Source organism: Euleptes europaea, chromosome 1 (assembly GCF_029931775.1).
Source record: "Euleptes europaea isolate rEulEur1 chromosome 1, rEulEur1.hap1, whole genome shotgun sequence".
Classification (NCBI taxonomy): domain Eukaryota; kingdom Metazoa; phylum Chordata; class Lepidosauria; order Squamata; family Sphaerodactylidae; genus Euleptes; species Euleptes europaea.
Genome location: NC_079312.1, coordinates 172,458,915 through 172,531,003, shown reverse-complemented (window position 1 = coordinate 172,531,003; position 72,089 = coordinate 172,458,915). Strand labels below are relative to the sequence as shown.

Sequence of the window (72,089 nt, the reverse complement as noted above, 5' to 3'; positions counted from 1 at the left end):
CCTATGTATAGCCTCTACTTAAAGACTGCCAGTGAAGGGGAGCTCACCACCTCCCAAGGTCGCTTATTCCACTGCCGAACAACTCTGTCTGTAAATTTCTTTTTCCTAATATCCAGCGGGTACCTTTCCACCTGCAATTTAAACCCATTATTGCGAGTCCTATCCTCTGCTCCCAACAGGAACAGCTCCCTGCCCTCCTCTAAGTGGCAGCCCTTCAAATACTTCAAGAGAGCAACCATGTCCCCCCTCGACCTCCTCTTCTCCAGATTAAACATTCCCGACTCCCTTAGCCTTTTTTCATAGGGCTTGGTTTCTAGGCCCCTGATCGTCTTCGTCACTCTCCTCTGCACCCGCTCGATTCTGTCCATGTTCTTTTTGAAGTGGGGCCTCCAGAACTGCACACAATACTCCAGGTGCGGCCTGACCAATGCAATGTACAGCAGAACTATGATATCTTGCAATCTGGATGTTATGACATCTCGTGATTTGCATGTTCCCTGCGTTTCGCCCACGTTTTCAGAGACCTGTTTGGTCTCGCATTTGAAAATGCAGGAAAAACATGGGGGAACACGAGGAGAGCGAGGTGACCTCCAACGTTTGGAAACGGCAGGCATCATCCACGCAAAGGCCTGAAGTCATCAGAGGGGTGATGATGAGGGAAACAGCCATGCATAAAAGACCATGATCTCCATGGGGGCAAGCGTCTGCATTTCAACAGCTTGGCCTGATTCTCGGTCTAGTATTTAAAATCTCATTGCTCTAACATCAGAGAGGACCCTTAGATAGGGTTGCCAACATTCCAGGTACTAGCTGGAAATCTCCTGCAATTACAACTGATCTCCAGCCAATAGAGATCAGTTCCCCTGGAGAAAATGGCCGCTTTGGCAATTGGACTCCATGGCATTGAAGTCCCTCCCCTCCCCAAACCCCACCCTCCTCATGTTAGCTAAAATGCTCAGTTATGAATATTTATATGGGGAAATTAGCAAATCAATAACCAACAAGGGGCATAACCTCGGGATCTAACCTTTGTTTACGGGAGTCTGTTCCAAGATTCAAACAAGAGGCGGAAGGACTGGTTTCTTTAAGAAGTTTACTTTGAAATATGTGCACAAATAATCCAATAACACGTATACAGCACACACTCAGAATCTAGGAAATAAAGGTATGAGTATAGAGACGTTCGCCAATGTGGCTGGTCACCCTTTGAAGAGGGGAAATACTGCACCTGGTCCTGTAGCGGAGATGTCCTGAGTTCCGTGTGGCTAGCAAGAAAAAAGTAGTGGCGGAAGGGATTCCCGGGACTTGACCAGCAAGTCGGGGGAGTATATTGGCTGGGCTGCGCAAAACCCAACCAACAGAGTGACAGCAAGTATAGGAGGGGTAAAAAAGAAGACTAACTATGGCTGAAAACTACCCCAGTTATACTCTTTTGGGGGCTGGGGGATGATGGGCTTACCCACTCATGGTTCCTGCGGCAAACAAAGGCAGACAATGGCGTTAACGATCGGCTACTGGGGTGGGGCGATGGGTGATTTAGATGGGCTAACTAGAACCTATGGGCTTTGCGCAATTCCGGGAGACCCGGGAGACAATCGTTGATGGGTTTATTGAGTTGACACAAAGGCACGAACAGCTGCGTCCAGGGTGAATCACTTCCTGGTTGCCTGAGGTGCGATCTCTTTGGTGCGGATGCCTCGGGGGCTTCCGATGGATCGTTAGTGATGCAGATGGAGGGTGGGGGCTGGCTACGTGTCTAGTTGTTCCTTGCAAAATGGCATCTGCTGGATACTGGGACGGGATTACAGGAAAATGGATTTCCTCTGGTTCACTCAGAAGGGTTGTCCTGCCTGTGGATCCTTGGTGCCTGTTTCGCAGGGTAAGGCATGAGTCTTTCCATTTGTGTTCAGGGCTTGCTGCATGTCTGGAACAGTGGAGACACGTGTTGCTGTGGTGGCCAGGTAACATAGTTCAGGAGTGGGCCCCAAAACATCCCTACCCCTAGAGTACCTTTACAGTCAAAATGAAAAAAAGAAGGAAAGCCGGTATAAAAATGCAAATATACACAAAGCACCAAAGTAACAGCCCCCAGTTAAGTAGCAATTAAATAAGTAATTAGCAAGGTGAGACCATTAATTAGGAATCCTCTCTCCTTATAGGTTTATGTACACTAGCTGGTTCATCAATGGTTGTGAGTGTGCCACATTCACTCCAATTAGACTCTTTTGCTGGGGGGGGTTGCTTCCACGCAGGGATCTTTCCCAACATGGAGAGCAGGGGGTTTAAAGGGAATTTCCATATGAGGTCACGTGCATTCTCAAGAGCTTTCCCTGTTAAACAGGGTCAAAAATAGAAGAAGAGTTGGTTTTTATACCCTGCTTTTCTCTACCTTTAGAGAAAAGGTACCTTTCTCTACCTTCTCAAAGTGGCTTACAATCTCCTCTCCTCCCTCTCCCCACAGCAGAGACCTTGTGAGGTAGGTGGGGCTGAAAGAACTGTGACTAGCCCAAGGTCACCCAGGAGGCTTCATGTGGAGGAGTGGGGAATCAAACCCGGTTCTCTAGATTAGAGTTTGGCTGCTCTTAACCACTACACGCTGTCTCTCTAGAGTGCTATTTCTATATTAAAATCGAAGTCCTAATCAGAGAATCACAAAGTTGGAAGGGACCACCAGGGTCATCTAGTCCAACCCCCTGCACAACACAGAAAATTCACAACTAGCTCCCCCACACACCCCCAGTGACCCCCTACTCCATGCCCAGAAGATGGCCAAGGCCCCTCTCATGATCTGCCTAAGGTCACAGAATCAGCATTGCTGACAGATGGCCATCTAGCCTCTTAAAAACCTCCAGGGAAGGAGAGCTCACCACCTCCCGAGGAAGCCTGTTCCACTGAAGTACCACTGTAACTGTTAGTAAATTCTTCCTAATGTCTAGACCAGTGGTTCCCAACCTTTTTTTGACCAGGGACCACTAGGACTTTTTTGTTCGGTGCAGGGACCCCAAGGTTCAAAATAAAAATTCTGGGAATTTGAAAATAAACTTTAATCATAACTGTTAGTTAAACATTAAACTTAGAATTATATTTGAATATATATATTTTATAATAGAGAACTTTTAATTGAAAATATTAATTTATTATGGGTTTATAACTTTGTTTCGCAGACCTTAATTTAGTTCTCGCGGACCCCTGGGGGTCCATGGACCCCTGGTTGGGAACCAGTGGTCTAGACAGAAACTCTATTGATTTAATTTCAACCCATTGGTTCTGGTCCGACCTTCGGCACCATCCTCTATATGCCATCCTTTCAAGTACTTGAAGATGGTTATCATCTTCAAGTACTTGAAAAAGTACTTGGAAAAGTACTAATAAAAAGCAGCAGATAATATTTAGAAAACGCACCCGGTGAACTACAGCCCAAAGGTTTGAACGAGTATGTTTCTAACTGCCCTTCTGAAAGGTCTCATCAAGGACTGACCGAGAGCATCAAGGACTGATCAAATGGATCTGCTTGCAGGTGCTTCCCAAATCAAGGGGCAGTCACTGAACATTTCCTGCCTATAGCCTTGCCCGTGATCTGAGGTCCCATCAGGGGTAAAATGTGAAGCAATTAGGAGCTGGCCCTGTTGAATTGTGGAGCAGGGACTCTGCAATGCTCTCTTTTGATGGTTACCTAGTGCTGGGATTTCTGCCGATCTGGTGCTAGGTGAAGACTTATTCCATGAGGTCTCTCTTTTTAGTCTCCCCACTGTCCAAAAGACCCAAATGACTGTTTTACCTGGTCTTAACAGGACTGCTGGTTCTGTCCCACACCCAGTTTGTAATTTGGATTTCAATTCTGCCGATTGCTTGCTGGTTTTAGTTTCCCCTCTGGTGGCGATTAATCTTTATACCTGTTGCTCTGTGCATGTAATTTTTCATTGCGTACTTCGGTGGTTTAAATTGCTTTCATATTTTTTCAGCCCCCTCCCCCTCAAGAAACAGCTTTCTGGTTGTGTGGCCCCTGGAGATCTCCTGGAGATCTCCAGCTATTACAATTGATCTCCAGATGACCAAGAGCAGTTCCCCAGGAGAAAATGGCTGCTTTGGAGGGGATATAGAACCATAGAGTTGGAAGGGGCCATACAAGCCGTCTAGTCCAACCCCCTGCTTAATGCAGGATCAGCCCCTAGAGCATCCCTGACAAGTGTTTGTCCAGCCATTGCTTCAAGACTGCCAGTGAGGGGGAGCTCACCACCTCCCTAGGTAGCCGATTTCACTGTTGAACAACTCTTACTATAAATCCCCCCCTCTCAACATCCAGCCGGTACCCTTCCGCCTGCAATTTAAACCCATTATTGCGAGTCCTATCCTCTGCTGCCAACAGGAACAGCTTCCTGCCTAAGTAAGGTTGCCATCTCTGGGTTGGGAAATACCTGGAGATTTTTGGGGCAGAGCTTGAGGAGAGGGGAGGGACTTCAGTGCCATAGAGTCAAATTGCCAAAGCAGCCATTTTCTCCAGGTGAATTGATCTATATCGGCTGGAGATCAGTTGTACTAGCAGGAGATCTCCAGCTAGTACCTGGAGGTTGGTAACCCGACCTCTAAGTGACAGCCCTTCACATACTTAAAGAGAGCAATGATCATGTCCCCTCTCAAAGTCCTCTTCTCCAGGCTGAACATTCCCAACTCCCTCAGCCTTTCTTCATAGGGCTTGGCCTCCAGATTTATGGAGGAAAGATCCATCAAAGGCTACCAGCCAAGATGACTGAAGGTAACCACATCCAGAGATAATTCACCTCTGAATACCAGTGCTAGGAGGCAACACCAGGGAACTCCTTGGCCTCTATGCCATTGGCCATCCTTCCAGGGTGACTGTTTGGCCACTGTGTGAAACAGGATGATGGACAGGATTGCCAGGTCCCTCTCTGCCACCGGTGGGAGGTTTTGGGGTGGAGCCTGAGGAGGGCTGGGTTTGGGTGGGGAGGGACTTCAATGCCCTAGAGTCCAGTGGCCAAAGCGGCCCTTTTCTCCAGGGGAACTGATCTCTATCAGCAGGAGATCAGTTGTAACAGCAGGAGATCTCCCGCTACTACCTGGAGGTTGGCCACCCAAATGCCGGACTAGATAGACCTCTGGTAAGATCCAGCAGGCTCTTCTGAGGTTCTTACGCCGCTTCTACTGATTGTATCCTGTTTGGGAACGTTGTAACTTGCTGAAATTGTCTGTGCAACCATGTATCAGTGAATTATTATCCTGAGGGAGGAAATGATATAAGAAGAATTCATGGTTTGCCTTTGCTGATCCCTATGGGATAGAAGAAATGTTTTGGCTCTAGAAGCACTGCTAAAGACAAGTGTGTATATTACTGATTCTATTGAATGGGACTGAGGAAGACTTGAGACTTGAAACGATCGTATCCCTTAACACCCCTTCTTTTTAAGACTCATCCTTGGATTGAAAGTTACTGTATATGCATTTACACACCTGTAATACTTGTGTATGAATTACACTTTTGTCACTTTGATATAGCATTGCCTGCATTCTGTACTTTTCCCCTAATCTTAGATATTAGTACAGAGGTGTAATTTTTGATTGCTCAACCTCCAGGTACCAGCTGTAGATCTCCTGCTATTACAACTTATCTCCACCCGACAGACATCAGTTCACCTGGAGAAAATGGCTGCTTTGGCAATTGGACTCTGTAGCATTGAAGTCCCTCCCCTTTCCAAACCCCGCCCTCCTCAGGCTCCACCCCAAAACCTCCCATCGGTGGCGAAGAGGGATCTGGCAACCCTAATGAGAAGCGCTAATTCCTCTTGAGAAAAATTATAGCCGTCTCCAACTGGCTGCCTCCTCTGACATTTGCTGTCGGCTTCCCTGCAACAGCACAGGCAAACTTTGGATCCGAACGTATAATTTTGTTTCCCTCTCTCTCAAAGCTCAGAGCAATTTTGTGCAAATTAAGATCTCCTTATAGGCATAATACCTGTCTCCTGTTTTGCCAGTTATTGCAGACGTCAAAGAATGAAGGGCGGGGAGGTTAAGTGCTTCTTTTGTGCCAACTTCTCCCCCTTAGAAACCTTCACATTTGAGTAATTTCATTTGGTGACAGTCAGGGGCCTCCTCATTAGCATTTTATGCAATAAATAAATGGCGAGAAATCAACTGCTTTTGCAGTCGTGTGTTCTCCCCGGGCACAAAGCCAGCGGGACGTTCTCCAGAAGAAGCCCCATTGGAATAAATGGAGTTGCGCAAGAGCACCCCTCTTTCCGCAATGCCAAAGAATGGATCAGTGAGCTGAGCTCATGAGTAGGGTTGCCAACCCCCAGGTACTAGCTAGAGATCTCCTGCTATTACAAACTGATTTCCTGCTGGTAGAGATCAGTTCCCCTGGAGAAAATGGCCGCTTTGGCAATTGGACTCTATGGCATTGAAGTCCTTCCCCAAACCCCACCCTCCTCAGGCTCCGCCCCCAAACTCTCTAGGTATTTCCCAACTCGGAGTTGGCAATCCTACTCATGAGATGGATCTATGCCCCCTTTAGCTTACTTGAGAGCCAGGATGGTGTAGTGGTTAAGAGCGGTGGTTTGGAGAGGTGGATTCTGATCTGGAGAACCAGGTTTGATTCCCCACTCCTCCACCTGAGCGGCGGGGGCTAATCTGGTGAACTAGATTTGTTTCCCCACTCCTACACATGAAGCCAGCTGGATGACCTTGGGCAAGTCACACACTCTCAGCTCCACCCACCTCACGGGTGTCTTCTTTGGGGAGGGGAAGGTAAGGTGATTGTAACCTGGTTTGTGTCTCCCTTAAATGGTAGAGAAAGTTGGCATATAAAACCCAACTCCTCCTCCTCCTCCTCCTCCTCCTCCTCTCTTCTTCTTCTTCTTCTTCTTCTTCTTCTTCTTCTTCTTCTTCTTCTTCTTCTTCTTCTTCTTCTTCTTCTTCTTCCTCTTCCTCTTCCTCTTCCTCTTCCTCTTCCTCTTCCTCTTCCTCTTCTTCTTCTTCCTCTTCCTCTTCTTCCTCCTCTTCTTCCTCCTCCTCCTCCTCCTCCTGTTGTGGCAACACAATATAGGGGAGAATCATGTACGCTGGGACTCCTTGGAGGAAAGGTGGGGTTTGTAGAAGTAGGTTATCACTTTACACCATTTCAAATGGAAGCATGCACGTGTACAACTCTGATGGGGACAGAAGGCATTTCACTGCTTTTGAAATGGCCCCGTATCTTTTGTTCTGAGATTGATTCTTTCGGAAACAGAGCAATGAAGCTACGTTGGGGAAGATCTGCCAATGGAAGATGCCCATTGGCTAGCTCCAGCTCTGTCATGAACCTGTTCCCACACATGTAGAAGAAAAAAGAGGGGAATAAAGCCCAACCTATTACCCAGTTCCTGTTCCCACATCCCAGATGTGGTTTGCAACTCTTTGAAATCTATTCCTTTTGAGAGAGAGAGAAAGCAAATGAATGGACATGTGGCACTTTACATTTTTTTTTAAAGGCAACCACTATTTAATGGACAATATTGATGGCCGAACCAGTCTTTGTTTCACTGAGTTGTGATTGAAGAAGAAGAAGAGTTGGTTTTTACATGCCTTTTTTCTCTACCTTTTAAGGAGAATCAAACCAGCTTACAATCACCTCCCCTTCCCCTCTTTACAACAAACACCTTGAGAGAGAGAGTTCGGCGAGAACTGTGACAAGCCCAAGGCCCCCCAGCTGGCTTCATGTGGAGGAGTGGGGAATCGAACCCGGCTCTCCTGATTAGAGTCCACCGCTCTTAACCACTACAACCATACTGGCATGAAGCCAGGTTTGAGTGGCAGGAATCAAACCTGCCCCAATGTCACTTGTTTATATGATGCCCATCTTCCCACAACAGCTATTTCTTTTGGAGCTACAGGGAATCATTGACTTGCAGGAGGCTGGACGGTCGTCCAGTCCATCCCCTTGTGGTGAAAGAGGACCTGGCGGTACTCCCCAGCTCTGAAAACATGAGCCCGGAAGACAGGGCTGCGGAGATGGCGCGCCGTAAGCAGAGAACCCAGGTGCGCTGCGCCAGGCATATGGTGAGTCGAGCGCGCGTCCAGATGGCCCTGTGGCTGGAGCATATGTGGCGTGCTGCTCAAATATTGAAATGATAAATTATGAAAGGGAGAGCTGTGAATTGTGACTGATGGGCGCTGAGGAGCCTTTCGCGGACCTCCCTGCAGGAACTCCCTCCGGGAGCTCAGTGTTTATTTTCCCGCTATGGGGCGAGCCTTGCGACTGTTCTTCCACTATAAAAAGGGTGGAACTATAGTTGTACCAAACGTTGAAGCTATAGACAAAACTGAGCAACTCAGGCTATACATTATGCATGAAAGACGGTATTACAAACATGTAAATTACAGACACTTCTAAACTAGCAGTTCAATGTGAGCTTCAATAATTCATTACACATCAGAAAATCCAACAATGTGGGGGAAAAGTCAATTTTGACAATCATTCATTCAATATTGCAATATCTCATAGAATCATAGAATCACAGAGTTGGAAGTGACCACCAGGGTCATCTAGTCCAACCCCCTGCACAATGCAGGAAATTCACAACTCCCTCCCCCCCACACACCCCCAGTGACCAGAGGATGGCCAAGATGCCCTCCCTCTCATAATCTGCCTAAGGTCACAGAATAAGCATTGCTGACAGATGGCCATCTAACAACTTCTTAAAAACCTCCAGTGAAGGAGAACTTCCCACCTCCCAAGGAAGCCTGTTCCACTCAGGAACTGCTCTAACTGTTAGAAAATTCTTCCTAATGTCTAGATGGAAACTCTTTTGATTTAATTTCAACCCATTGGTTCTGGTCCGACCTTCTTGGGCAACAGAAAACAACTCGGCACCATCCTCTATATGACAGCCCCTCAAGTACTTGAAGATGATTATCATATCCCCTCTCAGTCTTCTCCTCTTCAGGCTAAACATACCCAGCTCCTTCAACCTTTCCTCATAGGACCTGGTCTCCAGACCCCTCACCATCTTTGTTGCCCTCCTCTGGATACAATGACTCTTGGTATCTCATGTATACCAGTAATAATTCAGATAAATACTATTGCCAACAACTCTCCCAAGGAACCCAGGGCACTCCCGGGCACTCTCCCAAGGAACCCAGGCTCCCCACAGGGGTCTGGCCCCAGTCAGCCTGCTTGGTGGTGGCAGGGGCAAGTGCCCAGGGAAAGGGGCAGAGAGGAAGCCCCGCAGGGGACACGAGTCGGAGGGGCAAGCGAGGAGTTGGCCGACAGGATGCCCGAGGGAGCACAGATGAAGCGAGCACAGGGGAACCAGGTACCCCCAGAAGGAGAGAGACAGCTGCAAGAAGGGGAAGGCGAGAGGAAAGGGGGAGACAGGGGGGACCCGGGAGAAGGTATTGAGACAGGAACACAGGGAGAACCCTCCTCTGAAGGGGAAAAGGGAGGGAGAAAGGGAAAGCAGAGAAAGGGCAGCGTAGGTAAACGCCGACAGAGAGGAAAACAAGCAATTATCGGTAATTGGTGGGTGGGACAGGTGATGGGAGGACGGGCATAAAGCGGGGACCAAGAACACGAGCCGAGGAGGAGATGGGTCAGACGGTTGGCTGGTGGGACTTAGAGACAACGAGTGAAGATTGGGATGAGTGGTCCCTAAACTCGGAGTCTGAGGCTCAGAGGAGGTTCGCCTAAGAGGGCTAGGGCAGACGGCGTGAGTCAAACCGCGGATAAGGGCCGAACTGGAAGAATCAACGGATAGTGAGTCGGAGGACAGGGCTCACAAAGTACCTGTTCATAAGGAGTATCTTCATAGCATGACGGATCCCATATGCATCCCGTTTAGAAGAAACTACAATCTTATGGTACAGCCATGAAGGGACAGAACCTTTTATGAAGGGTCAGTGTTCCACAAGACATCCATGCTAGTCTTCTGAGGAAGAATTTGTATCAAAACAGGACAAAGCTTACCGGAATCATGTAAAGAGAAAATAGAAACATTTATTAAGATATTCCTTATGGACACGTACTTGTAATACGGAACTGTGTTACTTCCCTTGTTGGTGATTGTAGTTAGTGAATTATTACTGGTATAGAGATACCAAGAGTCTTTGTATTGGGATATCGGAATATTGAATTAATGCTTGTCACAATTGACTGTTCTTCTACTGCCACAACTATCTGGCTCTGATTTGTAAATTGCATTTTAAAACTTTCCCCCACCCCCAGGTACCCAACATGTTTATTCACAGCCCTCCTTAAGGCAATCCATTTGTTGAGTCTCTTTAAAAAATTAAGGAGATGGGAGAAATAAACCCCTGAGTTAGGGGGTAGGGAGTGGCTTGGTTATTGCCAGAAGAGACAACGGTCTTTCATGCATGGGAATTTTACCTGGGGCTTGAGGCTCTCTTGACCCACGCTTTTCTGTTCCAAATCCTAAAAATGCTATGCATGTTGTTTGCCCTGGAGAAAGGGCAATTTGATTCTATGGCATTGAAGTCCCTCCCCTCCTCAATCCCCACCCTCCTCAGGCTCCGCCCCAAAAATCTCCAGGTATTTCCCAACCTGGAACTGGCAACCCTAGCTGCACCTACCGGATCCAGAGCCCTGTTTGCAGAGTGTAGATTGGAGTGGAGGTAGGGTTGTGAGTTCTGGGTTGGGAAAATACCAGGAGAGTTTGGGGTGGGTGGAGCCTAGGGAGGGAACGGTTTGAGGAGTGGAGGGACCTCAGTTGGGTATAATAATGCCATAGAGTCCACCTTCCAAATCGGCCTTTTTCTCCAGGTGAACGGAGCTCTGTCGCCTGGAGATCAGTTGTATTAGCAGGAGATCTCCAGCCGCCACCCAGAGACTATAGCAAAAATAGACCCTTCTGTGTACATAAGAGTTAAATCCAAAAATACACATTCACTAAATAGAAAGAACCCAAAAATATATTGGGAATCAAATCACAAATTAACTCCAGTAAATACCTATGCTACAAAATGGTGTAATACAACTTTGTATAGTCAAATATTTTACATAGGTAAGTATACAGCAGCTCTAATTCTAATACAATTCTGTTTTTTCAGGAATAATCTCCCTTGTATTCAATCATATATTCATCCTTAGAATCTCAATCATGGTCTGTGGTTCCAACATACTGTATACCACATGAAACTAGCCTCTTTGGGCAGTAGGACTAATATCTACCTCATAAGAGATTGTACCAATTTGTAGGCCATAGACCACAACTGATATTCTAAGGATGAATATATGATTTTGAAGAGGAACTGATGAAGACAAAAGAACAGAAACGGACGTCTTCCTCTTCAACCTGACATGTGTTGAATACAAGGGAGATTATTCCTGAAAAAACAGAATTGTATTAGTATAAGAACTGTTGTATACTTACCTGTGTTAAATATTTGACTGTACAAAGTTGTATTACACCATTTTGTAGCACAGATATTTACTGGAGTTAATTTGTGATTTGATTCCCAATATATTTTTGGGTTCTTTCTATTTATTGAATCTCGGTGTGTTTTTGGATTTACTACCTAGAGATTGGCAACCCTAGGTTAGAGTTGCCAGCTCTAGGTTGGGAAATACCTGGAGATTTTTGGGGTGGAGCCTGAGGAGGGCAGGGTTTGGGGAGGGGACTTCAATGCTGTAGAGTCCAATTGCTAAAGCGGCCGTTTTCTCCAGGGGAACTGATCTCTATCGGCTGGAGATCAGTTGTAATAGCAGGAGATCTCCAGCTAGTACCTGGAGGTTAAACAATCATAAAAGCACTACTGGCAGAAAAAAGCCCAAAATTAATATGCCAAGTGAATGTATTTCAGAACTTGTAACAAAAGTTGTCACACAAGTAAACAAGCATACAATGCTTATAACCGGAGCATTCCAGCCATAGTTACAAAAGTGCAAGGTGCAAGTTCTATTCAACAGGCAAAGTTCATACATATAAGTGTCACTTAAGTACAATTCGTATATTTTCTTTTGATATCAATTAAATGCTTAATCCATAGTTGCCAATATTATGGATATCCGGTAAGTTGTCCCATTTCGCAGCAGCTTCTTCAATAAAGGCAAGTCTATGATAATATTTAATGGAACATTTGTTCCACACTCAGGTGTATAACCTCCTATGTTAGTGGATGGCTTGCTGAGTCACCTGACTACTTGTTTGGCACTCGAGTTTTGTTTGATTGCAGTACCTGGAGGTTGGCAAGCCTACCCTAGGTGGAAGAGAGGTGGAAGGGAGAAAGTGAGAAAAGGTCCAGGAGGAAGCTGCTTACTTTTATAAGGTAAGAGCCCTGAGTTAACAGTGTTTACAACAAAGGGACATTTTGACGCATTCTCCAATGGTCTCCCCCCAAATTCATCTATTCTTAACAGCCCCCTTCCGGAAATCTGACCTAACCTAATCTCATTCGGTCATTTATTTTAAATATTTCTGTCCTGCCTCTCCTGCGGAAGGAATTTCAAATCAGACCCGAAAAACAACATTATCACCAGACAATTTCAGCAGCCGTCACCTCCAATACACATCCTCATCAGTTTCCACAAGGCTCTTCTAAAGAGATGGTTCTTGCATCCCTTCTGAAGTCCCATTAACGCTGTGTCCTGATGCCGTTCTTCAGCCAATTTCCTTATAACTGCTGTGTCCCAGACTTTTACTCGTCAAAGAACTGGTGGGGCCTGCCTTTGCTTCCCGCAACACCGCCTGTTGATCTAGAGCAGGGGTGGGGAACTGTTTTTCTGCCGAGGGCCATTTTGATATTTATAACATCATTCACGGGCCATACAAAATTATCAACTTCAAAATTAGCTGACCAAGCCCCAAGCAGGCAGCTGCCCCAGATGATCCCTCCCCAGCACAGGCAAGCAGGCAGGCATCCAACCGGTGGCACACTCGCCCACCTGGTGGCACAGGATGGTCTGTTGCACCAGCCGGGTGTAGCCGTCCAGCCGCACGCTGGAGTTGCTCCTGCTCCACATGGTCGGGGCCGGATTCTACAGCTGGCTCCTGCTACCTCCGCCTGCAGGGATGAAACGAGGACACATTGGCTAAGAACTCGCCTGCCCCCACACATTCTGGCGCTGCCCCCTTTAACCCCTCCATTGTCGCCACTTCCATCCCCAGCCCTCTTTTAGTACAGAGGGAATACATTTCTCCATGGCCCAGGTGGGAAAGGGTTAACACAGTTTCTTGGGCAGTCCTAGCAGCTCCCTAGCTAACAACTCTTCTGCAAGGGGGAAAAAAGGTTCCTTTTCTCGGCAAAACAAACTCACATCCGCCTTGAATAGAGGCTATTTCTGTCCGCTGGAGAGGGCGGATCACCAGTCTTAGATCCTTCTGAGCTAGAGATCTGCCAGGACCCATGAAGGGCCAGACCAAATGATTTCGCTGGTCTTAAATGGCCCCCGGGCCCAATGTTCCCCAGCCCTGATCTAGAGACAAGACTATAGCCCCAGCCTTTTAGATAGAGTTGCCAGCTCTGGATTGGGAATTACCTGGATATTTTGGGGGTTGAGGAGGGCAGGATTTGGAGAGGGGAAGGACTTCAATGCCATAGAGTCCAATTGCCAAAGCGGCAGTTTTTCTCCAGGGGAACTGATCTTTGTCGCCTGGAGGTCAGTTGTAATAGCGGGAGATCTCCAGCCACCACCTGGAGGTTAGCAACCTTACTTTTAGAGCCTGCAAGCACCTCTGGAATTCTGATGCAGGGTGGAGGGCAGAAAATGGCTGCTGCAGAAGGCTGAGCTGGGGTGGCCTGTTATGGTGATGCTTTTTTTTTTTTTTTAGCAATAAAGTATTTTTAATTAAGGTTATGTACATTTTTTTAAGACATAATGCTATTGCACACTTAATAGACTACAGTATAGTGTAAACGTCACTTTTATATGCACTGGGAAGCCAAAAAATTCGTGTGACTCGCTTTATTGAAAGATTCGCTGTGTTGCCGTGGTCTGGAACCAAACCTGCAGTATCTCCGAGATATGCCTGTATAGTAGTTTAACAAAAACAACAGCTGCACATTAGGCCATGTGAACATAATATATTAAATGATTCACACATACTAAGTCTATATCGAAATAACTAAAGAATATGCGTGTATGTGAATATAACTATGCAATATATCTATCTATCCATCCATCGTTACAGTCCTAACAATAGAACAATGTTGTCCAGTCAAACTCTCTTGGGAGGACTGGATGACATTGTTGTATTGTTAGGACTGTAACTATATATGTGTGTGTGTGTATATATATATATTGCATAGTTATATTCACATGCACACATATTCTTTAGTTATTTCGATATAGACTTAGTTTGTGTGAATCATTTAATATATTTAATAATATTATGTTCACATGGTCTAATGTACTGTTGTTTTTGTTATAGTTTACATCACAGGTAATTTATTCCTTTTGTATAGTAGAGTTGCCAACTTCCAGGTGGTTTGGCAAACTAAGGTTAACCTGCCTGCTGTAAGTTAATTAGTGAAAAAAGACAGCAGTATAGTGCATATAACAACAGTGGTATTTATATCTTAACCACTCAAAATAAATGAATGCAACAAATTATATACAGTGTATAAGGCAATGCACAACTTAGGCATACAAGTCCAATTAGGACACAATTGCTGAAATGTATGTACAATGACAACATGAATAAACCTAATTCATATTAATTCAGCATCTTGTGGTTCCGGTCTGTTCCAGAGGTGTACTTCTTTACAGGGCCAACGCGTAAGCTAAGTACTAACAGCTAGCATTGGTCCCTGAGGAAAGCTTCTAAGCCGAAACAGAGATTTACCTGGAGCTCTGTAAAGAAGTACACCTCTGGAACAGACCGGAACCACAAGATGCTGTACATTTCAGCAATTGTGTCCTAATTGGACTTGTATGCCTAAGTTGTGTATTGTCTTATACACTGTATATAATTTGTTGCATTCATTTATTTTGAATGGTTAAGATATACCACTGTTGTTATATGCACTATACTGCTGTCTTTTTTCACTAACCTCCAGGTGGTGGCAGGAGATCTCCTGCTATTACAACTGATCTCCAGCTGATAGAGATCAGTTCCCCTGGAGAAAATGGCTGCTTTGGCAATTGGACTCTATGGCGCTAAAGTCCCTCCACTCTCCAAACTCTGCCCTCCTCAGGCTCCGCCCCCAAAACCTCCCGCCGGTGGCAAAGAGGGACCTATAAAACCTACTGTATAGCAAACCATTTCCTGATTCACCGTCACCCCAGGAAACAAGTTCTCTTGCTGTTTGGCCAGCAAGCTCCAGTTTTTTTTTACCACCTGAGGGCCAATGGCAGAGGAAAAGTAACTTCTTTGATTTGGCTTTTCAACTTTCTCCTGAGGTCTTTTTTCACTTGGTGTCTTTCTGACCTTTTCTTCAGCATCCTGTCTCCCATCCAAACCATCAGTCAGTGTGAATTGCCAGAAAAAGAGAGAGAGATATATATAGCAAGAGAGGGTGGGAGGGAGACGGATAGCTACCAATGAAGGGCTAAGTCACATCTTTCATTCTCGGTGTCAACCGGAAAGCCCTTTTCCCCCAGAGCCAGGCGATTAAACATTAATGTTCAGACGTGCGCCTGGACTCCTACAAGGCCCCTATTAATTACGAGCTCTGATTTGAAAGGAAAAGTTCACCGTGTTAAATTTGGGTAGAAATAGAGAAATAGCAGCTTCCACCGGATGTGGCCTATGAAAATCAGGTTTGCACTGGGAAGTGCAATAGGTCTGGAGCTAGGGTTGCCAACCTCCAGGTAGTAGCTGGAGATCTCCTGCTATTGCAACTGATCTCCAGCCGACAGGGATCAGTTCACCTGGAGAAAATGGCTGCTTTGGCAATTGGGCTCTATGGCGTTGAAGTCCCTCCCCTCCCCAAACCCCGCCCTCCTCTGGCTCCGCCCCAAAAACCTCCCACGGGTGGCAAAGAGGAACCTGGCAACCCTGTCTGGAGCACATGGCATAGGTCTTTGATACAGAGTGCAGCTTTCATATCAGGTTGCATTTTCATGGCTTTTCAGTCCACCCAAAGGTTCAGGAAGGGTTGGCAAGGAATTGACCTGGCTGGATTTTCCTGGTACAGAGATCTGCTGAAAGTGTGTGTGTGGGAGAATAGATCTGCACCTGTTGAATTCCTGCCTGCCTTAAAGCTCCAAAACTGGAAACATGCCAGGAAGCCAGTGGCAAGCCTAGATGTGTCTTTGTGCCTCTGTTGCTGGCCAGTGGGTGACTGAGATCAGTTCCCCTGGAGAAAATTACTGCTTTGACAATTGGATTCTATGGACTTGAAGTCCCTCCCCTCCCCAAACCCTGCCCTCCTCGGGCTCCACCTCCCAAATTGCCAGGTATTTCCCAACCTGGAGCTGGCAACCCTAGCCAGGAGGGACCTGGCAGCCCTATAAAGCATGCATACATTGCAAGCATGTAACGACAGTGGCTACACTGCCTGTCGCCGCACTGCAGGCTGCCATGTGCACAAATACAAAACCCCTCGTAACGCTGCTCTTTTAAAACAGTGAATAAATTATCAATGTGGACATATGGAGCACTGCACTCGAGAGAAGACAAGCATGGAAAGGAAGGCCAGTTCAATTTTTCAGCATGTTCTTTGCAAAAAATTGGAGCACCGCGAAAGAAATTCAGCCCACCCCTGTGTGGAGTGAGGTGTGCCTCCCATTGTGAAAAAATAAGCTTTAGCCATGCCTAACTTTGTGCATGTGTGTGTGTGTGTGTGTGTCCTACTTTTTGCATATTGCTGCAGCTGATTTCTTTAAAAGCATCTCTTCTTGCGTCCCCACCGCCTTTCTGCTGGCCCCTTTCTCCGAACCTTCTCTCCATCTGAATCCCCACCCCCCTTCCTCCAGTGTGCCTGGAGTTTTTGCCTGTCCAAATCTAATTTCGCTCTACTGTTTACATCCCGGTGAGTCTGACATTGGTCTGCTTATTTGATCCTGGTGCCAGGAGTACGTTGAGTGCAAATATAATGACACATTTATGGCCAATATAATTTCAAATTAATTAGCAGGCAACTAATTTTCTCAGCAGGGGAGCCCCTTCAAGATATCTCTGTTTTGGTAATGGCTGTTACGGTCAATCCCATTTCATTAAATTTTACTTTTCTGGACTGCGTGAGGTTGTTCCACTGGTCTGTTTGCCTTTAGTGGAATGATGGGAGATTCAAAAATCAGAGGCAGGTGCGAGACCAAAATGTTCTCAAGCTGATGAATAGATGGTGCAGCTTCTCCTGATCTTATTGTGTGAAAGAGCATGTGCCTCTTTTTCCAGAGCCAGCGTGGTGTAGTGGTTGAGAGCAGTGGCTTGGAGCGGTGGACTCTGATCCGGAGAACTGGGTTTGATTCCCCACTCCTCCATATGAGTGGCAGAGGCTAGACTGGTGAACTGGGTTTGTTTCCCCACTCCTACACATGAAGCCAGCTGGGTGACCTTGGGCTAGACACAGCTCTTTCAGCCCCACCTACCTCACAGGGTGTCTGTTGTGGGGAGAGGAAGAGAAGGTGATTGTAAGACAGTTTGATTCTTCCTTAAGTGGTAGAGAAAGTGGGCATATAAAAACCAACTCTTCTTCTTCTTCCATTTGTATGTGTGTAGGATAGCATTAGGGTTGCCAGTTCCCTCTTTGCCACCAGCAGGATGTATCTGGGGGGAGCCTGAGGAGGGCAGGGTTTGGGGAGGGGAGGGACTTCAATGCCATATAGTCCAATTGCCAAAGCTGCCATTTTCTCCAGGTTAACTGATCTCTATTGGCTGGAGATCAGTTGTAATAGCAGGAGATCTCCAGCTATACCTGAAGGTTGGCAACCCTAGATAGCATGTAAAATGAATGTTTGCTCTGGCCGCCAACTCAGAAAGAAAAACAGTCCTGCTATGCTCCTTTGCTTGATCTGCAGAAATCAGATTAATCTTTTCATGGCCAATAAGCATAATCACCTGCTAACATGAGCTGATCATGCTTCTTACCTGCTAATCCAGGTGTGCTGCACAGCAGGGAGCATGTGACAATAGGGTTGACAGCTACTGGAGATTTTGGGGGTGGAGCCTGAGAAGGACGGGGTTTATAGAGGGGAGGGACTTCAATGCCATAGAGTCCAATGGCCAAAGTGGCCATTTTCTCCAGGGGAACTGCTCTCTTTCGCTTGGAGATCAGATATAATAGCGGGAGATCTCTAGCCATCACCTGATCTCTATTGGCTGGAGATCATAAGAACATAAGAAAGACCCTGCTGGATCAGACCAAGGCCCATCAAGTCCAGCAGTCTGTTCACACAGTGGCCAACTAGGTGCCTCTAGGAAGCCACAAACAAGACAACTGCATTAGCTGGAGATCAGTTGTAATAGCGGGCGATCTCCAGCTACTACCTGGAGGTTGGCAACCCTATGTCTAAGACATAGGAAGGTCCCGAGCAGCTGACTATCTCCTGTGCTGTCTGGCAATGCTACAGATGCTGACATAGCAGCAGCGAGGAGATCTCATTCCCCCCCCCCCCTTGATGATTGCGTCCGTGACATCAGGAAAGCGAAGAATCAATTGCGCAGTTTGCGGCTGAACCGAGGAAGACATCAGAAAGCTGCCAGTTTGGACAGGCGTTTAAAGAACGCCTGGAGAAACCAATTTGTTGCTGGTTTCTGTAATGATCCGATACAGGAAACGGTCCTCGCAGCCTGAACAGTAACATTCTCAAAGGCCGGTGGCTGAAGTGGCTTGCTAATGCTAACACGGAAGCTACTGAGAAAAATTAGCAGGAACCGACACTGTAGCAGGATCTGAATCTTCTCAGTCAGCAACAAGGCAAGTCTGAGCAAAGACGACGACGACGAAGAGTTGGTTTTTACATGCCTACATTCTCTACCCACTGAAAAAGATTAGCAGGAATGGAGCCTGTAGCAGGATCTGAATCTTTTCAATCAGCAACAAGGCAAGTCTGAGAGAAGAAGAAGAGTTGGCTTTTACATGCCGACTTTCTCTACCTTTTAAGGAGAATCAAACTGGTTTACAATCTTCTTCCCTCCCTCTCCCCACAACAGACACCTGGTGAGGTAGGTGGGGATGAGAAAGTTCGGAGAGAATTGTGACTGCCCCAAGGTCACCCAGAAGGCTTCATGTGGAGGAGTGGGGAATCACACCCGGCTCTCCAGATTAGAGTCCTCTGCTTATGTGGAGGAGAGGGGAATGAAACCCAGCTCTCCAGATTAGAGTCCTCCGCTCATGAGGAGGAGGGGGGAATCAAACCCGGTTTCAGGTCGTAAGCAGAGCTTTTGGCTGCAGTACTGCAGCTTACCTCTCTGCGCCACTGGGCATGGAGAAACCAGCATTGGTAATGAGATATCAATATACATAGCTATTTCTATGTGTACTGTTGGCATCTTGTTTTATTGTCTGACTATCAACCATCATAGGAGCCCCGTGGCGCAGAGTGGTAAGCTGCAGTACTGCAGTCCAAGCTCTGCCCACGACCTGAATTCGATCCCGATGGAAGTCAGTTTCAGGTAGCCGGCTCAAGGTTGACTCAGCCTTCCATCCTTCCGAGGTCGGTAAAATGAGTACCCAGCATGCTGGGGGTAAAGGGAAAATGACTGGGGAAGGCACTGGCAAACCACCCTGTAAACAAAGTCTGCCTAGGAAACGTCGGGATGTGACATCACCCCATGGGTCAGGAATGACCCGGTGCTTGCACAGGGGACTACCTTTACCTTTACCTCTATCAACTATCATATACAATGACAAGCATTGATGTAATCATCTTATTTCTCTGCCCTGGCCCCTGCCTTGTGGAATAGCCTCTCTAGTGAGACCAGGGCCCTGCGGGACCTCAAAGAGTTCCTCAGGGCCTGTAAGACAGAGTTATCCCGCCAGGCTTATAGTTGAGGCCAGCTACGGTTCCTATACATAAATGCTGGCCTCTCTAACCTCCCCACTGTGGTAATACCTTTTTTATTCAATCTGGTACCTTCCATCTGCTCGCCTAGCTGAATTTGTGTGTTGTATGTTAGAGGCGCCTAGATAATTTGGTATAATGATTAAACGATTTTACAGGGCTGTTTCAAAACGTTTCAGCTTCTACTGATTAAAATGACTTTTATATTCTGTAAGCCACTTTGAGCCTGGTTTTGGCCGGGGAAAGTGGGGTAACAAATGGAAATATTAAATGAACGAATTAATTAATTAATTAATTCCTGTACCATTCAATATTAGAATGGAATCGAACATGACTGTGCTGACGGACTTTCATATCTTCCCAGCTGCAAATCAAACACCCTCAAGATTTCTCCTGATGAAATATTTTGCCTCAGTTTAATGGACAAGCTGTCTATCACTAAGGGTGCTACCAAGAAAGAAAGTGTTGAGGATAATGTTCTTCCTTTTGTGATCAGCATGATCCTGCATGGGTACAACTGTTGTCTCTTAAGGCCATTTATGCTTGGTAATTAGCAGTGAGTTCCAGGCTGAAGTGCCCTGCATATTTTTTTCAGTTTTTCACGCTGAACCGTCATTCAGGAAGTGACTGCGAAGCTGGCACATACCTGCTTCGCATTTCATAAGAGCCCTTTTAATGCAACCTTTTGTGTTTGCTCCGCCCCCGCCTCGAAGAATTCCCTCAAGGAAGCATGCAAAATCACAGCCGCACATTAGCTATGCAAACAGCTAAAGGAAGGAACGAAGGAGCAGGCGAGTGTGGGGGGGTAGAATTTCTCCTTTTGCGTTGAGACTGTGAATAAGCATTTTAAAATTTGCATTTAAAGAAAGAGCTTTGAGCGAACATCAAAATTGACCCTGCATAAATGGCCTAAAAGTCCACATTGTGTTCCTTTTGTATCATGGAGACAGGAACATGCTGTTAATCATCAAGGTTGCATATTAAGCACTATGAGGGTGGTGATGCCAAGATCTCTTTGGTCTCATAATCTAGATGCTCTTCATGAAAACAATGTTTTTATTGTGCAAATGAAAACTGTGGCTTGGGGCCAAGCTTGGTGAATAGTAGTGACAATGACATTGAGAAGAATTTAAAATGTTCTGCTACATATTGGCCAATCCAGTATGAGTCAGCTTTACTTTCCTGTGATCCATGGCTGGAGACCCATCAGCATGGTCTATATACCGGTAGAGAAGTTGGCTAAATCTGAGTATACTTAAATTGGGTGACTGGAGGTGTGAACAGGCAGGTCAGATCCTTCTGCAAACCTGAGTAAGGCCCCAGGTTTTCAGAAAAATGTGAAATCTAAAAATAATAATAATAAAAAAACAGACCTGGGGGGGGGGTAAAAACCCCCAAAATGATAAAAGGAGCGCCTGTAGCTTTAAACAACAGACTTCTTCAGGGGCTGTTAGAGAGCCAGCATAATGTAGGGGTTAAGAGCAGCAGAACGAAATCTGGAAAACCAGGTTTGATTCCCCACTCCTCCACATGAAGCCTGCTGGGTGCCCTTGGGCTAGTCACAGTTCTCTCCGAATTCTCTCAGCCCCACCTACCTCACAAGGTGCCTGTTGTGGGGAGAGGGAGGGAAGGCGATTGCATGCTGGCTTGAGACTCCTTAAAGGTAGAGAAAATCAGGGTAAGAGCAGCCTTGCTGGCTTGACCCAGTGGTCTCTCTAATTTGGTGTCCTGTTTGCCACAGTGGCCAACCAGATGCCCCAGATGGCTTATAAGCAGAGCACAGAGGCCAATGCCTGACCCCATTATTGTCTCCCAGTAACCAGTACACAGACAGAACTTGTATATAATGTGATCGCTGCCCGCACAAGTTTAATTAGAGCTGTCAACCCATTAAAGCTCTTTCAGTTAATCATTTGCATTTGCATGCTCCGTTAATGAATTAATTTGAAATACATTTACATCTGACTAGCAGCCACAATAGGTGTTCCTTTAAACAGCTGTCCGAGATAACTTTCAATTTCATAGACGCACACACAAACATTAAAAAAAAAATTCATGAGAGATGAAGGCCGTATTTAATATTGTATTTTTCTTTCCCAGTCATTAAACACTCCCGAACCAAAATAGCTTCAGTAATAACAGGGATAGGACAGATATCAATAATAATAAATTGCACGCGCTTATTAAAATTGCCTCCCCCCACCAATCAATCAACTAATCTGCCTAGAATGATTTACATGGCAGTGTCACACTTAATACCAAGTGTGTGTCCCCCGGAATTGCAGATCATCTCCAGACTACAGAGATCAGTTCCCCTGGAGAAAAGGGCTGCTTTGGAGGGTGGATATGACATCACATCCCCGCTGAGGTCCCTGTCCTTCCCAGGCTCCACCTCCAAATCTTCAGGAGTTCCCCAACCTGAAGAAGAAGAGTTGGTTTTTATATGCTGACTTTCTCTACCACTTAAGGAAGAATCAAAGCGGCTTACAATCACCTTCCCTTCCCCTCCCCTCCACGGACACCTTGTGAGGTAGGTGGGGCTGAGAGAGTTCCGAGAGACTAGCCCAAGGTCATCCAGCTGGCTTCATGTGTTGTAGTGGGGGAAACAACCTGGTTCACCAGATTAGCCTCCACCTCTCATGTGGAGGAGAGGGGAATCAAACTCAGTTCTCCAGATCAGACTCCACCGCTCCAAACCACTGCTCTTAACCACTACCCCGCACATGAATGGCGGAGGCTAATCTGGTGAACTGGATTTGTTTCCCCACTTCTGCACATGAAGCCAGCTGGATGATCTTGGGCAAGTTACAGTTCTATTGAGTGCTCTCTCAGCCCCACCTACCTCACAGGGTGTCTGTTGTGGGGAGGGGAAGGGAAGGTGATTGTAAGCCTGTTATAGGCTGTTATCGCACTAGGTATTCCCAGCGATGTATTAAGAGTTTGGAAATGTTATAAAAAATACTGTTCGCACTTTCTATGGTATTCCCAGCGATGTATTAAGAGTTTGAAACTGTTATAAAAAATACTGTTAGCACTTTGTTTGGCCCTTTTAGCTGTGAAGACATCTTCCAACCATTTTTTAACCGTGGCATCCAAAACCCCTTTTAAAGCGATGTTTTTTTAATAACATTTCCAAACTCTTGTTACATCGCTGGGAATACCTAGTGCGGTAACAGCCTGAGTCTCCCTTAAGTGGTAGAGAAAGTCGGCATATAAAAATCGACTCCTCCTCCTCCTTGCCTTGATTAGGAAAATGTGAGAGTCTGAAATTCAGCAATTACTGAATTCCTTACTTGCCTTGATGTAGAATAGCTGGACTGTTGAATGTTCTCTTGACTCCTTTGGTGCTCAGCAGATCATCCCTGCCTGCTGATCTTGAGCCCTGAAACAATCCCAGTGACAGTTGCCAACTTCAGGCTCCTGGCTTCCGCTCAACCGTCTTTGCTGCCTGGTGACTGACCCTTTTGTGGATAAAAACTCCCCGGCAACTGTGTTCCAGAATCCTGGTGCCTCATCGGGGTAGCCAACCTCCAGATGACAACTAGAGATCTCCCTCTATTAGTGTTGATCTCCAGACGACCATGATCAGTTCCCCTGGAGAAAATGTCTGTTTTGGAGGATGGATTCTACGGCATTATATCCTGCTGAAAAGAGGAAGACCCAACAAGAGATGGATTGACTCAATAAAGGAAGCCACGACCTTCAGTTTGCAGGATCTGAGCAGGGCTGTCAAAGATAGGACATTTTGGAGGACTTTCATTCATAGGGTCACCATGAGTCGGAAGCGACTTGACAGCACTTAACACACACACATATCCTGCTGAGGTCCCTCCTCCCCAGACCCTGCCCAGGAAACCAACCCGGTTCACCAGATTAGCCTCCTCCGCTCATATGGAGGAGTGGGGAATCAAACCCGGTTCTCCAGATCAGAGTCCACTGCTCCAAACCACTGCTCTTAACCACCACACCATGCTGGCTCTCTAGAAAGCACACAATAGTGGAGTCCCGGCCACAAAAGGAGCATTTTGTTTGGTCCTCCGAAGCAGTTTGGATGGGTGGTGGTGGTCCTTGTGGTATGGTTGGACTGAGATGCCATCACTGAGGAAATTTAAGCGGTGCCATTTCCCTGCCCCCAGCTTTGATGGAGAGAAAAAGGATACAGGTACGTGCATTTTCCCTCATACCAGGGCTTAAGGCTATTTTGACTTTCAGAAAAATTCAGGGAAATATTGTCTGCACCACATCATGTGTGGTTGAATAACCTAAAATACTCTGTGCCATAAAGGGTTGCCAGGTCCCTCTTCACAACCGGTGTGAGGTTTTTTTGGGCAAAGCCTAAAGAAACTGGGGTTTGGGGAGGGGAGGGACTTCAATGCCATAGAGTCCAATTGTCAAAGCAGCCATTTGCTCCAGGGGAACCGATATTGGCTGGAGATCAGTTGTAATAGCAGGAGATCTCCAGCTAGCACCTGGAGGTTGGCAACTCTAGTTGCCAGTGCGGTGTCATGGTTAAGAGCAGTGGTTTGGAGTGGTGGACTTTAATCTGGAGAACCGGGTTTGATTCCCCACTCTTCCACATGAACGGCAGACTCCTACCCATGAAGCCAGCTGGGTGACCTTGGGCTAGTCACAGCTCTCTTAAAGAGGGAGCCCCGCCTCCCTCATAAGCACCACTAAGCATATAGCCATAATCTAAATTTAACACAAAGTGGGGGGAACTTGAGAGTATTTGACATTCTCAATTAACTAGTCACAATGTCGGCCCCAACAGAATTCACCCTTGAAGTAGTGCTAGCAATATCAAGACCTTAATTAACAGGACAGTAATGTTGCCATTTTTCACCTGTTCTGAAATGTATTTTTTGAAGCGGGCTTGGGGTGTCAGGAGGAGGAAAGGGCAGCAAGTGCCCACTCCTTTCCCTCTTATGTCATAATGGCAAAACAGTTGCATGCAAAATAGTGCTCTATGCTCACACTAGAACTCCCCTAAGCTTAGGTGATAACTCCCTGTCATGGGAAGATAATATGGAAGCAGCAGCAGCAGCAGCTTCAAAAAATCCCCATTGACTATAATGGGCCTGAATTTAAAATAAGTCGAATACTGAAATTCATCAGTATAGATATTTGGCTCATTTTAGGTATACTGAAGAAAAAAAAAAACTGGGCCAAAACCCCCTGAAATTTACCCAAACGTTTTTTGGCACATCCCTAATGTGGACACTGGGACTTACTGGTACAGCTAGAACCATACTAACCATACAGCTAGAACCATACTAGTACAGCTAGGAGGAGGAAGAGGAAGAAGAGAATCAAGCTGGCTTACAATCGCCTTTCCTTCCTCTCCCCACAACAGACACCCTGTGAGGTAGGTGGGGTTGAGAGAGAGTGACTAGCCCAAGATCACCCAGCTGGCTTTGTGTAGAGGAGTGGGGAAACAAATCCAGTTCACCAGATTAGCCTCCGCCGCTCATGTGGAGGAGTGGGGAATCAAACTCGGTTTCATTCAGAGTCCACCACTCCAAACCACTGCTCTTAACCACTACACTGGCTGTCTTGTGATCTTGTGTACACACACACACACACACACACACACACACACACACACACACACACACACACACAAGCCCAATGAACTACTGAAGCGGCAAATAAAAAGGAGAAGGTGTACCCACATCTATAGCTTGGAAGGGAATGAATTAAAGGGAAATTGGCAGTTTGAGAGCCTTTCACGAGACACCCGTGAAAACAAGCGATGGAAATTGTTCAGCTATCTTCTTAATCACGTCGGTTAACAAGCCCTAAAGATGAAATTTCCAGATGGCGGCTGAAAGGAAATAAAAAGCCGGACACTTCTTGCGACACTCCACCAGCGGCCTTTCCAATCTGGGGAAGAAAAGGGAACGGGTGGCCGGCGAAGGAGGGGCAGGATTCAAGAGGAGTGCTATCATCACCTCGATCCGGATGGATTCATTACAGATGCACGCTCGGGGAATGCAGCCATTCAGGGTCCAGACAAAAGGCGAGGAAGATAATCAGGAGCCCAGTGTGTTGAGCAAGCGGTTCAAACGCCAGCCGCCTGCTTCCCGAGATGAAAGAGCAATCTGCAAAACAAAGGGATGGCAGGGCTTTTGTCTGATAAGGGTGCCTGGATGGCTCTTTACCCTCTAATGAGCCCGCTGCAAAGTGCCTTGGAGAAGGCGAGCCAAGAACGCAGCGAGGCAGGTGGAAGCTCGCAACGATGCCAGCCCCGTTCGGCAAGCAGCTGGCCAACTCTGCAAGAGCAGGAGAAAACAGAAAAGAAATCATTGGCCATTGATGCAGGGATGACCTCCAGGTGGGGACTTCCTAGAGGCACCTGGTTGGCCACTGTGTGAACAGACTGCTGGACTTGATGGGCCTGAGTCTGATCCAGCAGGGCTTTTCTTATGTTCTTATGTTCTTAGGTACTAGCTGGAGATCTCCTGCTATTACAACTGATCTCTAGCTGATAGAGATCAGTTCCCCTGGAGAAAATGGCTGCTTTGGGAATTGGACTCTATGGCATTAAGTCTGTCCCCTCCCCAAACCCCACCCTCCTCAGGCTCAGCCCCCAAAACCTCCCGCCGGTGGCAAAGAGGGACCTGGCAACCCTATTCCCTCGCGGTCACCTCATGGACTGCTTTGGGCCTTCCTTTTGATTACGCATGCCTTTCCCGACTGTGAGAGACAGCCTCGCTCTCCCCGCGCGATTCCGCGTGTTTTGCCCATGTTTTCTGGATGTCGTTTTAGCCAGAATCTGGAAAGCGTGGGCAAAATGAGCAGAACTGCATGGGGAATGCGAGGCGACCTCTGACGGCCGAGAAAGGCATGCATAATCAAAAGGAAGCCCCAAAGCAGTCGGCGGGGGTGACCACGGAGAAACCGCCCTGCGTAAATGGCCATAGTGTCTTTCTTTCGGTATGCTCACACGTTTGGGCCTAGGAGCCAAACTGATGAGCTGAGTGGATGGTTGTGGTCAGATGTTACAAGAAACTTTTGTCAGAGGAGTAACTTTGTAGGGCTGTATTAGAAAAAAAAAATATTGCTTTCCTGGAATTAAAATCACAGGAAGAAGCCCTCCTGGCTGTCCTACTAATCAAAGAAGCTCGCCTGATGGGCACACGAGACATGGCCTTTTCGGTGGCAGCCCCACAATGATGGAACAACCTCCTCAGGGAGTTGCGAAGACTTACCAGGTGCCCGCTAATGGCGGGCAAACTCACGGCAATTCTTTCTAATGTCCGCCAATGCTCATCTGGCAAAAGCAGGCCAGCGAAACGGAGGGGAGGGGTGATCTTCATTGCTGCGTGATGATACTTCCGGCGTGACGTGGAAGCACCGCCATCACAATGAGCAGTGGACTCTAATCTGGAGAACTGGGTTTGATTCCCCACTCCTCCACATGAGCAGTTTGCTTTGGACTTAAGACCAGAGTGAAGGGGAGTAGAGACCGTAAGCCTTCTCTCCTGCACCATTTTCCCAACCTGAAATGGCTCCAGGGTGCTGCTGTTTTCCCTGTTGGGGAAACTTACAGGTACTGAAGGAAGGAAACTAGGGAGCTTGCCAACGGCTGCTATTCTGAGCGGTCTCTGTTCATGTGAATGTCACGTAATCACATCTCATCAAGTATTGCCTGCATTTTGTGGCCCTTTGGCCCTATGGTTTGAGGTTGCAAAAACCCTGGCGAGCTAGTAGACATCAGACTACAGCGGCTTTGAAAATCTCAACCGGCTGCTTGGCTTCCTTTCTCACCTCCAAGGGAAATCCCTGGGTTCCATCCCAAACCTCACTATCTAGGGAGGCGGCCTTGCTAATGGAATGGAGGGGGTGTGTGTAGTGGGTTTCTCCAGGCTGAACATAATGGACTCAGAGAACTCTGAAGTCTAGGCACAACAGCTTTAATAAAGAAACAATGCATAACCAGAAAAGGCATCCCGGCTAACATACAAATCACACATACACACATCTGCAGATGGGGAGAGATGGGACAGATCCGAAGCCGATCTAAAACAGTTCCCTCTCTCTCCCCCTAGCTCTTTTGCCAAGTACTCTTATTTCTCAGAAATGTGTTCATAAACAGGATAGAGGTTATTAATACAGCTTGGAATATGTTAGAAAGGTTCTTATGCATCTTGCTTCGGTTCTTTGGTTCATTGCAAAGCATTGTGGTCATGAATATGTCTCAGCCTTACTTAGGCCTTTCTATCAGATTTCCTTCTCAGGTGCAGCAGGAGAGAACCCTCAGGCAAACTAAACTTTCTCCTCTGGGCTATGAATCATCAGTCTCCCAGTCCCCTTGCCTCTTTCTGTGTGGCTGCACTTTGAAACGGTGAGATAAAATCAATCTTTTACAGCCCTCACTCCTCCTCCTATTCCTCAGCCACCTTCCCCCTTCCTTAAATTGTAATCCGAAATAAAATAATTTTTTTACTGCCCCCAACCCTTTCTCTCCACCTTTTTAAATTTCCCCTCGGAGGGACCTGATGTCTTTGAAGCCAATTCCTGCTTGCTGAGTCATTGCGGATGGAGAAAAGGCAGAGGGAAGGTAAGAGTATCTTTAGGAAGCATTATCTGTAGCTGAACACAGCTGGAGTGGAAAGATTTTCTGTCTGTGCTTCCTTCTCTGTTTGCAGGAGTCATAAGTCATTTATGCATGGGTGCTTTCACTCAGACTCGGTTGTTCCTTGCAATTATGCATGAGTTTTCCATCCATTAGAGACAATCTTGTGGCCAGCCCTCACAAATCCCAGGTCTTCCCATTCCTGTAATAACCTGGTTCTTTGATCTCTCCTGAGCGTAGCATGGGTGAAATCTCCATGCGTAAGCCAAAGTGTGTGACAGGGGAGTTGGGAGAGGGGGTGCCGGTTTTCTCCCAGTAAGCACTACAACCAATTACAAAGCAGTGCTTCAAGGGGCAGGGACTCAAATGCTTCCTGATTTCTCTGAGTTATTTCTGAGCAGACTCACACAAGAAAGGATTTTAAAATGTCGCTTGGGTTTCTCCCCCCCCCCCACATTCCTTTTAGAGAGCTCTGTTTTTTAAAATGCTTTTTAACACAGCGCGTGGGTTTCCACGGGGGCGGCAGAGAGGGGAATTGGACATTTCTCTCCCAGGAAGCACTACGGCCAATTACAAAGCAGCGTTTCAAGGGGCGGAGACTCAAATGCTTCTTGATCTGAGCTTGGTGACTGCTGGTGCATAGCAATTTTTAGATTTGCAACTGAAAAGTGTAGGTCGAGCGAGCATCAAACCCCAGGTCAAACTCCCATGCATAAATGACCTCAGAGTGGCAGTGCTACTGAACCGAGTGGGATTGCTACAAACCACAGTTCATACTAGCCTCATTTAACATGCCAGGTGGAGGGTGGAATTTGGGGAGGGGAAGGACTTCAGTGCCACAGAGTCCAACTGCCAAAGCAGCCATGTTCTCCAGGGGAACTGATCTCTATAGGCTGGAGATCAGTTGTGATAGCAGGAAATTTCCAGATGGTACCTGGAGGTTGGCAGCCCTACTCCTAGGGCCGGGGATCACCAACAAGTTATCAGCAGAACGCAACATCCTTTTGGGGGTGTACCAGGAGAGGTGGTCTTGACTGTGTCCAACTAAAACACATTGTTATAACTCGCCCTGCCCTTTAAAGTCTAGGTCCTAAAATTTAGCCCTCCGTGCTTCTGAAAACTAAGAACAGGATCCAGCTCTTAGGCCCTGTGGGATGTTCATCTAAAGATGTCTCCTAACCCTGGCTTGTCATTTCCCGGCTCCTTGGGTACACCGACTCTCTGCATGATAAGTCTTCCCTTCCCTTTGCTTCTCCTCCAATCTCCTTGGAGATGTATTCATTGTTTAATAAAGACCTGCATTTAGTTTTCATCTTTTTTTTTAAAAAAAAATTCATTGTTTTAAAGCCCATTTTGGTATCTAGTAGAGCTTTTTATTATGAAAAATACCTTTACTGTCACCTCCACTACAGATGCTTTCTTCAAGCTGACAGATCTCCCTCTTCTCCCTCTTTAAAGAAATGCTCATTTTAAAAAGATTACTGCTTTTCCCAGATCCCTCTAACTCCAGAGGGAGATTAGCTTTTCATTTCAGGATGTAATAACCATAGATTTTTAAAATTATCATTATTAATTTTTATTACAAACATGCCAATCATACTTCATCGGTAGGGGGAGAAGAAAGAGGAAAAGGGCAACCACAGTGTGGGAGAAGAAAATCCAACTGAAGCTGCACCGTCCCATGTGAATTCTTTTAAAGTAAACCTGCTCAAGAATAATACTTGCAAATGAAATGGGGGAGAAGGGAAGAGAATACGAAGATGAAGAGTTTTTCATCTTCTCAATTAAAAATTGCATGTTGTGTTTTCCTAGAGACAGACCAGCTATTGATATACCTAGTTTCTACTCTCTGTATTTCATAAGGAAGAAAGGATGTAGGTGTATCCCATATTTAAAAATCTGTAGCAATTTATATTATTATGGGAAACGCTTTCTGTTGCCCATAACTTCCTCTTTCTCGGTTCTAATATTGCCGGCTAGCACTCTGTGATCAATAGTTATTTCCTCAAATGGCCACTAATTAGGGACTTTATGTTGTGTTGGATTGATCAGTTAAAATTAAAATTGATCCAGACAAGCTGGTAGGAAACTGAAGCAATGTGACTGGAGAGAGGTCCTTGGTTCAGATCTCGTCTTTACCATGACCATAGTAGGTAGGCTGATGGCTGACGTCCATAACTTCTTCTTGTTAAAGGATGTTATAATTGGATATTATATTGGACTGTTAAAGGACGTTATAATAGGACGTTATATACGTGCCTTGGTGAAGTAACTGGGCACTGAAATCCTGAAATAATAGAAAGGATAGTATTATTTCTTACCTTGGTTGTCTGTAGATTTAGACGTTTGTATTCAACTGTATATTTTTGGCTGTTTCATTTTTATAGTAAAATAGTAATCTTATTCGAATATTGAGCTTGGGTGCTGTTTGTTATATTTAACCATCGGGAGGTTGGCAGCCCTAAGGGCAGGGCATCCTTCGATCTAACAGTATAAAAGAACAAAGAATCATCCATTATAATCCATTATTATTTTAACCTTGATTCCCCATCCCTGCACATCTCACTGTTAAAGGACCTAATGTCAAGGCAAATAGTTTTTGAAGCCTTCCTTTCTCTCCCTCTCACAATCTGTGGTGTTTCATTTAAGCCGCCCACCGTCACTTTGAAGTTTCCACCGGAATTGCGACTTGCAAGTCCATCACAAAAACTTCTCACGCCCTGTCTGAAGTTTTCAGATTTGCAAGCGGAAGAGCAAAGAGTGGCAGAGGATAAAAGATGCGAGCAATGTTTAGTTTTAAAGGAGAAGGGATCCAGGGGAGATAAGAGAAAACAGAAAGGAAAAACAAAACCAGGAAGGGGGGGCGGACATCAAAAGTCAGCGAAAAGCAAGAAAACAATCTGAAAGTAGGCGGAGAATGAAAAAAATAAGCTGAAGTTTGGGGGGGGATGCTGGAGATCCGAGACAATTTTTTTTAATGATAATGAATGCAAAATGCAAAAGGGAGAATTAAGACAGAGGAGCAATAATGTGTGTGTGTGGGGAAACCGGTTTCTCCACTGAGAAATCCATCCGTTTCAGGTAAAGTTAAAGGGGAGACAATAAAACATTGACCCTTTTTAGAAAATGGCTGGCCCCGGCTCCTTGAGCCTCTGAGATAGCATTTGCTTTTCTATTGCTGTTGCCTGTAATGAATGCCTGAAGCTGCCTTAGGTGGAATCAGGTCATGGCTTGAACCCACTCAACATTGCCTGCTCCGGCTGGCAGCTGCTGTCCAGGGTCTCAGGCAGAGAAAGGATGTTTCCCCTCACCTGCTACTTCAGATCCTTCAACTAGGATTACTGGGGATCGAACCTGGGACATTCAGTACTTTGAGCTTTAGCTCCACCCCTGAGTGGTTTGGAGAACTGAAAGGTTAATAGTTGCGGAAATCTCAGAAGGCAGAACTGGAAAAACATCAAGGATCGAGCAGTGCTTTTTCAGCCCCTGGACAGCTCCTTTCTCCTCTCCATGGCCCTTTCTCTACCAGGGCTCTTTAGTGCTGTGGAAGCGTTGCATTTTTTTTTTTTTTGCAACCAAGTGGAAAATGCGGTTTCACACACCTAATAAAGTGCCACATTCCCTAGGGAAGTTCTGCATTTCCTGTCATTATGGGTGAGATCAGAAGTATGTTTACTCAGAAATAAGTGGTGTCCAATTTTGGAAAGTGTGCTATAGTGCAAAGCTTCTTAACCTGTGGGTCGCTACCCCGTATGGGGGGTCGTTGTCTTCTTCTTCTTCTTCTTCTTCTTCTTCTTCTTCTTCTTCTTCTTCTTCTTCTTCTTCTTCTTCTTCTTCAATGTGATCTCTCATTCCCCTCCCATCTCCCCACAGATGTGCTGATTCAACCAACGAAGAAGAAGAGTTGGTTTTTATATGCAGACGTTCTCTACCACTTAAGGCAGAATCAAACCGGCTTCCAATCACCTTCCCCTCCCCTCCCCACAACAGACCCCCTGGGAGGTAGGTGGGGCTGAGAGAGCTGTGACTAGCCCAAGGCCGACCCAGCTGGCTTCGTGTGTAGGAGTGGGGAAACCAACCCGGTTCGCCAGATTTGCATCCGCTGCTCATGTGGAGGCGTGGGGAATCGAACCCGGTTCTCCAGATCAGAGTCCACCCCTCTTAACCACTACACCAGGCTGGCTGGTTTATACTGTAGGTAGTATGAGCTAGTGTCCTTCATGGTTCTATCCGTTAAGGTGACAAGGTGCAGGTGTTGTTTGTTAGGACAGAGTGAGCTAGGCCTCTGGGAATCTAATGCAGCTACAACTTAGGCACACAAAACAGATAATAATACTGATGTCGAGAACAAAATGGTCCTTCTGGCTTCACAGCACCCCCCTCCCCAGCTTCTTGTCGGCCATCTTCAATATTCAGGCTCCTTTCTCTTTTGCCAGCTGTACTCAAGCTGTCCTTTTCTTTATCGCCTGCCTCACAAACATCGAGAGAGAGTGCCGGGCTCAGTTCCAGCCCTTGCACCTACGGCTGACCTGTATTCCGAGCTCAGCGGATAACAACTGCCCGCTGATGCTCATTAAAGGCAAGCCTATTAAGCAAAACAGAGTCCTAGAGGGAAGGTCACCTCTTCAGTTTGAACGACAGAAAATTAGGCTCCTAATAGGTTTTTAGCGACGCACTCCATTATTTTTCAGCGTTTTTGGCCTGCACTCCTGTTTCGTTCCCTTGGTTTCATCTCGTCTCTCCCCCGCTCTTTGATCACTTACTTCACCTAATGCTAAGTCTCTTGCATATGAGCGTTCCTATCACCAAAAGTGAGAGCCAGTGTGGTGTAGTGGTTAAGAGCGGTGGTTTGGAGCGGTGGAGCCTGATCTGGAGAACCGGGTTTGATTCCCCACTCCTCCACATGAGCAGCAGAGGCTAATCTGGTGAACCGGGTTGGTTTCCCCACTCCTACACATGAAGCCAGGTGGGTGACCTTGGGCTAGTTATACTCTCTCAGCCCCACCTACTTCCCAGGGTGTCCATTGTGGGGAGGAGAAGGTGATTGTAAGCCAGTTTGATTCTTCCTTAAGTGGTAGAAAAAGTCATCTTATAAAAACCAACTCCTCCTCCTCCTCTTCCTCCTCCTCCTCCTTCTTCTTCTTCCTCCATAAGAGTCTCATATGGAACAATAGTTTGGGAGACCCGATTTGTGACTATACCAAAGCTCATAAAAGGTGACACCATTAGAGTGGAGTTCTTCAGACCTGGAGATCAACACAGGATCTGGGAAACCCAGGTTGAAATCACAACTCACGCCATGGAAGCTTGCTGGGTGACCTTGGGCCAGTCACACACTCTCAGCCCTGACCCTGGCCAGTATTTGGATTGGAGACCTCCAAGGAATACCAGGGGCCTGACAGAGGTCTTTTATGCATGGCTGTTTCCCTCCTCACCCCTCCGAGGACTTCAGGGCTTCATTTGGTTTAAGCATGCCGGTTCAGAGGTTGCCTCGCTCTCCCCCTGTGTTTCCCTGTGTTTTGCATGTGTTTTCAGAGACCTATTTTATCTCAAATTTAAAAATGCGGGCAAAATGCGGGGAAACGCAGGGGAAGAGGGAGGTGACCTCTGACAGTCGGAAAAGGCACGCATAATCCAAACAATGACCCAAAGTCTTCGGCGGGGTGAAGGCGAGTGAAACAGCCATGCATAAAAGACCACAGAGGCAGGCGATGGCAAACCACCCCCAAACGTCTCTTGCCTTGAAAACCCTAGGGGGTTGCCGTGAGTCAGCTGTGACTTGATGGCACAGAACACACACACACAAACTGTAGGATCTCTGTGAAAGAAAAACAGTTCTATACATCAATGTCTAACCTCCCTTCCCTTTTCGAATATCACGGAAAGGTATCCAACTGGCTGCAAAAAAAAAAAAAAAAAAAAAGAAATCTTCTGTTGCCTGCCATCTTTCAATCAATCTGTCTCAGTTAGTTGGGCAAATTAGCAATCGGCCAAACTTGATTTATCCTAATTTTAAAATTTAGCTGCTTAGCCTCTTGCCAGTTTGTTGCGGTAGCCATTTGTGCTGCAGAAAAAAAAGAGCTGATACCATATGTCGTTTGGCTGCAGCTCGGGCTGAATGCACACAGACGTTTTTCTCTGCCTTGGCTTTCAAACTGCAGGGTTATTTGGGGGGCCAGGGTGGGGCGGGAAGCATTCGTACAAGGCCCTCACCTAATCATCTACTTTCCAGCCTTTACAGGCTGGTTTGGTACAATCTTTCTGGGAAAAATGCTGTCCATTAGCAAGCTATCTGGACAAGAAAGTGGGCATTTTGAAAATCTGGCCCACATTGGTGCCATTTCCCTAGCCTTAGCTCCCCCACAGCTCCCATTTCCTCCTGCTTTTGGGGGGCTTTTAAAAAAAATGATACTTGCTGTTGGGCTATAGCATTAAAACATTATAACAATGTATTGCCACAATCTACTAGTTCCTCTGAAATTCCAGCTTCCAATTTTTAAAAAGTTAGTCTCTGGCCCTTTTTGTTGCAGATATATAAGGGGAAAGGGTATCTAAGAATGGATTTTCCATGGTCTCCCAGTATTACAGTTCTTGGAGAGGAACCAGGTCCATTATACTGTTTCAGTTTCAGAAGGGAGGGTGCACCATGAGTTAGATTCCTACATATCTAAGGACCAATGGGAAGAATACTTTTCTAAATTATTTAATGATAAAACCTACGAGGATAGTGTAGTTAAAAATTATATTGTTGCTACAGCTGATTAACGTTTGTCGTATAGATGTGGTGGCCAAGCTCCTCTCATGTGGGAAGTATCTGCCACCCCCCTGTTTGAGTATCATACTTGTTCCTGTTGCAGTTTCGTTAAACCTGATCCACTGATTTATGCTGTACCACCAATTCAGTTTGCCATTTTCCCAACATGCAGCAACATGACTAGCACAACGTGTTGAATTTGTTACATTTCGGTTTACCAGACTCGCATTTTCGAGAGGCCATGGGTCAATGCAGTTTCTCCGCTTTCCAGAAAATTGAAAAGACATTTGGCCCGTGCACCCTCCTGATGGACCAAGGGTCTTATTCAGTATAAGGCAGCTTCATGTGTTCAGGAGGTTATAGGAAGCATGAATGGGCTCTGAGATATACCAGTTGGATGACCACCATTGGAGCTGCATTCCAAATACCCTTTCCATTTCCAGACAGAATGCCTCTGGCCTTTTATACATGGCTGTTTCCCTCACCGTCACCCCTCTGAAGACTTCGGGTCTTTGTATTGATTACGCATGCTGTGTGCAACCATCAGAGGTTGCCTCGCTCTCCCCCTGCATTTCCCCGCGTCTTGCCCGTGTTTTGAGGGACCTGTTTTATCTCGAATTTGTAAATGTGGGCAAAATGCGGAAACAGCATGCGTAATCCACACAAAGACCCAAAGTCATTGTAGGGGTGACCGCGAGGGAAACGGCCATGCATAAATGGCCTCTGTCCCCTGGACAGCCCCAGCCAAACTATTCCTTTCCACGAGGAAGGACAAAACAGGTTAATGGGCCAATAAAACACCTATTGTGTGTGTGTAAAGTGCTGTCAAGTCACAGCCGACTTATGGCGACTCTTTTGGGGTTTTCATGGCAGGAGACTAACAGGTGGTTTGCCAGTGCCTTCCTCTGCACAGCAACCCTGGTCTTCCTTGGTGGTTGTAAAGAAAAGCAACCTTGCTCTTCTTCTGATCACCAAACTTTGGTTCAGGCTGCGGCCTTCTATGTCTTCAATGTCTTGATATCAGACTAGGAGCTGATGACCAGCTCTCTCTCACAAACCATTCCCGTGGGAAACCATTTCCATTTCCCACTTCACTTTGGGGGGAAAGGTGTGGAGACCAGAGGCATTGCCACCTCCACTTCAAAGCACCTCCATTTCAAAGCCTTCCTATTGTAAATCAGCTATCTGTTCTTTTGGTGACAATCCTGTTAGAAGCCTGACATCTCAAAAGCTTGAAGGAGCCCAGATGTTTTGTATTGCTGCAGAGATGCAAATACATCTGTAACTTCAAAAGGCCTAGAGGTGTCATGCCAAATATCTTACAAGTTTATTGCATCCCCAACATCTCATTGGGCGGAATGGCCATCACCCAATGAGATGGGAGAGATAAATATGAACTCTGTTCTAATCAAAAATCATGAAGCTTGGGAGGGAGACATGCTGGTCATGTCTCCAAGCGATCATCATCTGGCAACCATGAAGGGCTGACACTCTGCGTGTTAGAACCAGAACTGGGTCTTGGTAACTATAAATCAACTAAAACCTTGCATTTGTTACTCTCTTGGAAACTTTGCCTATTTTGCCTGAAACTTAAAGAACTACTGTGAAGTTAGAGATTGCTAAGATTTCTTGTTTTTATGCTATTTGCCTCACAAACAATTTCCTTTCTGTAACGAGCACATTTTATTAAATAAACTTATAGACTTTATATTGAAGTCTGAGAAACCTTTTTTTGGGTCTCAGGGCTAAATCCAAGTGCCTGAGTGTGTGTGTGTGTGAGAAACCACCTACCCTAGGGTTTTGTGGCAATAAGCCTCCCCTGGCAGAAGCTCTACTCTGCAGGGACGGTTTTTGCTTGTTTTGACTTTTGGGAAACTGGCTGGGGAAGAGTAGCTCTCAGCTCATCCCTGGGAAAGCCAGCCCTTTGGAATTGAGAGCTGGTGGCAATATACCTGTACTACGCTCAAAGGGGGAATCCTGGGGCACAGTAAGGAATTTGGGTTTCCTTAGGGAAACATTTGGTGACTTTGAACTACAGAGGAATCGGCCTGCTGGAGAGCAGACAGAGTCTCCTTGACAAGGTAGCAGAGTCTATCCGCATTGTGCTTTAGGGAGAGTCCTGAAGCCCAGTGGGGAGTTTGGCAACTTTTGACCCAAGGAGGTACCGGTTTTGCTGGAGGGCAGGCCGGACCTCCTTGACAGTGGTCTCCAATCCAAATGCTAACCAGGGCTGATCCTGCTTAGCTTCTGAGATCTGACGAGATCAGGCTAGCTTGGGCCATCCAGGTCAGGGCAAACCACCTATTAAAAGCACTTAATTGCAAATTGACCATATACCCTTAGAGAAGGAGCTAGGAATGCCGAGAGGGATTCTGTCATACAAGCTCTGGGAGTCATGAGTCTCCTCCATTCTCTTTGTGTGTAAACTTCTTCAGATACAGCTAGAATGTGAGTCCATCTGTCCTTAAGAAGAGAAGAGTGAATTCACACACCCAATGGCTATAGCATGTAAATGTTAATAGCAGGAAAATGACATAAAAAGGACATAAGCAGGCATGATTGGATGAGATGCGATATACAGAAGAATTGTGTGTGTGTGTGTGTAAAGTGCCATCAAGTTGCAGCTGACTTATGGTGACCCCTTTTGGGGGTTTTCATGGCAAGAGACTAACAGAGGTGGTTTGCCAGTGCCTTCCTCTGCACAGCAACCCTGGTATTCCTTGGTGGTCTCCCATCCAAATACTAACCAGGGCTGACCCTGCTTAGCTTTTGAGATCAGACGAGATCAGGCTAGCCTGGGCCACCCAGGTCAGGGCAAACCACCTATTAAAAGCACTTAATTGCAAATCGACCATATACTCTTAGAGAAGGAGCTGGGAATGCCGAGAGGGATTCTGTCATACAAGCTCTGGGAGCATTTTGGACACATCAACCCAGAGTCATGAGTCACCTCCATTCTCTTTCAGCCCTCAAAGGACTTCGTTTGACTTAGATGCCGCCCTGATCTGGATGGGCCAGGGTAGCCTGATTTCATCAGATCTCATAAGCTAAGCAGGGTCAGCTCTGGTCTGTGTTTGGATGGGAGACCACCAAGGAAGTCCAAGGTCACTATGCAGAGGCAGGCCCTGGCAAACCACCTCTGGAGGAGCCTAAAGAGGCCCATAAACAGCTTTTTAAAAGTTTGAGAAATAAGAAAGACTCGTTTAGGAAGTGGAAGGAGGGCATTATAACCACAGATGAATATAAACAAATTACTAGTGCTTGTAGGGAGAGTGCCAGGAAAGCTGAAGCTCAGTATGAGTTTAGGTTAGCGAGAGATGCTAAATACAACAAAAAAGGGTTATTTTTCCTATGTTCAGAGTAAGAGAAAGAACAAGGAAGTGATAAGCCCACTGCGGGGACTGGAAAGTGAAATTGTAACAAGAGATGAAGAGAAGGCAGAACTGCTCAATTCCTACTTTTCCTCAGTCTTTTCTTGTGAGGGAAACGGTGCTCAACATGGCATAAACAGAACATATGATGAGGGAAGGGACTTGCAGCCTAGGATTGGCATTGGGGTAGTGCACAAACACCTGTGGGTGTGTATGTGTGGAGTGCCGTCAAGTCGCAGCCGACTTATGGCGAACCCTTTTGGGGTTTTTCATGGCAAGAGACTAACAGAGGTGGTTTGCCAGTGCCTTCCTCTGCACAGCAACCCTGGTCTTCCTTGGTGGTTTCCCATCCAAATACTAACCAGGGCTGAGCCTGCTTAGCATCTGAGATCTGACAAGATCAGGCTAGCCTGGACCATCCAGGTCACCTACTTCCTTTAAATGACACAAAGTCCTCAGGGCCAGACGAATTGCATCCAAAGGTACTTAAAGAACTTGCAGATGTAATTGCTGAGCCTCTGTCCATTATTTTTGAGAATTCTTGGAGAAGAGGTGAGGTGCCAGGGCTAACCAGGTACACATGAAGCTGCCTTATACTGAATCAGACCCTCGGTCTCCCACGACCTGATTCTTTTTTGTTTTATGCAGGAGACTCTGAGGATTGAACCTGGGACCTTTTGCATGCAAAGCAAATGCTCTACCACTGAGCCACAACCCCTCCTCTGGAATCCTTAAGCAGGGACAAAGGTGATTTATTAGATTTCTGGTGCTTGTTGCTTCGATCCCCAGAATTTCTGTATCAGTTTGGCTTCTCCCCTGTGTGTGACTCCAGCCCTGTGATTCCTCATCTTGGTGTCATTTTCCTGTTTCCATGTACCCAAATTTTCCTGTAGTTTTCCCCCTGTAGTTTCTTACATATCAATAAATCAATATTATAGGTACATTACCCATAGAAATGATATAGTTTGGATGTATAAACTGCATATAAAAATGGTACAGCATGTATTCACAATGCAAACAAATCTTTAAAAACAACAACGAAAAGCAGAGGAGAAATGGCTGTTGCAGGGAAGAGAAAGCGGGGAAGTAGGGTTGCCTAGTCCTTCTTCCCCACTGGCGGGAGATTTTTGGGGTGGAGCCTGAGGAGGGCGGGGTTTGGGGAAGGGAGGGACTTCAATGCCATAGAGTCCAATTGCCAAAGCAGCCATTTTCTCCAGGGGAACTGATCTCTATCGGCTGGAGATCAGTTGTAATAGCAGGAGATCTCCAGCTAGTACCTGGAGGTTGGCAATCTTACCCCCTACGGGTGAAAATTTCATCATCTTCCTCTTCTCTGCCAGCTTTTGAAATTTCTTTGGGCATTGCCCACATACTTTTAAGCTTCTCCTTTCAATCTTAAGGGCTACCAACTTAAAAACAACCACCTCAAACTGCTGAGATTCCCAGAATGCTGCGATCCGGGAGCTGATTCCCCTGGAGAGGTCACCTGATCCCTCCTGCTTCAGGTTGCCTGCTCCGGGTTGGGAAATTTTGGGGGCGGAGCCTGAGGAAGATGGGGTTTGGAGAGGGGAGGGACTTCAATGCCATACAGTCCAATCGCCAAAGCGGCCATTTTCTCCAGGGGAACTGATCTCTTTCAGCCGGAGATCAGTTGTAATAGCGAGAGATCTCCAGCCGCCACCTGGAGGTTGGCAACCCTACTCTCACTCCTTTAGGAGATGCTGACTGTTCACCCTGCCTCCATTGGGAGCAGATTGAGAGACTGCATGCCCAAGCGATTAAAGAAGCTGCCCTGTTTCCTCTCTCTTTCGAAACCACCCTTTACATAGAGATTCTTTATGGTAAACACACTCTGCCCAGCCGATGAACGGCTGATGAAGGATGCGCTTTCATCTTGCAAATGCCAGTTCCATTTATCCTCACTCTCCTAAACTTTATGGCTTCGGGAGAAGGGATGGGATTGATTGATTGCAATCCGGACGCTTTCGTCTCCTCCCCCACCTGCAACCAGCCGCTGCAATCTTCTACTTACGCCGAAGAGTATTGAATAACAGAATGGAAAAGGGCAGGGTGGCCCCTTAATAGGGTGGCCAACCTCCAGATGCGACCCGGCAATCTCCCACGATTTGAAGAAGAAGAAGGAGGAGGAAGGAGGAGGAGGAGGAGGAGGCTATAACTTCAGGTATAGCTGGAGATCGCCTGCTATTACAACTGATCTCCAGCCAATAGACATCAATTCATCTGGAGAAAATGGCAGCTTTGGCAATTGGACTCTATGGCATTGAAGTCCCTCCCCTCCACAAACCCCGCCCTCCTCAGACTCTTCCCCAAATACATCCTGCTGGGTGGCAAAGAGGGAACTGGCAACCCTAATGCCATCCTACATGCATATAAATGGAAGAAGAAGAAGAAGACTAGTTGGTTTTTATATGCCGACTTTCTCTACCACTTAAGGAAGAATCAAACTGGCTTACAATCGCTTTCCCTTCCCCTCCCCACAACAAACACCTTGTGAGGTAGGTGGGGCTGAGAGTGTGTGACTAGCCCAAGGTCACCCAGCTGGCTTCATGTGGAGGAGTGGGGAAACAAATCCAGTTCATCAGATTAGCCTCCGCCGCTCATGTGGAGGAGTAGGGAATCAAACCTGGTTCTCCAGATCAGAGTCCACAGCTCCAAACCACCACTCTTAAGCACTACACCACGCTCGCTCTTTACAATTGATCTTGTGAGGTAGGTGGGGCAGAGAGAGTTCGGAGAGAGCTGTGATTGGCCCAGGGTCATCCAATAGACTTTACGTGTAGGACTGGGAAAACCAACCCAGTTCACCAGATTAGCCTCCGCCGCTCATGTGGAGGAGTGGGGAATCAAACCCGGTTCTCCAGATCAGAGTCCACCACTCTAAGTGGGGGAAGGGTGGGTGGACAAAAAAGGAGACACGGAGTTAGCTGCCCCACCTCTGGGTATGCCAAGGCCGGCCCTGGATGTGGATTCCCGGTGTAAGAGACCAGAACAGATTTGGTTTGTTACATATAACAGATGATGAGTGAGGTCAGAGATTTCAGCCTTTCCCGGAGTGCAGATGAACAAAACTGTAATTAAGCGGGATCAACTCCACTTATCAGAGAAGAAGCCTTCGGAAAAATTAGAAAAATTGGCTAACATCAGGAAAGGGCTAGAAACACGACACGGCACAGTGACAAAGAGCCAAGTCATGTCTCTATAAATAATGCAAGGGAATAAAAATCTTGAAAAGGTGGCTCCTGCCGAGATATTAGACATGCCCTTGATGCACCAGATCAAGTGATTTTGGTCGGCCCAACCCATATCCCAGCTCCTAGGGTGACATAAGGAAGCCCCAGTGCAACATGTTCTCAGGGGAACATTTGGAAGGTGGATAAGTGGACAGCCAAATTAAAGTGGGCCAGGGGATCCTACATAATGAAGCCCTAGACCGATGGAAGGATCACCATCTCTGGGCTGGGAAATACCAGGAGATTTGGGGGGCAGAGCCAGAGGAGGGCAGGGTTTGGGGAGAGGAGGGACATCAATACCATGGCATAGAGTCCAATTGCCAAAGCGGCTATTTTATCCAGGTGAACTGATCTCCATAGGCTGGAGACCAATAGCAGGAGACCTCCAGCTAGTACCTGGAGGCTGGCAACCCTAGAACTGACCCTAAACCACCCCCGATCTTCCCCAACTTTCAGATTCTGTGACACGGAGATAAAGCTGGCTTTCGGAAGACAAATGCAGGCCTGCTTTTTAATTCAACGGGGAGAAGCCAGCAATAGAAACGGGCGAGCTGCAGGCTGACAGGTTAAATATATGTTTATCAAAACCCCGACCAAGCAGATGCCCGCATGGGAAACCTCTGAACATCTGCCCAGGAAAGGAGGCAGCGATTGCCGAGGTAAACACCGCCGACAGGATGATAGATGGCAAAGCCGTCGGGCAGGACAGCTGAGGTGGTGTATTAGAGAGGGCGGCACATGGTATGGAATATACTGCGCCCCAAAAGAGGGTAAGGGATGAGGTTGCTGGGCGGGCCAGAGTTTGACCCCCTGGGAAATTAAAGATGTAAATCCTCCAAGATCTATAATTCAACACAATCCGCCCACGGACTGCCAGGCAGGCACGTGAGCGGCATGGAGATTGGGCAGGCAGTGTTCAGGCTGGCAAAGATTCCCTTCCATTTACTCGGAGGTGTTTGAGCCAGCCTGCACAACTTCTGAGGCGCCAGACAGAATGCACCCACTGGGCAGGGGTTGTCACCACGTCCCAGATGCTGGACAATCCCCCTCTCCCTCTTTGGGCTGTCCTAGGTTGATCACAGCCCTGGGGGAGGGAGGAGGAGGAGAAGAAGAAAAGTTGGTTTTTATATGCCGACTTTCTCTACCACTTAAGGAGGAATCAAGCTGGCTTACAATCACCTTACCTTCCCTTCGCCACAACGGACATCCTGTGAGGTAGGTGGGGCTGAGAGAGCTGTAATAGAACTGTGACTAGCCCAAGGTCACCCAGCTAGCTTCACATGTAGGGGTGGGGAAACCAACCCGGTTCACCAGATTAGCGTCCGCCGCTCATGTGGAGAAGTGGGGAATCAAACCCGGTTCTCCAGATCAGAGTCCACTGCTCCAAACCACCGCTCTTAAGCACTACACCACGCTGCCCAACACAACTTGTTACAGAGTTGTTCTTTCCCGGACATGTCAGTCATGGTCCTGCTGGTAGGGTTGCCAACTCCAGGCGGGGAAATGTCCGAAGATTTGGGGGTAGGGTTGCCAACCTCCAGGTGGTTAAAGATAAGAATAGCACCAGGGCTTGAATGAAACAATTTTACTATACAGAGTGCAACTTCTAATATAACAACTAAGTATTTCAATATTCCAAAATAAGCATCAAGACAACCAAGGTAAGTAAAGAAAGAATCAACTGTCCTTATTTATCCAACAGTCTCTTTGCGCAGCAAGCTGCAGACAGATCCGCCCAGGAATCCGCGGTCCCAAATCCAAAATAAGCGAGCTGGGTTACGTCCAAAACAATCCAAGCAAAACGAAATAAAGTCCAAAACGACACTTCCGGATTCGTGTACGTTTCGCAAATAAGGTTGCTTCTTCAGTTGATTTCCATCTAAGTGTGATGCACAATAATATTTATCACGGGTACAAAGACCTCTGCAAAATATGAATACAACATTCACAGGGTTCGGAATGTACATAGTCACATGCAATATACAGACAGGATCATAACAAAAACATCCAAGCTTACCCGTTGTGGACCAGCCGACCCGTACGGTTCTAGTCTATCTCTATAGGCTGGTAAAAACTCCTAAAGTTTCAAGAATAAATTGATACAACCCAGAGTTCAACAGCTGAAAGGAATCAAGTTAGAAGAAATGCCTTAAAGGAAACTGGTCAGTTCAAATTCATTGTTTAAGCCTGCAGGGGACAGTGTTTTAAAAAGGTACACAAGCTGCATTTCTTTTCTGTGCAAGATCTTAACCACATCCTCATGGTGGTATTGGCGTGGTTTATACTGCCAAAGCACAAAAAATAATAAATCAGAATCTGAGTGTCCTTTTTGAAGGAAATGACACGTAAGGGGCGTGTCCATTATTTTTGCATGTAATCTAGCCCTATGTTCCCCTATACGTAGTTTTAATTGGTGAGACGTCGAGCCAATGTACATTAAAAAACAAGGACAAACAATGGCGTAAATAACATTTTTCGAAGAGCAATTTGTAAAATGCTGTAAGGTATACTTGAAATTAGAATTAGAAGAGCCTACTTCCTTGATAGGTAGACTGAACGGACAGACTGCGCATGCGCCACATTTATGATGGCCTTTGATGTTAACTTCTTGTTTGCTAGGAGTACTGTCAGTTTTAACCAAATAATTCCGCAATGATTTAGTTTTCCGGAGTCCAAAGACTGGTGGTTCAAAACAACTAGGAATATTATACAAAACATGCCAATGTCGGCGGATAATTTTCTGTATTTCATGCATTAAATGATTGAACTCCAAAGAAGCATAAATCCTAGGTCTGTCCTGCATTTCAGTGTGGGGATGAAGTAATCTCCCTCGATCTTTCGAGACCACTTTGGACATGGCATTATAAATAATAGACTCATCATAGCCTCTCCTAGTTAGTTTGCTATTCAGATCTTGTGCTGCAGACATGAAATCTTGTTGAAATGTAGCATTACGCTTCAATCTTAAGAGCTGGCTAAAAGGCAAGTTGCTCCGTAAATGCAGTGGGTGATTCGATGCAAAATGCAGACCTGCTCCCCTATCAGTGGGTTTATGATATGGTTTCACCGCTATTGTATGCATCTGGGTCCTAAAGACCATCAAATCAAGGAATGGGATCTCTTGTGAATGCATTTGCCCGGTAAATTTTAGATGTGGGTTAATGGAGTTCATCCATCTCAAAATGAAGTCAAAAGATGTTGCTGAATCTAGGATACAAAATAAATCATCAATAAACCTAAAATATTTCAATATGTGATCTTGAAAAAATTGATGACAAATAAAAGAATCCATTTCAAATGCTATCATAAAAATGTTTGCAATTGATGGGGCGCATGCAGCGCCCATCGAAACGCCTTGAGTTTGAAAAAAGAATTGGTCTTGGTATCTGAAAAAATTATGTTCAAAAATAATATCCAATAAACTCAATAAAAAATGGGTAGGTACTGATTTATCATCACGGGTATCCAGCAATCTTTCTATTATGTATCTCACATCTTCAAGAGGTATATTTGTATACAATGAAGCCACATCGAAGGTGACAAAAACAGCTTCAGATGGGATGGACAGATGTTCAACCTGGGTAGGGAAATTCCAGGAGCCTTGGGGGTGGAGCCTGAGGTGGGTGACGTTTGGGATGGGGAGGGGCCTCCGCAGAGTATAATACCATAGAGTTCACCTTCCAAACAATCCAAGGGAATTGATTGCTGTCATCTGGAAATAGGGTTGCCAACCTCCAGGTACTAGCCGGAGATCTCCTGCTATTACAACTGATCTCCAGCCGATAGCGATCGGTTCCCCTGGAGAAAATGGCTGCTTTGACAATTTGACTCTATGGCATTGATATCCCTCCCCAAACCCCAGCCTCCTCAGGCTCCACCCCCAAAACCTCTCGCCGGTTACGAAGAGGGACTTGGGAACCCTAATTATACCCTCCCCTTATCAAACCCTGCCTTCCTCGGGCTCCACCCCCCCCCCACATCTCGAGGTATTTCCCAACCAAGAGCTGGCAACCCTATGGGCTACACACAAATTCCCCCAACAGGGCAAACAGCAGTTATCTGGGGCCATTTTGAAGCTGGGAAATTCCTGGAGATTTGCAGGTGGTACATGGGGAAAGCAGAGTCTGAGGATGGGTAGGGGCTCAGTACGGATGTGATGCTATCCAGCCCACCCTCTGAAGGTGCCGTTTTCTCCAGGGGAACTGATCTCTGTTGTCCGGAGATCGGTTGTGATTCTGGGAGGATTCCAGCTCCCCCTCCAGAAGTTGGTAACCCTAAAAATGAAGGGTGGGGGGCTTAAACCTGCACTTCCCACAATCCTTTTCTTTTAATTCAATTTTGATTTTCCAAACCACAACACATACAACACACAACATACACACCTTATATGTAGTCATTATTCAATATTTGCAACAAGCTCTTCATCAATTACTATTTGGAGTGGATTGAGTCATTCTGTACCTTCCTACATTAATCTAAAAACTCGTCTTTAAATCTTAAGGGGGGGAAAAGTATATAAGAAAGCGAAAGCTATCTAAATGTATACTGACACCTTCCTTCAAACTATTTGAATTACGATACTTGATTATTACTATATAGTGGTAATACTATATACTGAATCTCTCAATCAACATCTTTAAGAAATAAGTAACACAACAAGCCCAGTGTGGATCAGGATTATGGGGAGATAGAGGAATATATTTTATGCCTTAACGGAAAGAATAGGGTTTATGTTACACTATTCTGATAGGTTAAAAATTCATATTACAAGATTTAAATAAACTTGGGGGTCAGGAACCAACTTTCCTCCAGGCCAGATTGGCCAGGGATCCTGGAGGACTTTTTGCCATCTTCTGGGCATGGAGTAGGGGTCACTGGGGATGTGTTGTGGGGAGGTAGTTGCGCATTTCCTGCATTGTGCAGGGGGTTAGACTAGATGACCCTGGTGGTCCCTTCCAACGCTATGATTCTATGAGATCAGTGTTGTCTACTCAGACCAGCAGTGGTTCTCCAGGGTCTCAGGTGGAGGTCTTTCACATCGCCTACTGCCTGATCCTTTTTACCTGGAAACAGCAGTGATTGAACCTGGGACCTTTTGCATGTAAAGCAGAGGCTTTTTCACTGAGCCACAGCCCCTCCCCAAAAGGTTGGGAACCACTGGTCTACTCAGACTGGCAGTAGATCTCCAGGGTCCCAGGCAAAGGTCTTTCACATCACCTACTGCCTGGTCCTACTCCCTGGTCACATCGCCTACCCCCAAATCTCCTGAGAGCCAGTGTGGTGTGGTGGTTAAGAGTGGCGGGCTCTAATCTGGAGAACTGGGTTTGATTCCTCACTCCTCCACATGAAGCCAGCTGGGCGACCTTGGGCTAGTCACAGCTCTCTCGAGAACTCTCTCAGCCTCATCTACCTCACAAAGTGTCTGTTGTGGGGAGAGGAAGGGAAGGAGATGTTCATGGAGGAGGTGGTTATTCATGGCTACTAGTCAAAATGGATACTAGTCATGATGCACACCTATTCTCTCCCGGATCAGAGGAGCATGCCTATTATATTAGGCACTGTGGAACACAGGCAGGATGCTGCTGCTGCAGTCATCTTGCTTGTGGGCTTCCTAGAGGCCCCTGGTTGGCCACTGTGTGAACAGACTGCTGGACTTGATGGACCTTGGTCTGATCCAGCAGAGCCTTTCTTATGTTGTTATGTCCTTAAGCCTGTTTGATTCTCCTTAAAAGGTAGAGAAAATTGGCATATAAAAACCAGCTCTTTGTCTTTGTGGAGATGCCAGGAGATTAACAGGAGATTCTACCTGGGGCCTTCTGCATGCAAAGCTGGAGGTCTTTCTGAGCCACAGCCCCTCCCTCTGATTACCAGATGCTGGAGACAAACACTAAGTGATAGCAACCCCCTTTGTTCCTAGCTTGTAAGCTCTCAGGGGCAACTTGCTGAAAGAAAAATGGTGGTCTAGACACACTCCCGCGCGATCCAGCGAAGCATATCCGGATGCTCTCGAAACAAACACAGACAATTTGTCTCTCAACCAGACCTGCCAACGGCAACCGCCTCCTCTCCTCCTGTTGCATTTTTCACACTTTAGGCTAATTTCAGAGTAATATTTATGAATGTTTTTGGCATTCCAACACATGAAATATTGCCCCCCCAAGTTCAGCGCGTCATGGCACTTTAGGGTAATGGAGGCTTTATAGATGGAGAAGGGGTGATGTCTCATTACTGTCAGCTCGAAAAATTGTTCTTATAAGGATCATGACAGAATGCCACAGTTTGTATGTTTTGGAAGATGATCAAATTTAGGTCTGAGTCTGTCTGCGCATAACCCCCCCCCTCGGACTGCTCCCTACGCCCACAGCTCAGCCCCATATACTATAATTGTTAGATCAGAGATCCAGTGGGGTATAGGGTTGCCAGCTCCAGGTGGGGAAATACCTGGAGATTTTGGGGTTGGAGCCTGAGAAGGGCGAGGCTTGGAGAGGGGAGGGACTTCGGAGCCATAGAGTCCAATTGCCAAAGCAGCCATTTTCTCCAGGGGAACTGATCTCTGTCAGCTGGAGATCAGGTGTAATAGCAGGAGATCTCCAGCCACTACCTGGAGGTTGGTTAGGTAAATATAAGTCAGCTTGCTATATAGTTTGTTAGCAATAATTATCAATGCAAAAGTAGTTTTGTTCAATTTAGGCATATATAAACATTCAGTTATACATTCATTATCTGTGCAATAATATGCAAATAAATCATAAACAACTTGTTGAACGCTCTGTTGAATCATAAGCATTTAAAAATAAAGCCAAAAAGTCTAATGCGAGTATATCGGCAACTTGCACCAAGGAGACGTTGAGTTGTAGTCACATTAGCATCTAATCTTTGGTAGTGTAGATAGCAGTTGTCTTCTGTTGCTGCTACGTGGAGTATAGTAACTCATAAATCACATGAGTGGCAATAGTGGATCATATCATGAAATACAGGGGACCGGATGTTTCCCTGTTTCGACCAATAGGAGGTCTTCATCAGCTGCCAACTTGGGCTGTATAATAACACGCTCCTTCCACCTGGAGGTTGGCAACCCTATCTCAGCAGGCTACAATGCCTACAGTCCACCCTCCAAAGTAGCCATTTGCTCCAGCAGAATTTAGTCTGGGAGTTTTCCAGGCCTTACTTGGAAATTGGTAAATCTAATTCATGCCTGATTTTTTTTTTTTTTGCACTGTTTCTTATTTTTGTAATCCTATTCCTTTTACAGGAGGGAAGGCAGCATGGTAGAGCCAGTTCTCGGAAGCTAAGCAAGGTTTGCCCTGGTTAGTATTTGGATGGGAGACCACCAAGGAATACCTAGGCTGCTATGCAGGGGACGGCATGGGCAAATGACCATGTTAGTCTCTTGCCTTGAAAATAGGGTTGCCAACCTCCAGGCACTAGCTGGAGATCTCCCGCTATTACAACTGATCTCCAGCCGACAGAGATCAGTTCACCTGAAGGAAATGGCCGCTTTGGCAGTTGGACTGTTTGACATTGAAGTCCCCTCCTCAAATCCTGCCCTTCTCAAGCTCCACCCCAAAAACCTCCCGACGGTGGTGAAGAGGGACCTGGCAACCCTACTTGAGAACTCCATAAGGGGTTACTATAAGTTGGCTGTAGGGTTGCCTGGTCTCTCTTTGCCACTGGCAGGAGGATTTGGGGGCGGAACCTGAGGAGGGTGGAGTTTGGGGAGGGGAGGGACTTCAATGCCATAGAGTCCAATGGCCAAAGTGGCCATTTTCTCCAGGTGAACTGATCTCTGTCGGCTGGAGATCAGTTGTAATAGCAAGAGATCACCAGCTAGTACCTGGAGGCTGAACTAGTAGAGACTGTGGGAACAACAGCACGGGGCTCAAATATATACAAAGTTAAATACACATTGTGAAAAACAATACAAGGAGTGAAAATCAGTCAATCCAAATATATTGTTTAACCCAAAAAAATCCCAAAGAGAAATAGCAAGGGAAATTTGTAGTAAATAATGCTTTAAGCCCTGCGTGGCTGTCTTTGAAGTTATCTGTGTGATTTTATTTCAGGCATGTGGAGTAACATGTTCTTGAATTAATTACTCCAAATTTCCCTTGCTATTTCTCTTTGGGATTTTTTTTGGGTTAAACGATGTATTTGGATTGACTAATTTTCACTCCTTGTATTGTTTTTCACAATGTGTATTTAACTTCGTATATATTTGAGCCTCGTGCTGTTGTTCCCACAGTACCTGGAGGCTGGCAACCCTAGTTGGCTATGACTTGACGGCACTTCACACACACACACACACACACACAATCCCTCCTGCATTGCTTACTGGATGTCTCATGCTACTTGCTTGCATTGTCTTACCCTGCGAAATCCGCCTCGGGTCTTGGTGAGAACGGCAGGCTATAAATCAAGTGAATTAAAAACAACGAAAAAGGCCTGGCTCTATATTTAAAGGTAAGAGAACCAACTTGCACGTGTTCCTGGCTTGACTGTCAGTAAGTGGAGCTGTTTCACTTAGCTCTGCTCAGAGAAGCCTGTGACATTCTCTCTCCCCGTCCCCGATAAGTAGGGCCATGCACAATTGCCCAGGTGTACACTGCGGTTACACCGGCCCCAGGTCAATGTATCCCTTGTGGGAATGATTGCCGATGATGAGCTATCATGACCTTCGGCTGCAGGCTGCTGACATTGTCAAACCAAAGCAGGGAGGGGAGGCGGGACGCATGACTGAGCAATTATTCAGCCAGTCAAATTGGAAAGGAGGGACTTCCCAGGGGTTAGGTCAATTCAGAGTTGCCAACCTCCAGGTGGCGGCTGGAGATCTCCCAGGATTACAACTGCTCTTCTGGCGACAGAGATCAGGGTGTCTGTTGTGGGGAGGGGAAGGGAAGGTGATTGTAAGCCGGTTTGAATCTACCTGAAGTGGTAGAAAAAGCCAGCATATAAAAACCAACTCTTCTTCTTCTCGCCCCCCAAAACCCCGCTCTTCTCAAGCTCCACCCCCGAATTCTCCAGGTATTTCCCCACCTGGAGCTGGCAACCCTAGGTGACTTACAGTTGCCAAGATGCGTTGGGCAAGTGGAGATGATCTGGATAGGCCAGGCTAGCCCTTTCTCGTCAGATCTCAGAAGCTAAGCAGTGTTGACCCTGGCAAGTATTTGGATGGGAGACCTCAAAAAATTACCAGGATTCTGACACGGAGGAAGGCAATGGCAAACCACCTCTGAACGCCTCTTGCCTTGAAAACCCCACCAGGGATTGACATAAGTCAGATATATCTTGACCGCCCCCACAAAAAAAGTCAGTCACCATGCCCTGACCTGAATGGCCCAGGTTCGCCTGATATCAGAGCCTGGAAGCTAAGCAGGTAGGGCTGCCAACCTCCAGGTGGTGGCTGGATATCTGCTGCTTCTACAACTGATCTCCAGGCAATAGGTATCAGTTCATCTGGAGAAAATGGCTGATTTGGAAGGTGGATTCTATGGCATTATACCCCATTGAAGTACCTCCCCTCCTCAAACCCCGCCCTCCTCAGGCTCCACCCCCAAAATCTTCAGGTATTTCCCAACCCGGAGTTGGCAACCCTATAAGCAGAGCTGGCCATGGTTAGTACCTGGATGGGAGACCAGCAAGGAAATCCAGGGTCACTTCGCAGAGACAGGTAACAGCAAATCACCTCTGTCCATCTGTTGCCTTGAAAACCCCAGAGGGGTCATCGTAGTCAGCTGAGACCCGACAGCCCTTTTCACCACATATCGCTACAACAGCATACAGCCCAGCGCTAGCAAAAAGCACGTTGGTGGTAGGGAAATGGTAGGTGCAAATGGAACGGAAAATCCCCCCCCCCTTCAGAGATCCTGGTTCCACCATAAACACCTCAGCATTCACCGCTGCAACATGAGCCCCATGGGAAATAGGGTTGCCAGGTCCCTCTTCACCACTGGCGGGAGGATTTTGGATTGGAGCCTGAGGAGGATGTGGTTTGGGGAGGGACTTTGGAGCCATAGAGTCCAATTGCCAAAGCGGCCATTTTCTCCAGGTGAACTAATCTCTATCGGCTGGAGGTCGGTTGCAATAGCAGGAGATCCCCAGTACAATAGCAGGAGATCTCCAGTACAATAGTACATATATTATTTATGCATTATTATTTACAGCTTTTGCCAGAACATAGTATAAAACTACAATCTTAAAAAAGGATTTTAAAAGGTTAGGTATCAAATCAAAGTATCTCCATAGCTTAACATAAATACATTAAAATGCTAAAATAGTTGCAATATATATAATATACTAAAATTTACCTAAAAGTTAGTTGTGACCAATATTGACATTACCATTAGTGGTCTCTCTCAAACGGACCTTAATAGCCACTGAACAAAATTTAGCAACTTGGGAAAGGCTTTCCTAGTGGGAAAGCGTCCTCCCCTCCCGCCCTTTGTGGAAGCAACATTTCACGAAGCAAACTTTGCAGAGAGAGATTGCAAGAAGACATAAGGCTTGCATTTCTCTTACGTTGACACCTACATGGCTTAAACAAGCATTAAAGTTAATTACAAGTCAATGCAGGCTAATCGCCGGAGCGCTGGAATCTGACCAAGGAGACCAAATGCCAGCGCTGCTGCAAACCGGGCAGGGCGACCTTGGAATGCCCATCCTTCTCGGCTTCCCTGATAGAGCTGCTATGAGGATAATATAGAGCCGGGTAACCCCAGAGGGTGACCATCATCAACCAAAAGGGAGACAGCAGCCAAGAAATCAGAAGGAGATTGAGACTGGGAAGGGCAGCCATGAAGGAGCTAGAAAAGATTCTTAAGTGTAAGGATGTGTCGCTGGCCACCAAGATCAAGTTAATTCACGCCATCGTATTCCCTATTACTATGTACTGGTGTGAAAGCTGGACATTGAAGAAAGCTGATAGGAAGAAAGTAGATTCCTTTGAAATGGGGTGTTGGAGGAGAGTGTGACAGATACTGTGGACTGCCAGAAAAACACATCAGTGGGTTATAGATCGAATCAAGCCTGAACTGGCCCTAGAAGCTAAAATGACTAAACTGAGGCTATCATATTTTGGTCACATTATGAGAAGACGAGAGTCACTGGAAAAGACAATCATGCTAGGAAAAGAGGAAGAGCCAATAAGAGATGGATTGACTCAATAAAAGCCACAGCCCTCAATTTGCAAGATCTGAGCAAGGCTGTCAAAGATAGGACAGTTTGGAGGACATTGATTCATAGGGTCGCCATGAGTCGGAAGCAACTTGACGGCACTTAACACACACACACACACACACACAACTTCTTTTTGCAAAGTATTGCGTTTTCCAAGCCTCAGGTAAGTTGAAAAAGGAAATTCTTCACATGGTGCATTCATGGAGTAGTATCCTGACAGATGCACAGTTCTTCATGGACAGACCACAGGTCTCACAAACCAGCCAAGTCAGTGCTGCAAAGCTACAGGGGTCCGGGTATCTCCCTGTTTCGACCCACATCTTCTTCAGGAATCGACCATGGCAGCGACTATATCTGCTCCTGCATTGATAGGATCGTGATACTTTGCAAAAAGGAGGTTGAGTGGCTGATAATAATACTCCAATGTGGACTCTATTAGCTGGATTGATTTAGACATATGATGTTATAGGATTGTTTATATGTATTGGTTGGTGATATACACTATCTTATAAGTTATGACACTTTTGGTTATTTTTTAAAAAGCTGGGCAATTTTCTGCTGTTATTAATTTCAACCTCCAGGTACTGGCTGGAGATCTCCTGCCATTACAACTGATCTCCAGCCGATAGAGATCAGTTCACCTGGAGAAAATGGCCGCTTTGGCCATTGGACTCTATGGCCATTGGACTCTATGACTCCCCAACCCCCGCCTTCCCCAGGCTCCACCCCCAAAACCTCCCGCTGGTGGCAAAGAGGGATCTGGCAACCGTAGCTCCGCCTCAAAAATCTCCAGGTCTTTCCCAACTCGGAACTGGCTACCCTAAGAGAGGGAAAGATATTCCAAATGAAGCATCAGGTCCATTTATTTCTTTATTGTAGTCTCACAGGAAAAAAGGCTCGTTTTTTTTTAAAAAGGGATGCAGTAACCAAACAGCTGTGCAGTTAAAAAGTTTGTACAAGTGGAACACCTCCAGCTCTCCCTTTTAGACCCATCAGCATGGTTAAAAAAAAGAGAAGCCAGTCCAAGTTGGGTGTGCAAAACATGAAGTGAAGCTCTTTTTTTAAAAAAAAAAAGTTAGCTAAAGCACAAGAGTGGTTAAAAAGAGGAAAGATTAAAGTAATGGCTCCGCAGAGCTGGTGAAAGGAGTCTGTGACCCCTTGAGGAGGGTTGCCAGATACCAGGTAACGGCTGGCAATTAAGGGGGCTGCCCACCGCCTCTCAGCTGGCTGGCTGGCGGATGCAGGCCAGTTGAAGGGGAACGATTAACGGCACTTCTGGGTTCGCAGCAGAAGCGTCGGGGACGCTGTAGCACATCCCTCCAAGAACTCAATGGTTTTCCATAGAGTTCTTGAAGTGGCAGGGACGCTCTAGTGCAATCCTCCCAGGTTTGCTGCGGAAGTGACATTATTACATCAGCCCCACCACAACGAAGCGAGGGGTGACCTGGCAACCCTACCCTTGAGCCTTGTGACACACGGGAGCCTTTGTAAAATGAAAAAAAGGAACAAGGTAGTGAAACAGCTTACAGGACAGAGAGCAACAACAGAAGATGCCGGCCTACCCTGAACCATCCTCCCATGACACTGTCACAAAAACATTTTTTAAAACTTCTCATTCGCAAGAAGCGGGGACTCTCCGGAGGCAGGTGTATAGGCCTTCTGACTGGAACATCTCATGGGCCTTAGCAACAGCCCCCATTGCCGAACATCTCTTGAGAAGCATACGTTATGTAGAGGAAGCCGTCTTCGTCTTTGCTGTCGTTGTAGATCTCCATCATGGTGAGGCTCAGACTGGGCAGGCTCTTGTTGTTCACCAGGAGGTAGAAGGTCTGGGTGGCCGACAGGCAGAGGCGGGTTCTGGGGAAGGGAAAGACCACCAGCAATGGATAGGGCTGCCAACCTCCAGGTAGTCAAGCCAAGAAACAGCACAAAATACTTACAACTAAAAATGCTGTGTAATAACAACTGAACTACGCTTTATATGAGTAACCAAACGTTTGAGAAAAAATGACAAATGTAATACAAAAACAACGTGTACAAGAGTCTACAATGCTTTAATAGTTTTTCAGAATAATATTAAATAATATTAAAGCTGCCATAATTTATGGTTCCTAAGGAAACATGCTAGCAGCCCCATGGCGCAGAGTGGTAAGCTGCAGTACTGCAGTCCAAGCTCTGCTCACGACCTGAGTTCGATCCCAACGGAAGTTGTTTTCAGGTAGCCGGCTCAAGGTTGACTCAGCCTTCCATCCTTCCGAGGTCGGTAAAATGAGTACTCAGCTTGCTGGGGGTAAAGGGAAGATGACAGGGGAAGGCACTGGCAAACCACCCCGTAAACAAAGACAAAGTCTGCCTAGGAAACGTCAGGATGTGACGTCACCCCATGGGTCAGGAATGACCCGGTGCTTGCACAGGGGACCTTTACCTTTAAGGAAACATGCTAGTGTATGGAGAACCTTTGTGTTCCACTCAGCAGGTGAACTTGCCACGGTGCAGTCCTTGTTGAATCCTGATGAAGAACCTATTGGAACAGGTGAATACCGGATCCCTGTCCTTGTGAAGGGTTCACAGGAATCACGTTCATCCACTGGATGTTTACTGAACCACATATGAAGGTCCAGCAATTACAGAAAATAGCTCTGGGGATAATGTGATCAGCTGGATTGAACTATTCCCAAGAGAACAGATTGATGTTGTCTGGACTTTAATGTTATTCTGAAAAACTATGAAAGCATTGCAGACTGTTGTACACATTGTTGTTTATGTATTACATTTGTCATTTTTCTCAAAGAAACATTTGGTAACGCATATGAAGTGTAGTTCAGTTGTTATTACACAGCATTTTTAGTTGTATTTCGTGCCTCAACTGCTGTTTCTTGGCTTCCCATTACAGCAGGCTAATAGTTTTGCGTACAACCTCCAGGTAGTAGCTGGAGATCTCCTGCTATTGCAACTGATCTCCAGCCGATAGAGATCAGCTCTCCTGGAGAAAAGGGCCGCTTTGGCAATTGGACTCTATGGCATTGAAGCCCCTCCCCTCCTCAAACCCAGACCTCCTCAGGCTCCGCCCCAAAAAACCTCCCGCCGGTGGCGAAGAGGGACCTGGCAACCCTAACTCTTCTGGTGCAATGCCATGTTGAGTTGCGGTCATCACTGTGTGCCACGCTCAACAGGGCCAAAGGACTGTGGTGTGCAAGAATGGCATCCTACCTGAGAGTGTGCATGAACTGAGACATCGTTAGGTCCTGAGAGACCAGGAACTTGGTCCTGTCCAGTAGGGGGAGCTCTTTCTCCTTGTGGTAGCGCTCCACCACCACCTGTAAGCAGTTAAAACAGACACTGGTCAAGGGAACTTCGATAGATGCAGCTGCTGAAGAACCTGGTCCTGCCCTTGTAAGCCTATACCAGGGAGCCATAAGCAATCTACTGGTTCGTAAAACAGCCTCAGTAGCCCTGACTAGCCCAATATCATCTGAGCTCAGAAGCTAAGCAGGGTCAGCCATGGTTACATACTTGCACCAAGGAAGGCCAGGGTTGCTATGCAGAGGAAAGCAATGGCAAGCCACCCTCTGCTCCTCTCTTGCTTCAAAATCCCATGGTCCTGGGGCCACCAGGACTCAGCTGCAACTTGACGACGCACAGGTACTAGCTGGAAGATCTCCTGCTATTACAACTGATCTCCAGCTGATAGAGGTCAGTTTCCCTGGAGAAAATGGCCACTCTGGCCATTGGACTCTATGGCATTGAAATCCCTCCCCTCTCCAATTCCTGCCCTCCTCAGGCTCCACCCCAAAAACCTGCTGCCAGTGGCAAAGAGGGACCTGGCAACCCTAACGACAAACAACTATTATTTATGAGTCCTTCAAAAAGAAGAGGGCATGAATGCAATAATAGATAAAAGCCAGTAGGAAGCAAGCCTGAAGCCTTGCCCCTTGGTAGAGGCACTTTCAGAGAATCTGAGTTTGGCAAAACAGGATCTGGTTCACTTCCAAAAAAAGCTTTGTAAGGTTTTAAGATAGATGGGATAACTGTAGAAGGTATAAAAACAACTCAAGGAAGTTCAGAGAGAGTGCTGAATTACAACTACCGTAATAATGAAGCTCAAGGCAATTCATTCTCCTGGATTGAATAGAGACCTGTGATTCATGTCTCACTACCAATGCTGATTTCTCCACACCTACTCTCCCTCTGCACCCTGACCTGGATGGCCCAGGCTAGCCTGATCTCATCAGATCTCAGAAGCTAAGCAGGGTCATCCCTGGTTAGCATTTGGATTGGAGACCACCAAGGAATACTAGGGTTGCTGTGCAGAGGAAGGCCCTGGCAAACCACCTCTGTTAGTCTCGTGCCATGAAAACCCCAAAAGGGGTCGCCATAAGTCAGCTGCGACTTGATGGCACTTTACACACACACACACACTATTCCTCTGTATATCACATCTCATCCAATCATGCCTGCTTATGTCATTTTCCTGCTATTAACATTTACATGCTATAGCCATTGGGTGTGTGAATTCACTCTTCTCTACTTAAGGATAGATGGACTCACATTCTAGCTGTATCTGAAGAAGTGAGCTGTGGCTCACGAAAGCTCATACCCTGCCGGAAATTATGTTAGTCTTTAAGGTGCTACTGGACTCTTGCTCTTTTCTACTGCTACACACAGACTCACGCGGCTACCAATCCTGATCTATCTTCAAGGAAGAATAATAGTTGCTTTTTCTATGCTGACTTTCTCTACCACTTAAGGGAGAATCCAACCTGCTTACAATCTCCTTCCCTCCCCCTCCCCAAAACAGACACCCTGTGAGGTAGGTGGGACTGAGAGAGCTCTAAGAGCTGTAACCAGCCCAAGGTCCCCCAGCTGGTTTCCTGTGGAGGAGTGGGGAAACCAACTCAGTTCTCCAGATTAAAGTCCAGATTAAAGTGGCCATTGCTCACTGATAGTGGCCAATATGTTGGGCACCCAAGGTTGGGTACCCACCAACTTTCAGATTTTAAAGGTTGGGTTCCCCCCCCCCCGTTTTTTGTTTATTGATTAAGGTGGCCAAGATGCCTGGAGAAATGTGTCCTGACCCTTTAACAGGGGCTTCATGTGTGGAAATGCACAGCTGAAGCTTTTCAGAACATGGAGCTAATAGCATCAGCTGGTCACCATCCCTTCAGCATCTCTTAAAGGGACAGGGCATTTTCGCTCTCTTTCTCTGGGCAGTTGGGCAACCAATGGAAGAGTACTTGCTTTGCGTGCAGGAGGTCCCAGGTTCTGTCTCCACCATCAACTGCTAAAAAGTCATCAGGTATTAGGAGAGCTCGTGGCTGGAGATTGGCAAGCAGCAATTCACACTCCAGTCCAGTAGCACCTTGTCATATCTTAGTGATAGGGTTGCCAGCTCCAGGTTGGGAAGTCCCTGGAGGTTTTGAGGGTGGAGCCTGGGGAGGGCAGGGTTGCCAACCTCCAGGTAGTAGCTGGAGATCTCCTGATATTACAACTGACCTCCAGCCAATAGAGATAGGTTCACCTGGAGAAAATGGCTGGTTTGGCCATTGGACTCTATGGCATTGAAGTTCCTCCCCTCTCCAAACCCCTCAGGCTCCACCCCAAAATCTCCCACTGGTGGCAAAGAGGGAGCTGGCAACCCTAGGGGAGGGTGGGGATTTGGGGAGGGGAAGGACTTCAGCCAGGTATAATGCCATACAGTCCACCTTCCAAAGCAGCCATTTTCTCCAAGGGGAACTGGATCTCTGTCACCTGGACATCAGTGGTCATCCCAGGAGATCTTCAGCCACCCCCTGGATGTTTGAAACCCTTCTTGGTGACATCACAATCCTTACCCCCAAGTAAATGGTGGTTGTTAAGAAACCCTGCTGGGCAGGGGAAGCGGATGGCTGGTTTCCTGGTAGCAGCTAACACTTATTTAGCCCTTTCTATGTGAAGTGCCCTGACCTGGATGGCCCAGGCTAGCCTGATCTCGTCAGATCTCAGAAGCTAAGCAGGGTCAGCCCTAGTTAGTATTTGGATGGGAAACCACCAAGGAATACCAGGGTTGCTGTGCAGAGGAAGGCCCTGGCAAACCACCTCTGTTAGCCTCTTGCCATGAAAACCCCCCAAAGGGACCATCAAACATCAGATAAACCAACGAGTTTCGAACAATTGGTGGTGAAATCACAAGATCACTTACAAAAATTTACAAGCTGTTGTTAGACATGGAGACAGCTGAGGAACAAGTCAAGACATGTATGATAAAATGGATGCAGAACTTTGGGGAAATGATTCCAATGTTTGAATGGGAGAAAATATGGAAAACTGGAATAAAATTTTCAAGATCCCAGGACGTTCGAGAAAATTGGTACAAAATGTTCTACACATGGTATTTTGCACCTAAAGACTTACAAAAAATGTACAAATCTAATCAAGCAAATTGTTGGAAGTGTTCAGAGACCGAAGGGACTTTTTATCATCAATGGTGGACTTGTAAAAAGGCCCAGAGATATTGGAAGCAAATTCACAAAGAGATTATGGCCATACTCCAGGTGGAATTTGATTTAAATCCCAAATTCATGATTCTAGGGATGATCCCAACTCAACTCCAAGCTATTCAGAAGGAAGTTTTTCAGTATGCGGTTACTGCAGTGAGGGTTTTATATGCAAGATATTGGAAAAATAAAGAGACACCTAAACTAACGGAATGGATTACAAAAATGATGAAATTCGCTGCAATGGCAAGGCTTACTAATCAATTACAAGGAAAACAGAATGAAGAGCGCCAACAGAAATGGCAACCGTTTTATGTTATGTATGGTTGATAGTGTTTTCATTTCAGACTTGATTATAATATTATCATGAAAAGTACCGACTTTGAGTTATAGTTAAGTGTAGAAGAGCAGTAAAAGATATAAAGTAGTATAACTTGATGAGCCTTAGATGGTCAATAGTTTATAAAAAAGAAATACTTGATTTAAATGAAAAACGTTATGCTGTAATTTAGTACGGTTTATAAGAAGGAAACACCTGACTTAAATGTAAAGTTTAGTTCCAAACTGTAGAAGGGTTACAAGGTATGCAAACTATGTAATATTACTCCTTACTGTTTTTCCCTTCTCTCTGGGTTGGGAGATTTTGGGGGGTGGAGACTGAGGAAGGTGGGGTTTGGAGAGGAGAAGGACTTCAATGCCATAAAGTCCAATTGCCAAAGTGGCCATTTTCTCCAGGGGAACTGATCTGTTGCCTGGAGATCAGTTGTAATAGTGGGAGATCTCCAGCCACCACCTGGAGGTTGGCTACCCTTGTGTAACTGTTTTAGGACTGCACTGGTAGAAGAGCCAGTGTGGTTCAACAGGCAATATCTTGGTTTTCTTAAACCAGGTCAAGAAGAAGCAGAAGAAGCAAAGTTGGTTTTTATATGCCGACTTTCTCTACCGCTTAAGGAAGAATCAAACCAACTTACAAGCACCTTGCTCTCCCCACAACATACACCCTGTGGGGCTGAGAGTGTGTGACTAGCCCAAGGCCACCAAGTTGGCTTCATGTGTAGGAGTAGGGAAACAAATCCAGTTCACCAGATTAGAGTCCGCTGCTCATGTGGAGGAGTGGGGAATCAAACCCGCTTCTCCAGATCAGAGTCTGTTTCTCCAAACCACCACACCACACTGGCTCTCCACCAATCAGCCATTAAGCATACAGGGTGGGTTGGGTGGACCACTAATTCTCAGCCTAGGTTTGCCAGGTCCCTCTTTGCAACCGGCGGGAGATTTTGGGGGTGGAGCCTGAAGAGGGCGGGGTTTGGGGAGGGGAGGAACTGCAGTGCCATAGAGTTCAATTGCCAAAGTGGCCATTTTTCTCCAGGTGATCAGATCTCTATCGGCTGGAGATCAGTTGAATTAGCAAGAGAGCTGCTGCTACTACCTGGCAGTTGGCAACCCTATCTCAGCCTAACCAGCTTCATAGTGCAAGAATGACACATACACCATCCAGAAAAGACCTTCAGAACGCAATCCTCTCCTATCCTCCTTCAATCAGCTGTGCTATCGACCAGCTCTATTGGTGTGCTATCTAGATACCAAGATACATACGTTTGATCTTCAAACAAAGAACAATAGAAGAGCCATATCAGTTACAGAGCCTTACCGGGATCTTGCTTGGATACCTTCCCCGAATTTCGCCCACTTCACGTGTTCGATTGGCTGAAAGAGAAGCCAGGCTGATATTAGCACACTGAAAAGACCCCCTTTCAACCTCTGATGGTGGTGGTGAGCAGAGAGCGACCTCCTCTTGAAGCTGGGACATAAGACTTCAGCATTCCCAAAATGCTAGCCCACGGAATCACTGAGCACAACCCAAAAAGTTTTGTAAGAAGGGGTCACAGTGGGGAGAGGACCTGAAGGGCCACAAAGAGGGCTGCTTGTTGTTTGGGGCACAAGATTCCTGGAGTTGCTGAAAGCAGGGGATCAGCAGAAATTCAGCTGGGAGAGGAAGAAGAAGAAGAGTTGGTTTTTATATGCTGACTTTCTCTACCACTTAAAGGAGACTCAAACCAGCTTACAATCACCTTCCCTTTCCCTCCCCACAACAGACACCCTGTGAGGTAGGTGGGGCTGAGAGAGTGTGACTTGCCCAAGGTCACCCAGCTGGCTTCATGTGGAGGAGTGGGGAGTCAAACCCGGTTCTCCAGATCATACTCCACCTCTCCAAACCACCGCTCTTAACCTCTACACCACACTGGCTCTCTGTATTGAGAGCTTTCTCAATACAGAAGCCATCCCTCTGAAAGTCACATTATCAGTTGCAAAAAGAAACCCAGATTTTTGACACACCCTTTCTCTCTCTACAGGGGATTTAGTGGTCTCTGGGAGGACTCCCCTCCCTTTAGGTGGCAAATATGTAATCCAAACGGAAAGCTACAGCCTGTTTTTGCCCCCCCCCCCAGCCAAAGGACTAGAATGTCACCATGAAGACCACACCCAAACAGCAAGTCTAGGGTTGCCAACTCCAGGCTGGGAAACTCATGGCAATTCGGGGGGACAGTCTAGGGAATGACCTCAGCGGTAGGGTGGCCAGCCTCCAGGTGGTGGCTGCAGATCTTCTGGGATTGCAACTGATCTCCAGGCAACAGGTATCAGTTCACCTGGAGAAAATGGCCACTTTGGAAGGTGGCCTCCATGGCATTAAACCCCATTAAAGGCCCTCCCCTGAAACCCATCCTCCTCTGCCTCCACCCCCCCCCAAATCTCCAGGTACTTCCCTACCCAGAGCTGGCAGCCTTGCAGCAAATTATAATGCCATAAAAGTCCACCCTCCAAAGCAGGCGTTTCCCCCAGGGAAACGGATCTCTGTGACCAGGAGATCGGTTATAATTCTGGGAGACTTCCCGGTCCCTGCTGGAGACCCTACCAACACTGAAGGCTTTTAAGCTTGCCGCCGTCCATGTTTCCACCACCCTAGGGTTCCCAACCTCAAGGCGAGGCCTGGGGGCCTTCCAGAACTAGAATGGATCAACAGCTATCAGTTTCCCTGGGGGGGAAATGCCTGCTTTGGACGGTGGACTCCATGTCGTTTTACCCCCCTGTCCTGCCATTTCCCCAAGCCCTGCCCTCCCCAGGCCCCACCCTCAATGCTGCCAGGTATTTCCCCACCCAGATTTAGCAACCCGACTCCAGCCCCTAAACTCTCAGCCAGGACTTTACCTAAACTTTTCCTCTGCTTGAAGGGGCGGCTGTCGCTGGAGCGTCTCTGCATCTTCGCAAAGGCTGCTCAGGCTTCCTCCCCGGCTTTCTTTACTGCAGACCCCCAAAGGACTGTTCACCTCCTTCAGATCAATTGCTCCCTTTGAACATATAAGGACCACTAGGGTGGAGCCTGCCGGAGAAAGCCCAGGGTGGAAATGAAAGGGCCAAAGGAGGTCATCCTGCACACACTTAGCAGGGTGCAAACACCATAGGACGCTCGCTTCCAAGGAGACTTGCATGGGATTGCAGGGTCAAACGTGTCGGGATGTTGCAGCCTTGCATTGGAACAGTGACCCTTGAGTCTGCTGGAGGGGGAGAGCAAAGCATTCTGGGGGGTGTTGTTGATATATATAATTTAGTGGTCTTCCTAATGCCTAGACGGAAACTCTTTTGATTTAATTTCAACCCGTTGGTTTTGGTCCAACCTTCTGGGGCAACAGAAAACAACCCAGCACCATCCTCCATATGACAGCCCTTCAAGTACTTGAAGATGGTTATCATATCCCCTCTCAGTCTTCTCCTCTCCAGGCTAAACGTCCCCTGCTCCTTTGACCTTTCCTCACAGGACTTGGTCTCCAGACCCCACACCATCTAGAGGGGATATGATAACCATATATATAAAGATGGTGAGGGGTCTGGAGAGCTATTACCTGGTGGTTAAACCCCAAAACACACAGAAAACCACTCTCATGAAAATAACCCAAATAATGGGAAACAAATTACAAAATACAAAAGTACCATAGATTCAACGTCAAAATTCCAAAGATGGTGTTTCAGCGTATGTTACAGTCATATAAATTAGCAAGGTAAGTATGCACTCAATCATAATTCTTGTGCTAGTATCATTAAACAACTTTTATCTTTTTTTACAGGAACAACATTCTTTGCTTTCAACATGTGTCAGGTCGAAGAGGAAGACGGCCGTTTCTGTCCTTACATCTTCATCAGTTCCTCTTCAATTCCCTGTTGTTAACATGAATTACAGTAATAAAATTCACATCCACCTGACTTATTTGTCTATATGCACAAAACCACCAAATTAATGGAAGTAGGATCTTACATATATTCTCAGTGTTTGACCAATGGCCTGCAGCCTATGGTTTGGTACAGCCTCCTATTAGGTAGGTACTGATCCTAAAAGACCAAGCAAAAATACTTTTTCACATGTTCCATACTAGTCAGTACCCAGAAGTGTCTATTTTGACATTACCTGGTGGTTGGCAACCCTATTTATAGCTTTTGCATGTGTCCCCAAATCAATACAAAGAAAATTGGCAGAAGGTAGACGACAGAGAGTGAGTGAGAGAAAGAGAGAGAGAGAGAGAGAAAGAGAGAGGATTCATTTCCACAGCAACAGCACAAGCTTATTAGCAGATTTGATATAAAAAGTTGATTTGGGGATAAAAGATCCAAGAGTCAAAAACTTCGGCGGGGGGGGGGGGGAATGTGTCGCTGTTCGCCCACGCTTCCTCCTAAAGAGAATCTTTGTCTTCCAAATTCATGCCCGGACGAAAGGTGCTCACTCTGATGGAGGCCAAATTCTGAATTCCCCCCCATCAATTTTATTTATCCTATGCGGGGATTAGTTTATTCAGAATAGGAGGCAATAGGGTTGCCAACCTCCAGGTACTAGCTGGAGATCTCCCGCTATTGCAACTGATCTCCATCCGATAGAGATCAGTTCCCCTGGAGAAAATGGCCGCTTTGGCCATTGGACTCTATGGCATTGAAGTCCCTCCCCTCCTCAAACCCCGGCCTCCTCAGGCTCCGCCCCAAATATCTCCAGGTATTTCCCAACCTGGAGCTGGCAACCCTAACTATCTCTCTGCTGCAGTTTTCCATCTGCAGAATGGGTGTAATTAATACAGTGGACAAGGCACTTCCTATTACAGGTGCAGTTACATTATGAAAAAAAAGACATCATAATGAACAAGCAGTCATTATGGTTTCTTCACCCACAGTGTAAGTTCAGCTCCATCTTGGCTTTGCGATTGTCATGACAGCTGTACCGATCAGTCAACTGAATATGCTTGCTCTTCCCTCCGACATCAGATGGGTGCCTGGCTAGCTTTTTATATTTAAAACTCCATATTCTGATCACCTTGCAAAAGGGTTGAAAAAACTGCGCCCTAAATGGAGAGGGTACGGGTTGATGACGTTACAGGTTCTAGCCAATAGGTCCCTCCACTGGTAGAATTCCCCCCTTAATAAGCACTAACCAGGCTGAAAAAGCCACACGACCATTTTTTTGCAGAGCTCTTCTCGGAACGCAAGTACATCTTTTTGTAAAGCAACACAAATCCCGGCGCTGCTCTGCGAATGCTGTGTCACTGTGACAGGGTGCGCAAGAACATCCTTTTGTCCGTATCTTTCATTTGTCATGGACTCCCTAGGTGGCTTTAGATAAGCAGTTATCAGACGCAGGCCCACAATATGGCGATAACACCAGTTTTGCCGGGCAGGTTGTAAAGATGGATATGATAATGTAAGGTCATCATATATTAATGTATTGGAAGCATCTGCAGAATTCTACAAGCAGAATCGGTACTCTGTGGCACGTACGCCTTATCCACCTTCAACCTTGGACCTAAACTTTCCATTACTTAAGAAAGCACGCCAGCTATTTGAAAACTTAGGGGGTAGGTAGAAAGTGCGATCAAGTCACGGTTGATTTATGGTGACCTGATAGGGTTTTGAAGAAGAAGAAGAAGGAGAAGGAGAAGGAGAAGAAAGAGGAGAAGGAGGAGGAGGAGGAGAAGGAGAAGAAGAAGGAGAAGAAGGAGGAGGAGGAGGAGGAGGAGGAGAGTTGGTTTTTATATGCCACCTTTCTCTACATTTTTAAGGAGACTCAAACAGACTTACGATTGCCTTGCCTTCCTCTCCCCACAACAGACACCTTGTGAGGTAGGTGGGGCTGAGAGAGTTCGGAGAGAACTGCGACTGGCCCAAGGTCACCCAGCAGGCTTCATGTGGAAGAGTGGGGAAACCAACCTTGTTCACCAGATTAGAGTCCGCCGCTCATGTGGAGGAGTGGGGAATCAAACCCGGTTCAACAGATTAGAGTCCGCTGCTCTTAACCACTTCACCACGCTGGCTCTCAGTGAGAGGCTCAGAGGTGGTTTGCCATTGCCTGCCTCTGCGTAGTGACCTTGCTGTTCCTTAGTGGTCCCCCAACCAAATACTAAGCAGGGCCTGACAAGATCAGGGTAGCCTGGCCTATCCAGGTCAGGGAATTTGAAAACATAAAGAGTACCAAAACATAGGAGTGTTTTCCATATTGTAACCTTTTGCCATCAGCAATACTGGAGGATAGGGTTGCCAACCTCCAGGTAGTAGCTGGAGGTCTCCTGCTGTTACAACTGCTCTTCAGCCGACAGAGATCAGTTCAGCTGGAGAAAATGGCCGCTTTGGCCATTGGATTCTATGGCATTGAAGTCCCTTCCCTCCTCAAGCCCTGCCCTCCTCAGGCTCCACCTCCAAAACCTCCCGCTGGTGGCAAAGAGGGACCTGGCAACCCTATCCTAGAACCAAAGAAAACTGGTCAGGGTCTGCATTAGAGGGCTGGAGCTAAGCTGTTATCAAACTCTGGTCTACGGCCGCTTTCACACAGATGGGATAAAACACTTTCAATGCACTGGAGGTTCCTGTTTAAAACCCAGTTGCCAATGACTGCTGAAGTGCGTCAAAAGTGCATTGCCCAAAATGTATGAGAGCAGCATTAATGACATACTGTGTGTAAGTTAATGTGAGATGTTAATAGGTTAATGTATAGGAAGCATTTGCATAATTCTGCAGCACTTTAGGAAGGAAGCGGTGCTTTTAAATAACAGATATGAATAAATTGATAAAAAATCGAAATCCTTTGCCCTTTAATTGATGGAGTGATAAATTTATGTAAATCCATTGATTTTATAAATGCATCAAAGGTGCCTTTCAACGACCCTCAAGAAAGCAGGAATGTTCTCTTTGGTCTTTCACTTTAGTAAACAAATATGACTGATCCAAAAGGCTTCTCAAACCATCAAGTTCCAGTACTGTAGATAGTACTGCCCAATACGAGTTCGGAGATTCCTATTTGGGGATTGAGGGATACCTCAGTGGGGTATAATGTCATAGAGTCCACCTTCCAAAGCAGCCATTTTCTCCCGGGGATCTGATCTCCGTCATCTGGAGAGTAGCTGCAATTCCAGAAGATCTCCAGGTCCCACCTGGAGGTTGGGAAACCTAACTGTAGATGATCTATGCCTAATACAGATTTCAGCCGGGCAGTATCTAGTTCCATATGGTCCTTATAGTTATGAGAAAACTTTCATGTTCAAAGGTTCGGTTTGCCAGCCTCCAGGTGGTGGCTGGAGATCTCCCACTATTACAATACATCTCCAGGCAACAGAGATCAGTTCCCCTGGAGAAAATGGCTGCTTTGGCAATTGGACTCTATGGCACTGAAATTGCCTTCCCCTCTCTAAACCCTGCCCTCCTCAGACTCCACCCCCATAATCTTTCCAACCCAGAGTTAGCAACCCAGTGTGTGTGTGTGTGTGTGTGTGTGAGTGGAGGATAATGTGGAAAGAAAAAAGCTGGCAAATTCCTGGAGATTTTGGGGGCAGAGCCTGAGGAGGGCGGGGTTTGGGGAGGGAAGGGACTTCAATGTCATAGAGTCCAACTGCCAAAGTTGTGGCCATTTTCTCCAGCTGAACTGATCTCTATCAGCTTAAGGTTGTGAGGTCCCTCTTTGCTGCTGGCGGGAGGTTTTGGGGGCCTAGCCTGAGGTGGGCATGGTTTGGGGAGGGGCTTCAATGCCATAAAGCCCACTTGCCAAAGCGGCCATTTTCTCCAGGTGAACTCATCTCTATCGGTTGGAGGTCAGTTGTAATAGCAGGAGATCTCCAGCTAGTACCTGGAGGTTGGCAACCCTCTATCAGCTGGAGATCAGTCGTAATAGCAGGAGATTTCCAGCTAGAACCAGGAGGTTGGCAACCTTACGGGGAACTGATCTGTGTAGCCTAGAGATGAGCTGTAGTTCTGGGACATCTCCAAGTGGAAACCCTACCACAGAACAAGATGCTTGCAGGGGCTTTTTTGCTACAGGGTATCTCGTGCTTGGGGTGACAAAATGCCTTCAGACTTCCCTACTCCACTGAGCCGATTTCCTAAGATTGTCGTGCGGCGGAAGCACCAACCTGAGCTCTTTGGAGGACCGGAGGCCTGAAAATGTAGCCGTCGGAATAAATAAAAGTCCCAGCGCTGTGGTTTGTCACTGGCTCCCAGTCATTAATTAACTTAATCCAGGTTAATGATACCTAACAGCTCCCCCGGGCGGGTGTTTAGCCAACTATTGCTTAACAACCTTCAGTAAAAAAGCCCTTTTCCTTGTCGAAGGAGACCATTTTCTCCACACTGCGTCTGCCTGATTTAATGCCTTGTAAGTGAAACCCTTTTGCTCCCATCCTGCTCTCGGAGGCAACAAAGAACGTTGAATAAAGTACACTAAAGCAATAGGGTTGCCAGCTCCAGGTTAGGAAATAGCTGGAGATTTTGGGGCGGAGCCAGAGGAGGGAGGGGTTTGGGGGAAGGGAGGGACTTCAATGCCGTAGAGTCCCAATTGCCAAAGTGGCCATTGCCTCCAGGGGAACTGATCTTTATCGGCTTGAGATCAGTTGTAATAGCGGCCGATCTCCAGCTAGTAACTGGAGGTTAGGGCTGCCAGGTCCCTCTTTGCCACCAGTGGGAGGTTTTGGGGGCAGAGCCTGAGGAGGGCTAGGGTTGCCAGGTCCCTCTTCACCACCGGCGGGAGGTTTTGGGGGCAGGCCCTGAGGAGGGCGGGGTTTGGGGAGAGGAGGGACTTGAATGCCATGGAGTCCAATTGCCAAAGCGTCCATTTTCTCCAGGGGATCTGATCTCTATCAGTTGTATTAGTAGGAGATCTCCAGCTACTACCTGGAGGTTGGAAATAAGCAAACACCTCTGTACTCATAGCTAAAGGTTTGGAAATTAGCACAGAACCAAGATTGTATAACAGTGTACAAACCTATATTAAGTGCTACAATAATACAATATATACAAAGGAAATTATATTCTATACAGAAGTATACAAAAACAGGTTTGGAAATTAGTACAGAACCAAGATTGTATAACAATGTGCAACCATATATTAAGTGCTACAATAATACAATATATTGTGGCCAAATGGGTTGCCAATCTCCCGGACGGATCATGGCAACCCCAGCAGATACGTGCACACACTGTTCCAGCCGTGCGCCAAGCCCCAAACGCAACGGGAACGGCTCCCGCGCCAGCGAGTGAAACTGACAAGAAGGAGCCACGGGTGGAGAAGCCTCTCGGAGTGAACCAGAGTGAATCCATTTTCCTGTGTGCCCCGGTCCAGTGGAAGCCATCTCACAAGGAGCTGCCAAGCACGTAGCCAACACAAGCACTCTCCCCCTCCCAGCCTCATCAGCATGATTAAGTGCCCATCGGAAGAGATCCTGATACCAACGATGAGTCGTTCCTCTGGCTATGCAAAGTGACACGCCCCGGACACAGCTATGCGCGCCTTTGCGTTAGATCGTTAATCCCATCTGCAGGCACCTCCCTGTTCTCCCGGAATTGCACAAATCAATGGAAATAGGATAGTTGTTCAATTGCCCAATCGCCTCACCCCGGCAGCCGATCGTTAGTGTTTTTGTCTCCTTTTGTTTTCATGGGAACCACAAAGGGGTAATCCAATCACCCCACCCCCAGAAAACAGTATATCTGGGGTCCTCACAGTCCATTCTTGACCTTAGGTCTTTCCCTGGCTTACTTGCCGCCACTCTGTTGGTTTGGGTTTTGCGCAGCCTGACCACGCTCCCCTCCCGCCTCGCTGGTCGAGTCCCTGGGAATCCCTCTTCCTCACCCCTCTTTCCCAGTATTTTAGCCTATGGAACTCAGGACAACTCCGCTCCAGGAATGGTGCAGTATAACCCATCATCGTGGGCCTGCCACATTGGCAACTGTCTCTCTGCTCCTCCCTTTGATTCCTAGACTCTGTATGTTGGTGTGTGTATGATATTTGAGTGCTTGTGCACACAGCTTTAATAAGTAAACCTCTTGAAACTAAAATCCATTGTCTCGGCTTTATTTTTTGAATCACGGTTTGGACTCCCGTAGACTTAGGTTTAGATCCTGTGGGTTATGCCTTTAGCTGGTTATTGATTTGCTAATTTCCCCATAAATATTCATAACCGAGCAATTGGGCTAACAATATACAAAGGAAATTATATTCTATACAGAAGTATATAAAAACAATATATGTGAGTCCTTTAGACTTTGTTCATACATTCCATCTATGTTCCATTCAACAGGGTACCAAATGCTGGTACCAAAAAGGAATAGAAGGGGATACGGCCATTTCGATTCTTCAACAGTCCCTCTTCCAATCTTAGTTTCCCTAAATATGAACAGTTATATCTTGATATAATAAATTCATATTTTTACAATTTTTTTTAAGTCTTATGATTCCATTCTTACTTACAATTCTGTAGTTCTCATATAGATGGAATGTATGAAAAAAGTCTAAAGGACTCACATTTATTATACAGGACACTGTTTTTTGTATACTTTATAGAATATAATTTCCTTTGTATCTATTGTATTATTGTAGCACTTAATATATGTTTGCACATTGTTATACAATCCTGGTTCTGTGCTAGCTACCTGGAGGTTGGCAACCCTAAGGAGGGCTGGGTTTGGGGAGGGGAGGGACTTCAATGCCATAGAGTCCAATTGCCAGAGCGGCCATTTTCACCAGGGGAACTGACCTCTATTGGCTACTATCCCTCTACCACAAGAGCAGACATATTAACTGCCTTGAACATATTCTGATATATTTTGATGAAGACCTCGGGTCGAAATTGGGCGTTAATCCGGACCCCTGTTCAGTGCAATCAACAGGATACAACTCCGAGAAGCACTTCAACAACAAGGCACCCAAATGTGGCAACCTTGAAAGGATTACTGATGGACAATGACTCCAAAGACACTGGCTCTAAAAAAGAACGTTTAACTTTTGTATATAGTTCTATTTGTTTAGCTAACATCACTGTATATATTTATTCACTGTATTTGACTACTGCACATAGAATATAGCACTCTTTGCATAGTATGATTTATGTGTTTTGTTGTCTTATGCTGCTGTGTTTATAAGTTTGTAACTAACATTACAGCAGGCTGATTACTTATTTGCCACTACCTGGAGGTTGGCAACCTTACTGGAGGTTGGCAACTCTACTAAAGCAGGCTGACGAAGATGGGAAACCTGTTCTGTTGCAAATGCTTCAGTGTTTATGTTTTGATAACTAAATAGGCCAATTTTCCTGCACTCTCTACTCATAGATTTCCCCTCCAAACAAACTCTCTGGCTTTCCTATAAACCACCGCCAATGGATTTATATGCCTGGCTCTTTGCAGAACCCCCTACTTCTAGTATTTCATAATCTTGAGAGTTTACCAAAGTCAGTTATCTAACTCTCCATCTACAAGGGGGAGGGGAGCCTAGTTATTTATAAGGTGGGCTATTGATTTAAGTTGTTTTTACCCTGCCTCCCCTACTCTGGAGGAGTCTGGGCGCTCAATAAAATACAGTTGCTTCAAGACAGCAAGGTGTAACCAGCCTGCCACCCACACATTCTCAATGCAGACTCAAGGATAAGGCAGAATCTCACTAGAGATTAGGGCCTGTGGCCATAGGGCTGCCAGCCTCCAAGGGAGCTGATTTCTATCACTTGGAGATCAGTTGTAATAGCGAGAGATCTCCAGCCACATGATTTTTTGTCAACTGTGGTTGTATACCTGTTGGTTGTTTTGATAATACACCTTTATTAGCAGTTTCCAGTTGTGGTATTTATGTGCCATAGGTTGGCATTTTGTTCTTGTGCTGTTTTGTTTGAATTTCAACCACCTGGAGGTTGGCAACCCTAGTCTCCTGCTATCTAGCCTCGGGTTATACTTCTTTATAGAATATAATTTCCTTTGGATCTGTTGTATTATTGTAGCACTTAATATATGTTTGCACATTGTTATACAATCCTTGTATAAGGCTTACTGCCTTCAAGAGATTCAAAACAGTATTTCTTCACACAACGCATAGTTAAATTGTGGAACTCCCTGCCCCAGGATGTGTCGATGGCTGCCAACTTGGAAGGTTTGAAGAGGGGAGTGGACATGTTCATGGAGGAGAGGGCTGTCCACGGTTATTAGTAGAAATGGATACTAGTCATGATGCATACCTATTCTCTCCAGGATTAGAGGAGCAGGCCTATTATATTGGGTGCGGTGGAACACAGGCAGGATGGTGCTGCTGCAGTTGT

General features: G+C 46.4%; 1 protein-coding gene across 1 annotated transcript; it reads right to left on the bottom strand.

The window, feature by feature from the left end:
- Positions 1–54,702: 54,702 nt before the first annotated feature.
- On the bottom strand, positions 54,703–62,752 carry LOC130477544 (microtubule-associated proteins 1A/1B light chain 3C-like). The gene is made up of 4 exons (XM_056849551.1): positions 62,701–62,752; positions 61,145–61,200; positions 56,231–56,337; positions 54,703–54,877 (listed from the first exon to the last, which is right to left on the bottom strand). The coding sequence occupies exons 1-4, from the start codon at positions 62,750–62,752 to the stop codon at positions 54,703–54,705; spliced, it is 390 nt and encodes a 129-aa protein (XP_056705529.1).
- Positions 62,753–72,089: the final 9,337 nt, after the last annotated feature.

Coding starts and splice junctions, on each gene's coding strand:
- LOC130477544 (XM_056849551.1), bottom strand. CDS start 62,752: ATGCAGAGACGCTCCAGCGACAGCCGCCCCTTCAAGCAGAGGAAAAGT. Junction 61,201..62,700: donor CAAGCAGAGGAAAAGTTTAG/GTAAAGTCCTGG, acceptor CTTCTCTTTCAG/CCAATCGAACACGTGAAGTG. Junction 56,338..61,144: donor GGTATCCAAGCAAGATCCCG/GTAAGGCTCTGT, acceptor AACTGCTTACAG/GTGGTGGTGGAGCGCTACCA.